This window comes from Mustela putorius, unplaced genomic scaffold (genome assembly GCF_011764305.1).
Source record: "Mustela putorius furo isolate JIRA1106 unplaced genomic scaffold, ASM1176430v1.1 tig00003867_pilon_pilon_pilon, whole genome shotgun sequence".
NCBI classification, from domain to species: domain Eukaryota; kingdom Metazoa; phylum Chordata; class Mammalia; order Carnivora; family Mustelidae; genus Mustela; species Mustela putorius.
Window position 1 is genome coordinate 33886628 of NW_025422019.1, and position 72089 is coordinate 33958716.

The 72089-nt window shown below is 38.3% G+C and overlaps 1 long non-coding RNA gene across 1 annotated transcript; it reads right to left on the reverse strand.

The window, feature by feature from the left end:
• Window positions 1–36338: 36338 nt before the first annotated feature.
• On the reverse strand, window positions 36339–46609 carry LOC123387924. Its single transcript, XR_006602421.1, has 5 exons — window positions 46505–46609; window positions 44318–44401; window positions 43183–43239; window positions 36770–37931; window positions 36339–36659 (listed from the first exon to the last, which is right to left on the reverse strand). It is a non-coding gene; the product is annotated as an uncharacterized LOC123387924 (long non-coding RNA).
• Window positions 46610–72089: the final 25480 nt, after the last annotated feature.

A 72089-nucleotide genomic window follows, 5' to 3' on the forward strand; every position in this document is an offset into this window, starting at 1 on the left:
AGTGTATCCAGTGGTCATAACACATTCTTCTACAACCCACAATAACCCCCAGGTATTGAATATAGTCAACACAGTGACTTCACAACCCATATATCACAAAGGGGAAAAAATGTCCTATAGCTATGAGACAATCCACAAAGATGTCAAAAAAATCTTAGAGAACCTAACCACCCCGTCAGGGAGATAGGATTTACAGTTAGGAACACCTGCTCCCCTCTCCCTATCACTACTAAAATGAAAAAGCAAATAAAAGAGTGACAGAAAGGTAGAAGAAAAAAAAACAAAAGAACAAAAAAGCTTCCAAGGTTATAATAAAGGGAGTTTCCTTCACTTGGTTAATAATAAAGAATACCTTGCCAAGTTTCTACTGCTCATTTTATCATCTAATTTCACACAAAGCAGAACTTAACTTTGCATAAATTCCATAATTTCTAGCTTACAGCTGCAAAAAATCGGACCCCCTGCCAAACATCAGCGCACAAAAGTCAGATTTGCCTGTGTGTCAGCATGAACAACACAGCTGAAGGTTAATATTTAATCTGTCCTCTTCTCTGATCCCTAAAATCATGTGGATAAGGTGAAGTTACTTTGAAATTGCTGAAAGCAAGATTTCATTCACCATGAAACAGAAGTTATTTTGGAAGAAGGAAATGAGGAAGCCATGAAAAATTTGTGGAAGGCTGAATAAATTTTTTGTACTAGCAACATATTAAAAGGCCAACTGACTTGAGAGCATAAAGAATCTACTTTAATCTTGCCTCTTCATAGGAACAAGCCTTTCAGAGATTTTACTTCCTGGGTGTTTATGCTGAGCTACCCAGAAAAAAAAAAAAAAAAAAAAAAAAAAACAAGGAAAGGGAAGACCAGATAAAAGACAAGAAGTCAAGGAGAGGTCATGCCAATTTCAACCTCCAATGTTTGATTTGCTGTAAGACAGTGTCTCAACAGGTTTGTTGTCCTCGTAAATATTTATGTATACTAATCCATTTCTTCACAGAATCTGTTCCCTCATAAATTCTGCAACTCTTCCTGGGTCTCCATAGCTATCCACTGATAAGACACCACTGCGAAAATCCTAGAACCCAGGGGTGAGGCCGAAGCAAGGCCCGGGACCACAGAGACAGAGAGACCACAGTGACAGGACAGTCCTCTGTCCTTTCCTGGGAAGGAAAGAGAAGCGGCTACCCCCTGCCCCACGCGGGCACCGCGCCAAACTGACACCACCTTCCTAGGCCTGCGGCTTCTCCAGCGGGAAAGGGAAGCCCAAGGCAGACACCCAGCTCCCCCAGTACTGCGGGTTCGTTTCCCAGGAGTTCCAGTTGGGTGTCACCTCACAGGAATCACTGGGGAAATCTATGGAGCTTCGCCCCAGAAATGGAGAAGACGGATGAGACCTACCGCATCCGGCGTTCGGACTGGCCAGACTGCGTTGCTCCTGCCCGCAGCGACAAGCCGAGATCCCAGCGAGTGACTCGGGCGACCCGCAGAGCCGTGGCAGTGGACCAGTCTGGCCAGCCAGCGTGTTCGGTGGGCAGTTTGGCCTGCTTCAGGTCACTAACCCTGAGCTGTTCCTGCACGGAGCCCGCTCCACTCGCTGCCTCGCCAGGCCACCGCGCTTAAAGCTCCACCTACCGCGGCGTATGGCCTCCAGTCCGACCCCACCAGGAAGTCTGGCGAGAGAATCCAGGCAACTGCGTAGCGCGTGCTACAGCCTCGCTTGCAGCTAGTTAGCTAGTTACACCCCGAGGGCGCAGGCAACGGATCTGCCCATCCTCAGAGCCCAGACGAGGGGCCTGTCTGGCCAAGAAATTGGTGGACGGTTCAGCCTGATTCAGGTCACTAGCCAGTGACCATTACTAGAGGTAGAGCTGTTTTATGACTTTCAAGAGTCAGGCAACCAAATTTGCAGCCCCACCTAACTGCTAAGTATAAGATTCAGTCCTGTGAGACGAGACAAGGAAGCCTAACCAGAGCATCCCTGGCTGCACGGGAGCTTAGTCTATGGCCCACCCAGCAGCACAGCCCTGCCTAAACCTAGCATAATTGCTGAATGCAACCTACAGCCCCTCCCAGGCCGACGTTCCAGGTCCTTGGTTCCAGGGACCAGGTTCCAGGGACCACGTCCAATCGTGAAGCATGTACACAGTCCCGCCTGACGAAGAAACCGGAAAACCCTACCTGACTTCAGTTCCCAGCCACACCCAAGTGCAAAATCAAGCTGGACGGCCTTTCTGACCAAAGAGCCTGGCCAACAATCTTGCCCAAGAAGGCAGCACAGTCAGCAGTCTAGCTCATCGGGAAACCCAGTGTGCAGCCCTCCCCAACTTCAGAGCACAGCATTCATCCCTACCTGATCCCAGAGCAGAGCCTGACAACTAGAACAACCTGGGAACAGCCCATGGCCCACCTGAACACGGAGTCCATCCAGTGGCACCATCTAGTCAAGGATCACAACCTGAGACCCCTGAGCAGGAAGGATTGCAGAGCCAAGCCTTATACCCTTGCCTAGTTGTGGAATCCCATCAGTGGCATATCCCACCAAGACCAACGAGATTGCATAGCCCATCTAGAGGCCCAAACTGATCACAGAGCATAGCCAGCAGCCTAATTGGATAAATTGGGGACTCTATGCAGCAACTGTACCTGAAGCTGAACCCTGCCAATGGTACCCCCTGACCTCAGAGCATAGGCTGCAGCCTTGCCCAAATAGAGACCCAGATAGGAAGCCCCACTTGCCCAAGGGCACTACTAGCTGACCTATCCAGAACCACAACTGGGAGGACTGGTAAAAGACCAAAGGACATCTATAAAGTCTAAAAGAGGAGACCACTTACTCAAATGCACAGATACATACCAGTGCAAGCATTTAACAAAATTCAACATCAATTTATGATATAAAAAATTTTTTTTTAATTTAAAAAAAAAAACCTTCTCAACAAATTGAGTATAAAAGGAATGTACCTTGGGGCACCTAGGTGGTACAGTTGGTTAAGCAACCAACTCTTGGTTTTGATTCAGGTCATGATCTCATGGTGAGATGGAGCCCCACTGGGGCTCTAAACTCTGCCCATAGTCAGCTAGAGAGTCTCTCTCCCTCAGCCCTTCCCCCCGCTTGTGTGTGTGCATATATGTGCTCTCTCTCTCTCTCTCATAACAAATAAATAACAAAATATTTTTTTAAAGAAATATACCTCAAAATGATAAAACAATGACAAGCCCACATCTAACATAACATTTGATGGTGAAAAGTTGAAACTTTTTCCCTCTAAAACCAGGAACAAGACAAAGAGTCCACTTTTGCTACTCCTATTCAACAGAGTACTAGAAGTTCTAGCAATTAGGCAAGAAAAAGAAAGAAAATTCATTTGAATAAGAAAGAAATAAAATTGCCTCTGCAGATGGTATCATCTTACCCATAGAAATTCTAAAGATACCACCAAAAAAAACTGTTAAAATATTCAATGAATGCAATAAGTTGCATGGTATAAAATCAGCATATAAAAATTAGTGTGTTCCTATGTAACAACAGCAAGTTATCCCACTAAAAGATAATAATAATAAGGAAAACAATCCCATTTACAATAGGGATCTGTAATAAAAACACAAGATACTTAAAAATAAATTTAAACAAGGAGGCGAAATATCTGTTCACTGAAAACTATAAAACTGATTAAAGAAATAGACACAAATAAATGATATGATATTCTGTTTTCATGAACTGAAGGAATGAGTATGGTTAAAATATCCATACTACCAAAAGTGATATACAGATTCAATGAAATCTTGACCAAAACTCCAATGGCATTTTTCATAAAAGTATTAAGAACAATCCTGAAATTCATATGGAACCAAACAGCCTCAGCAATCCTGAGAAAGAACAAAGCCAGAAGCATCATAAATCCTGATTTCAAACTGTATTACAAAGCTATAGTAACTGAAACAGTTTAAGACTGGCATAAAAACAGAAACAAAGATCAGTGGAACGGAATCAAAAGCCTAGAAATAACCCTATGCATATATGGTCAACTCATATTTGACAGAAGAGCCAAGAATACTCAATGGGGAAAAGATAATCTCTTCAGTAAATGGTACTGGGAAAACTCAATATTCATATGGAAAAGAATGAAATGTAATTCATCATTCACAAACATTAACTCAAAAAGGATTAAATGTAGGACCTGAAACCATAAAACTGATAGAAAAAAAAAACATAAGGGAAAAGCTCTTATTGCTCTTGGCATCAATTTTATAGACAGGACACCCAAAGCACAAGCAACACAATCAAAAATAAACAAGTGGGACTATATTAAATTAAAAAGCTTCTGCATAGCAGAAGAAATTATCAAAAAAATAAAAAGGCAACCTACAGAATGGGAGAAAATACTTACTTGCAAACCATATATCTGATAAGGGGTTGATATCAAAAATGTATAATATACAACTCAAAAGCAAAGAAACAATCCAATTTAAAAATGACCAAAGCCCTTAAATGGACATTTTTCCAAAAAAAGATATTCAAATGGCCAACAGGTACACAAAAAGGTACTCAATATCGCTAATCATTAGACAAATGCAAACCAAAACCACAATAGATATCACCTCACACCTACTAGAATGGCTATCGTCAAAAAGAAAAGAGATAAGTGCCGGCAAGGATGTGGAGAAAAGGGATCCCTTATACTCTGCTGGTGAGAATGTAAAATGGTACAGTCACTATGGAAAATAATATGGAGGTTCCTCTAAAAATTCAAAATAAAACTACTGTATGACCTAACAATTCCACTTCTGGGCATATAGCCAAAACAGGATCTCCAAGAGATACCAATCTGATAGAAGTAGAAAAAAAGATTGGTGATTATTGGGGGTGGGAGGTGGGGGAAACACGGTTAGGGGGAAAATAGAGAACAGGGGTGAAGGTGACCAAAATTCCAGGCATAAAATGATTGAGTTCTGGGGGTATAATACACAGCATGGTGACTCTAGCTAACAATACTGTGTTTGTGTATTTGAGAGCTGTTAAGTGTGTAGATTTTAAAAGTACATACAATAATTTGTAACTATGTGAGGTAAGGATGTTAACTAACCTTATTGTGCTAATCATTTTGCAAAATATACAAAATATATCATTACAGTGTATGCCATAAAATCATACCACATTATATGTCAATTATATCTCAACCCGGGGAGAAAAAAGATGCTACTTTCATCTAATTTTACAACAAAAAATGATGAAGTTCTAGAACCTAGATGAGGTTTGATGGGGTGAGGTCCAGAGCCGATGACCAAGAAAGAATTCTTGAGACATCTTTGGTGCAAAATGGCGGTTTATTAATGCATGGGGACAGGACCCGTGGGCAGGAAGAGCTGCTGCACCACTATCCTGAGGAGTGGCTAATTATATACACAGGAGTTGGGTAGGTGAGGACAAAGGGGATGATCTTAGTCTCTAAGGAATTTTGGAAGCAAGGTCTCTAATACCTTGCAGGGTTAGCTATTGTTGGGAGAAAGGTTATTTATTACTAGTAAAAAAGCTTCTCGTGAGACCCTTTAGATGTATACCAGTGGGCCATATGCTTGGGAATGATTGCTGACACTATCTTGGAGGTTTAGAGATAAAGTTTCACATTTCTCCTATCAAGTGTCCTTGTTAGTGAGATTTGGGTTTAGAAGAAATTTAACTTTATTTACATTTCCTTCTGCCTCAGCCTCCTTCAGTTTTTATGGAGGGGAGGGCGACATTAGGGCTTGAGGAACTGAGTTATTTGTCTCTGGAAATTGGGCTATTGAAAAGATAGCTTCTTTGTTGTAAATCACTAGGACATTTGTAAACCGAGGGAGATTCCTGTCTTGCAGGATTGTGATCTCTCCAAGTTAACTATTTGTTTTTCTTTTAGGGCAGCCAGGGGTGCCTGAGGAATGTCACACATATTACCGAGGGGAGCGGATGGATAGGGGGTGCAAGATGCCAGTTTTTGCTTTGTCCTCAGCCAGCCTTCTGCTCTCTCACCAAAAAAAGTACTCAGTTTTTATCTATTCACCAGAGAACAAAGTAGTTTTGGGAAACCTGGTCAAATGAACGCCCAAGACAGGAAAGGAGACAGGTCAAAACATGCAATTAATAATTTTTTAAGAGCAGATTCCATTTCCAACATGATCTAACATCTACTCTAATATCCACTCTAAAAGACATTGGGCTAAATATATTTTTTAACCATTTTTTCTAATTTCCTTCAAAACATTTAGATGTGAGACTCAAACTGAGGAACAAACACACTCAATTACTATTCTGATGTTGGTGCTTTGTAGTCTCTCAGCCTTTTGAAATCCCATAATATTTTACTACCTCAGCAGGTTTACAAGTGTCCCCTCAGATTTACACTTTCTAAAATATTTTCTGCCTCTTCTTCCGAATTGTTATGAAATCTTTGCTGTTAGCATGTTAATTTTAAGGTTAATTAGAGATCACATCTTTCTGAGGGTCTGGCAAAATGCACATGTGTTACCAGGGCAACTAGCCCACAGATTGTTACATGTACATAGAGTTTCTTGAGGCTATGGGGGAAGTCGAGAATTCATCCATTCAGCTTCCACAGTTCTAAGCTCAGCTGAGTCTAATTTGATCTAAAGAGCACTAAATGGAGAAATACTGAAAGGAAAATTCTAATAAATTGAAGCTACAATTACAATAGTTTAATTACACAGTTAAATTTAAAAATATTAATCAGGGCCTTGCAGTAGTGGTTGTATAATGCCTGCACGTCCTCATTTATAAATCCATGTGCATGTGTCCTTTGAGGATAGAGACCATGTTGAAAGAGTTTTCATCTCCAAATCCCTTCCAAAACCAGGCACACAATAGGTACTCAACAAGTAAACAAAGGGAGCCTTCTAAGCAAGGTTCATCTCTAGCAGGGTGTACAGAGACTGAGAAGTCAGAAAAAAAAAAAATGATTAGCTGCAAGATGGTAACAAATCACAGAGTGTGGATAGATTACCCAATTCACAGTAAACTCACAGGGGCCATTTCTAGGGAATGATTACCAGTCACCTATTCCCTACTTTTGGGCAACATAGTCTTCCCATCCTGAATCATGTAATTTGAATAAGAACTAATGCCATCTCCATGGCCACACAGTATTTGTTGAAGCCTAAGTCTGTGACAGAAATCAAAGTCCATCCCAAGGACTTTTCAAATGGAAATGAAGGAAGAAAACTTTTGGGGTTTCACCTCAAAAGAGAATGGAAGAGAATGAAATCACCAACTGTAGAGAAACAGACATAAATTGAGAGAAAATTAGTGCTAAAGCTTCTGGTTCTGACCATCATGTATACTCCTATCCTTCCAAATTTCATGAACCAACAAGTTCACTTCTTGGCCCACTTAATTCAAATTGAGTTTCTATCACCTGTCCTCAAAAGACCCCTGACTCAAACAATGAGTGATCCCTCCTAACTGAGACCCAGAAATGCTCACACTGGAAGAAGGAGTGTGGTGAGGGAGGAAATTGTGTTCATGTTTGGAAAGATCACCTGTGTTGCTTGATTGGTACCGTGTGTGTGTGTGTGTGTGTACATATATATGTGTATATATATAAAATATACACATACATTATTATATACGTGTTATATATGCATATATATGTGTGTGTGTTCTTTTTTAATAATACCCTAGTGGAAGCCAGAGATTATCCCACCCCCTCCCAAAAGCACATGGATAATTTCCTCATCAGAAATATCAGTTTCTATAGGGCACCTGGATGGCTCAGTCATTTAAGCATCCAACTCTTGATTTTGTCTCAGATCATGATCTTGGGGTTGTGAGATTGAGCCCCACATCAGGCTCTGCTCTCAGTGAGGAGTCCGCGTGGGATTCCCCTCTCCTTATCCCTCTGCACACACCCCCCCCATTCTTTCTCTGAAAATAAATAAATAAATCTTTTTTAAAAAAGTCTCAGCTTCTAACAAATGAGGGATCTGGGTCAGTTGAGAAAATTATCCTCTACCACTTTCCCAAGAAAAATAAGATACCATGGAGTAGACTAAATCCCTGTAGACTTAATTGGTCTAGTTATCTTTCTAAGGCCTCAGTAATTAATTCTCACAAAGACAGTTACTCATCACCAGGGCCTACCTGAATGAGATCATGGTTCTACTTCAAAAAAATAGCACTGCCCGATCAGCCTCTGCAGTGTGATTCCTCCCTAACCCTCTCCAGCCTGGCTCTTTCACATTCCATCCCTCTTTCCTCAAAGTTAACAAATTAACTCTCTATCAGCACCTCCATTTTGCCCTGCCCCCTCCTCTGTAACTATACTATTTTCCAGCTAACTTTGATAATGACGATGGTGCAGCACTAATACACAATAAACAATTAACCCTTCATATTTAGAAAAAAAAAAAAGGAGGTAGCATTTTTTTCTAAAGCCTTTCTGGAGTGGAACAATATTATCTACTACCATTTACTAAAGGCCAAGTACTACATATATATACTCTGTACCATTTCTTTACTGCCATCACAACAGCCTTGGGAGATAGTTAATTTACGCATGACAAAATGAGGAACCAGAAGGTAAAGTAATTCAGCAGCTACTCTGTCCAAGTATCTGTGAGCTTCCTGGCACTCTTCTTGGCATGATACATACATAATGTTTGCAACCCACCCTCAACAAGGTATGATGACCCCCTCTTATAAATAATGGAACTGGGGCTTACAGCTGTCATATAACCTTGCACAAAAGCATACAGCTATTAAGGAGGGGAGGGGACATCAGGATGAAGTTGTAGGTCTCCCTCATTCTAGAGCCCTCTCTCTTTCTACTGCATGCTACTTCCCCAGGAACTAGATTTAGTTCAACTGCTACAGGTCTGAGTCATGAAGTTCTAAGAGTCAAAATTCTACATGTCACAAACTCTTGACTCAATCTTCACTATGGGCCATAGTAGTCTCTTTTCATAGGGGGAGGGGGAATTTATTTAAAATACTAAGCTTCATGTGGACTTTGGGTTCTTTAACTTTAAAAAGAATTTTCGGTAGAAGTAAGGATGAGTAAAACATGCTAATATTAATTTCAGAGCTATGACTCCTTAGTTATCTTAGTTATATGCATCCTTTCCACATTTCAAACTATCTAAACTTGGCATCTATCTTAACTAATTTCAAAGGAAATTTGCCTATTATTGCTAAGGATAAATTAAAATAGTCCCAATACATGTCCTCAGCCATGGATGTGTGTGTGTATATATATATATATTTAAGATTCTATTTTATGTGTTTGAGAGAGAGAGAGAGCATACACGTATATGAACAGTGGGGGGAGGGGCAGAAGGAGAGGGCGAAGCAGACTCCCTGCTGAGCAGGGAGCCTGATACCAGGCTCAGTGTCAGGATCCTAGGTTCATAATGCCAGCTAAAGACATCCACTTAACTGACTGAGCCACCCAGGCACCCCTGTTTTCTTTGTTCTTAAAGATGTATTTGTCTTAGTGGCACCTGGGTTGCTTAGTCATTAAGTGTCTGCCTTTGGCTCAGGTCATGATCCCAGTGCTCTGGGATCAAGCCCTGTGTCAAGGTCCCTGCTCAGCGGGAAGTCTGCTTCTCCCTTTCCCACTCCTCCTGCTTATGTTCCCTCTCTCACTGTGTCTCTCTCTGTCAAATAAATAAATAAAAATTTTTAAAAGATTTATTTATTTTAGAGAGAGAGTGTGGGAGGGAGGGGCAGATGGAGAGGGAGAGTTCTAAGCAGACTGCAAACTCACAGAGCCCAAAGGGGGCCTCAATCTCACAATCCTGAGATCACAACCTGAGCCAAAACCAAGAGTCAGATGCTTAAGTGACAGTGCCAGCCAGGAGCCCCAATATATCTGTTTTCTGATCATCACCCTCAACTGAGTTTTTTGATATCAGAAGTCCCACAGCAGGCTCAGTTTTAACTTCTATGTGTATCCCTAATTGCTGTTATGCAGTCTTCAAAGAATTGCCTACAATACACCAGTAAAATCTATTTTTTTAACTGTTGAAGATAGTCATACATCAAAGCTGCAATTAGAGATGGTAGACATTTCTGGGATATATCATAGAACATTCAAAGGCAAAATTTTCTGTGCATCACCAGGGTACAAAAGTCCAAAACTGATTCAGGAACAATCTTCAGATGTTGAATATGAAAAGAGTGCTCTTAAAATATTAAGAGCACTTAAATGTTGATATTAAAAAACATTGTAGGTATTGTTACTATTGGTGGCTAATCAAATGTGTGGGGAAGGGGGATATCAAAATATCAAAATTTCTTCCCATTCTTTGGGATATATAAAGTTTTAATTTTTTCATTCTCTTCTCTTCCCTTTTTTCTTACTCTTTTAAAAAAAAAAGATTTTATTTATTTTTTTGACAGAGAGAGATCACAAGTAGACAGAGAGGCAGGCAGAGGGTGGGGGGGAAGCAGGCTCCCCACTGAGCAGAGAGCCTGATGCAGGGCTCGATCCCAGGACTCTGAGATCATGACCTGAGCCAAAGGCAGAAGCTTAACCCACTGAGCCACCCAGGTGCACCTTTTCTTATTCTTTTATCTAAGGCGTATTGTTATGATTTACTTAATAATTTAGTCCATGCTATTGAATATCAAGACAGTACCATGATGAAACTGAAGGAGAAATGTTATAAGCTAAAGACACTGGATATGAAACTGGATGCAAAGACAAATGAGATTTTATGTTGCCTTGCTTTTCGAGAGAGGGTACATCAGGTTTTATTTGTTCAAGAGTTTGTAACATTGAGTTAGGTTGGAGCATTTGGTCATCGCTGTTGTTGATTTTGTTTGAAAGTTTAGAAAACAGAAAAGAGGGTATATTGATGTTGTACAGCCAAGGGGAGACTTCTGGACGTTTTCTATGCTTTGGGTTCACTAGTACTTTCTAAAGCTTTTATTTTTGGAGAATTTGCCATATTCTGAGCCCATGCCAGAAACTTATTTTCCTAGTTACCCCTGCAGTCAGCATAAAGACATATAATTTGTCTATGACACTCAGAATTGCAAATCTTCAATTCAAATGCAGTGTGCAGAAACAGGCATCTCATACAATCTGTTCCAGTAAGGTGGAGCAACTCTACCCAGCTACAGAAATAACACTGACAGAGGTTCCATGATCTACTTTGCAGTGTCTATCCCTGGTGGCAGCCAAGAGATCTCTAGAAGAACAGCCCTATGGTCGGTGATATAAGCACTGTTTTCAACCATGTAGCATCCAAGTCTTATTCTCTGTCTCTCCAAGATAACTTTAATAAATTATTTTTCCACTCAAATTAACTCTGTGTCCTTACCTGGGATCCCAAGAATATAGAGCCTAAGGCAAAAACTGATACACTACTAATTTATTATTTGTGCCCTTATGAAGTTAGCACAACTGTAACTTTTCAGCTTATTAGAAAAGAGAGACTAAAAAGAAAAAAAAATGTTGGCAGTAGGTGTGTGCTTTTTTTTATTTGTGTTTTGTAGCTATAGTAAATTTTTTCTAGTTTCTTGATACTCTTCAAGTTATTCTTCACTTCTTTGGTCTTAAGCAGGAATTTCTTTCATAATCTTAAAGATAAATATTTCTAAATGTAAAAATGAAAGGAAAGCAAGTCCCTGAGATCTGTAAGAAGGGGAAAGCAGAACATACCCAATCTCAGATGACAACTCATTCTGGAGATTAAACAGTAGAAAAGCTACAAGCAATTTGCCAGCAATTGAAGACTGAATGTATAAATAAATTAGACAAATAAATGGATGATATGGATGAGTGGATGGATGCATGATGGAGGTGTATTCCAATAATAGACCTTTTTGTTTCAAAGACTTAATTGCCAGTGTGATACACATTTCCAAGACAGGAATTCCCTTTCCATTGAGTCTCCTCTCTCATTCCTCTCCAAGTGAGGCAACTGGACTCCCCATTGCCTGCAGCCAATACAGGGGTCATTCTCACCAAGCTTTTTCTCCACCTATATATTAAAACCACACATACACATCCATGGCCCAAGTAGTAGCTCCCAACATGTAGGTGCTGCCCAATAACCCCAGGAGTGAAATTCCCTTTAACAGGTCAGAAGTTCATTAGCTTGCATAACCCTGAACTTGATATTCGGCCATGTGAAAGGAGAACGTTCTCCTTACACACACTGTTGCTGAGCCAGCACTGAGATAAACATTTTCCCATACTTCCTTGTGTTCATACCAACCACATCAACATATTTTTATAAAGGAAAGTGTTGATTAAAATATCATTATACTAAAATTTTTAGTATTTGAATTTAAATCTTAAAAGATTTGTAAACTTTATCTTGAAAAGGTTTTATCCCACCGAAGTATCAAACCACACAGGTAATGAATACTATAGTTTATGGTCCTTAATACACAGGGCACAAATAAGATTCTGAAGAATATAATAAATTTCTTCCAGTTCAGAGCACTCTTTTTATTTTTTTTCCAAGGGAAAGAGATTCATATGGTGTCTCACAAACCAAGAAACTTAGGGTGAGGTGGGTTCAATAAAACGTCATTTAAAATCAAATTTACACATGGAAACTCTCTGACTTTCTGTGGATTAACATTGGTGTAATATCAGGCAAGAGAGTTCACTGGGCTATAATTTTAAGACCCTTCATTGCCTTTGGCAGATATCAAATAACAGTCTATTTAAAGGCAATTCTACTTACTTGAATCAAGGGATAACCTCGAAAATAACATAACTGCAACCTCTGGAAAAAGATTCCGTCCTTCACTAGGACGGAAAAAAATAAAGTAAGTATATATATATATATATGTGTGTGTGTGTGTGTGTATATATATATATATATATATATATATATATATATGAAGCTAATTCTATAAAACGTGACCTGAGTCAACATAAAACTCTTCTAAGTAGAAAAGTAAGAAAGAAAGGGGGATAGGGAAGTGGAAGGAAGGGAGGAAGGAAAAAAGGAAAGGGGAAAAGGAGGGAGGGAAGGAGGAAGGAAATCCTGAAGTAATATGACCAAAGGAGCTCCTCAAATACAATAAAGAACAGTTACTCAATAAACAGGTATTTGTTAGTGTACCTTAGGTTATATAAAAGTATTTGTATTACATATTAAATAAAAGCTACAGAATCTGCTTTTAAGAATTTTACAATCCAATAAAAGGGATGAACACTAGAATATATAGTTCAATGAAAGCATGAGTGTGCTTGTGTGTGCATGTGTGTGCATATGTGTGTGAAAAGTAAAGCTTCCCACTCTGTTCTTCATAAATCCACCCTAAACAGGGAATGAGCTAAGAGAATGATGTTTTTATCATCTTCATGAGTTGTGCACCCTAAAATTGGTCCTCTAAGTCTTATACCTGCTATGACAACATCTATGCCATGGACCGCTGCTCGCTTTCCTGATGTCTGGAAATTCCTGAACACAGCATTCTTGGAAGCTGCATGGGTCCTCGCCCTGACTGAATGAAGGTAGACCATACTTCAAGTCAAACACATTCATTTATTCTCCACAAATTCACCATGCATAATTGTATAAATGAGTCAGGATTTACTGGAGTTTGGTTAATTGGCATTAAAACCATTTAAAGTGAATACCAAGTATGACTTCTTTCATAGAACAAGGGAACAGTAAGCAAAATGTCACATTCATCAATCCCCAGTTCTCCATCTTGCTCCCTTGTTTTGTGGTCTATGCTACTAAGAGAGTAGCACAGCCCTCTCTACTTTCAGGAAACTTCCACCTAATGCCCACCGGAAGTGATCTATTCCATGATCTATTCTTCGCTTTCAAGACGCTCATTCTTTTCAATGAATCCATTAAACATTCCTGGTGCTCCAAAAGGACAATTCATGGTGATCCTTGACTATCCACATCCCCCCAAGCAGCCAAGGATCAGAACAGGCACTCCAGGTTTTGTTTTCTAAGCAGTTCCCTTCCGATGCAAGTTACGTATAGATACACAAACACACACACACACACCACTTATAAATGCATATTTCAAAGGGAAATAATAATTTTTAAAAGACAATTCTATAAAGAGGAGGAAAAGGATTTTTTTTTTCATTTAAAAGCTCTCCTTCACAATGGAGTTACTAATTTACATTATTTTATAAAAACCATATCCTTTCACTCCTATTTTCCTTTAAAAACATTACCACTGGACGGCCAAGGACCTTATTACTAAAAGTAATAATTTCTAAATGTCTGTATTCCCTTAATCCAAAAGACCTAAAGTAATACCTTGATATTACTTACATATCACCCAAATGGTATAGAGAACAATATGTTCATGTTGAGATCCTGCTGTAATCCTGCAGGAGCTTTTCCCCCAAGATTTACTTAAATGCCATGCACACAAGACAAAATGAATTAACTGCCATTGAAGATTTAAATGACCTGGGTGTTCCATATGTATATGAATATATGTGGATAGAAATAAAAGATAAGCCCTTAACTATGTATTTTTATTTGTATTTATTTTATTTTTTAGTATGTAGTTTTAAATACTCATTCCTACAAATACATATGTGTGTGTCTATATACAGATATACATATATATACATATATATGTGTATATAGTTGCTTATCAAGCTGGCATTTAAGAAATGTTACCAACCAACCTTTGGAATACATCACACTTGATACGGGCAGGATAGGATTTGTGAAACAATTTCTCAAAATATTTTTATGAATTGGAATTTATGCTTCTGCTCCTATTCTGTTCATGGCTTTACCTCAATATCTAAATTAAGACCAAGTTTTTAGAAATACAAATCAAACTGTGCTTTCCTGTCAGGAATCAAGACAGAGAATTTTGAGAAGCAAAGTTTCAGCATTGGAGTATATCATATATATAAACACACACACACACACACATTCATACACACACACACACACACACAGGTATTCATTCAATGTCTGTTATTGCCACATCTCCAACAAATATCAAAAATATTTACTTTTTTAAAATAGAATGATTCTGGAGTTGGGCTGCCTGCATGCAGATCTGCATGCAGATCTCCTACTCCTTAACTATGTGTCATCGAGCAATCATAGCACTCCTATTCCCTGTCTGTAAAGCAGGAATAATAATAGTACCTAGTAAAACAGGAAGAACAGTGTCTGCCATGTCATAATGCTGTATAAGAATAAGTTTTTATTTATTTATTATCATTATTATTTTCATATATGTTATTATATTATATGTATAATAACCCTGCGTAACTGGATAATCAACTCATTTACTATTATACTTTGAAAAATTCCCGGGCACCTGGGTGGCTCAGTGGGTTAAGCCTCTACCTTCAGCTCAGGTCATGATCTCAGGGTCCTGGGATCGAGCCCCGCATCAGGCTCTCTGCTCGGCGGGGAGCCTGCTTCCCCCTCTCTCTCTGCCTGCCTCTCTGCCTACTGTGATCACTCTCTGTCAAAAAAATAAATAAAATATCTAAAAAAAAATGGTTTGAAAAATTTGAAAAATTTCTTCAATAAAAATGTTTATGTATATGTTTGTATGAACCCACTCGCTTCTTGGGGAAAATCTGAATGTTTTATAATAGATTAGAAATATTTTGAACATCTGACTATATGGGCATCCTATTTCTCAGGCATGTACTATCAAGAACAAATCTTTTCATTGATTAGTTCATTTTTTTTTTTTTTTTAAAGTGAAACATGTCAAAAACTTTATTTAACTCGTTAAATAATTAGAACAAGTACACGCAAACAGGCAGCTAAGGGGTCCGGAAATGAATGTGCGTCCGTGAACGAAACTGACAAGCCATGGGGCAGCCGTCCGCAGCATTCCCCTGCACAGAATCTGTCCTCATGTCTCTGAACAAGAACCATTTGCATTGCCCTAAGTTTTCTACAACTTCGACTTGCTCCAAAATGACAAAAGGCACAGGTTCCTAACTACAGGACCTCCTCCCTGCTGTAGGCTGTTTTCAGGGGCAGAGATGCCATTTCAAAGTCTTTCTCCTCTTTTCCTGGTATAACCAGGAGATGACCTCCTGATGCAAAACCCCGGGGACAAAATGTGCTTTTTTTTTTTTTTTTTTTTTTTTTTTTTTTATTTTTTATAAACATATATTTTTATCCCCAGGGGTACAGGTCTGTGAATCACCAGGTTTACACACTTCACAGCACTCACCAAATCACATACCCTCCCCAATGTCCATAATCTTCTCCCAAACCCCCTCCCCCCAGCAACCCTCAGTTTGTTTTGTGAGATTAAGAGTCACTTATGGTTTGTCTCCCTCCCAATCCCATCTTGTTTCATTTATTCTCCTACCCACTTAAGCCTCCATGTTGCATCACCACTTCCTCATATCAGGGAGATCATATGATAGTTGTCTTTCTCTGCTTGACTTATTTCGCTAAGCATGATACGCTCTAGTTCCATCCATGTTGTTGCAAATGGCAAGATTTCATTTCTTTTGATTAGTTCATTTTTTTAAAGTTTTTATTTAAACTCCAGTTAAACTCCAAACTGTAAACATACATTATAACATTAGTTTCAGGTGTACAACATAGTTATTCATCACTTCCATACAGCACCCAGTGCTCATCACAAGTGTATTCGTTAATCTGTTTCACCTATTTCACCCATCCCCAACCCATATCCTTTCAGTCCACCAGTTTGTTCTCTGTCATTAAGAGTCTATTACTTGGTTCCTCTCTTTCCCTCTCTCTCCCTCTTACCCCACCCCCTTTCCTCATTTGTGTTGTTTCTTAAATTCCACATATGAGAAAAATCATATGGTATTTTTTTCTCTGACTGACATATGTTGCTTAGCATTATACCCTTTAGCTCCATCCATGTCATTACAAATAGCAAGATTTCATTCTTTTTTATGGCTGAATAATATTACAGTGTGTGTATATACCACCCACATCTTATTTATCCGTTCATCAATAAATGGACATTTGGGCTATTTCCATAATTTTGCTATTGTAGTTAATGCTGCTATAAACCTTGAGGTGCATGTATCCTTTGAATTAGTATTTTTGTATTCTTTGGGTAAATACCTAGTAGTGCAATTACTATATAGTAGGGTAGTTCTATTTTTAACTTTTTTGAGGAACATCCAGAGTATTTTCCAGAGTGACTGCACCAGTTTTCATTCCCACCAACAGTGCAAGACAATTTACCTTTCTCCATATCCTTGTCAATACCTGTTGTTCTTCTGTTGCTGATTTTAGCCATTCTGACAGTCATAGAACATGCTGAACTTATCAAACCTAGTATTTTACTGCAAATAGAAGCCCAAAGTTTTCAAAGATCTCTGGTTTAATCCAGCTAACATCAGATTTAAGGATAAAAATGCCCCATTTTGGAGCCATTCATGCACCTAGCATTCATAATTCTCCTAAATAATTTTTTTTATTAACAGACATTCCCTTATTTGTATACATAATACATAATTCCTGAAAATATGCACAAAAGTCAAAAAATAGATTCCTTATTACAAGGGATTACATTCCAAAAGAGCTAAATAAATACCTAGCTATATCTCATGTTATCCAATCTATTTGTTAATTTTGATTGTCCCCTTTAGAGCTGAATGTAAGGAACTGGTTAGGTACAATGGGCACAAGATGTGGTTGCAGTTTCTAGTCTTCATTCCCAATGTGTTCCACATTTGACTCAATTGTTTTATGTTTCTAATACCTGGGCTTTCGACCACTTTTATCGATGCCTTTAATTTTTCTCATTTCACTCTCCTACTCCTACTATAATTTTGTCCAAGAATTTAAAAGGGGCTGATTATAACGATGGCTTCTTTGGAGACACCATGGTTCAAGATCACATGAGCTCAGGGTTGTCAGGGACCACCTTTACCTCCACATAGAGAGTAAATAAAAGGATGACATCAGGAGGAGGGTGGTACAGAGAGCCAAGCCAAGCCAAAACAAACAAACAACAACAACAACAACAAAAAACTCACCTTTTAATTTTATTTTATTATTTTATTTTTATTTTAACCCTTTTATTATAAAATAAAATACAGATACACAAAGCATCACTCCTGAAATCACCATGCAAGTCAAGAAATAAAAATTGCCAGTGTTCTCAGAAGCGCCCCCATATGATATGCCCTGTCCATATCTCAAACCCCACTTCCCCAAATTCCCAAAAAAGTAACAACTGTCCTGACCTTCACAATAATCACTTCCTCATAATTTTGTAGTTTTACCACTCAAATGTTCAACCCAAGACACTATAGTTCATTCTTATCCATTAAAATGTATTGTTGCCCATCTCTTTAAGCTACATGTTCTCCCCCACTCCCTTCTTTTAGTTTTTTAAAAATTATCTGTGAAGAACCTAGGATATTTGGCCTGCCTAGTTTGCCAATCTGGAGTTTGCTAACTGTGCCTTCATGGAGCAGTTTGACATATTCCTCTGTCCTCCATTTTCCAGAAACTGGCAACTAGATTCAGAGACTTGATCAGACTGGATGGAGTCTTCAGCAAGACTGTAGTTATATGTTGTTATTTTTTAATCTGGTGAAACATAATGTCTGGTTGCCTCTTTATTATGCCAGAAGCAGTTATTGAGTTCACACCTCATCTTGGAAGCAGCCATTTCTCTTTGGTTTCTTCCAGTGGGAACTGTTGTTTCTAGACCTCATCTTGGGCATTAGGAATATCATAGCTACCGAGCTGCTCATTGTTTTTGGACCTAACCAGGTTTCTGTCTTGCTCTCTTTCTGTATGCATGAATTCACACTGACACTTTTAAATTCAGACTCAGGACAATGAGTCTTGTTTTATATTGGTTTTTACTTAATCTTTCCTATATTACATTTATATGTCCTCTCCTCCACAGAGTGTCCTGGGTCTCAAGGGCCCTGGGCATACTTGAATAAGACTATCCCATAATTACTCATTTACTTTATTCCAAATTGCACATACAATGTTCTCCAAATACCAATATAAGTAACACCAATAATTGCAAAGATAGTTAAAAACTTCAGTGGTGGGGCGCCTGGGTGGCCCAGTGGATTAAAGCTTCTGCCTTTGGCTCAGGTCATGATCCCAGGGTCCTGGGATCAAGCCCCACATCTGGCTCTCTGCTCATCAGGGAGCCCACTTCCTCCTCTCTCTCTGCCTGCTTCTCTGCCTGCTTGTAATCTCTGTCTGTCAAATAAATAAATAAAATCTTTAAAAAAAAAAAAAAACTTCTTTGGTGGGTGCTCTCCCTGTTTATCCATTTATCTTTCCAGATGTATTATATATTCACTGTGAAAGCACACACCCAATACATACCACACTCTCTCCTTTTAACTCTCATGTACCTAATGCTACAAGCAAGCCACATGTTTAATCTTCATCACCAATCCTTATGTCAACCTCAATATCTCTTTATTCTTTGTGGTCTCTGAAGTAGGTATCTGCAGTAGAATCTTCAAGAAGAGCTCAGTGGAATAAAAGAACTCAGAGTTTTCACATTTTAATGATAGTTTGTATGTTTCATATTTAAAAGTCAGTTTCCTTGGATTTAATATCCTTAGCTCACTGTTTTCCCCTTTATATATCTTAAATATGTTACTCTACTTTCTCTGGCATATGATATCACTGTTGAAAATGTGATAATAATCTGATCATTTCCCTTATTAGTTGTTTGTGGTTTTGCCTCAAAGCACAAAGATGCTGTTTTGTTTTGATTTGATTTAAAGTCCAATAATTTTACTACAATATGTCTTGGCATTGGTCATTTGGGATCAGTATTTTCAGGTACATGGGCTACTCTTTCAATATGAAGTCTCAAAACTTTTAATATCAAGAGAGTTTTCTAGAATTATACTTCTTCGTAATCATTCTGTTTCTTTGCTTTAGGTTTGTTGTTGTTGTTGTTGTTTGGTGGGGGGCTCCTTTTATCTGTATGTCAGATCTTCTCTCTTCATTTTCAATATCTGTGACTTTGAATCTTTTCTTATTGCTTTCAGATTTTTTAAAATTTTCTCCCTTTATACCCCCTTACCCTTAAGGTAGTGTCTGTTATGTTTATTTTCTTTTGTGTTGCTTCTAGTTTAGACTTCATTGCTGAAAAGATTTTTTTAAAGGGGTTTTTTTTTTTTTTTCATTTCTAACTCTTACATAAGTTCTATTACCACACCTCATTTCTGAGTTTTCAAATTCTGACTTTCATGTTTTACTTCCTTTTCTTGATATCATGTTCTGAAATAGGTGGTTACTGTTTTACTTTATTCTGTGGGTGGATCATTCAGATGTACTTTGGTTTTTACAGAAATGTTTTTCTGCTCCTTATTCTTTTTTCTTCTAATAACTTTGTATGAAATTTGACCTTGGTACTTTTTGGTCACTCACTTTATGTGAAATTGGTTTTCCTGAACCTTTAGAAAGATGAAAGTTTGAGGATAGCTCTTCTACCTTCCCTGAGGCCCTTCTGATGTTTCTTTATGATGCTCAGAAACATTGTGGTTTGCTTTTTCACAGTTCCTGGAACTGTTCTTTCCTCCACCTGGAACTGTTCTTTCCTCCACCTTTTTCTAGATCTTCTCTCTTCTGTTAATTGTCTCTATCCAGCTTGATTTGTTTTAATTCTGTTTCAAGAAGTTTCTCCTCAGAGTGAGGCCCTATTGTGGCAGAGAATCCTTGCAGGTCAGTTTCAAGAGTAACTCTAAGTGTAGACAGGTCCAGATCCTTCCAGACTTGCCATAGCTCACCTGCATTCACCCAGTACTGGTTTGAACAAAACACCTCTCAGCGTCAGCTGCTGCTCTCAAATTGGCCTGCCACACTTTGTAGTGCATTTCTGTGGGGTTTTGGTTCTACTCTTCACTGCTATATGCTTATTGCTTCCTTCTACTCTCTCCCACATGGATATAGACACTGTGCAAGTTGTGAGTCACGTGATTTGTTCTTACCACCTTTTGTGTTTGTGGGGATAGCTTGTCATCAAGTTTTGTGGTAAATATTGTCAATAGATTATTAATGTTGCTTTCTGAGGGTATGGAGATAGTCACAGCAATGCCTTCACTTGCTGCCATATTCCTCTGGTCACTTAAACTATTTTAACTGGGCATTTGCTATTTTCAGCCAAGGAAGTATTGACTTGTACATTTTCCAATAATTTATCTCATTAAAAGCTACCTTAAGTACACTAACATCAAGTCATTAAATTAAAAGAAAACAGCATAATGATAATTTTAAGTGAGTATGGTTAAGTAGCATCCTAGTTGATTGATTCTAAATGATTGGCTGGAAGTGCTTAACATAAGCTTTTCTGTTACCTAAATTCTTTTTATGGTCTTTAGTCGTTTAGTGGATGATTCTGTTTTAAAGAAAATGTCTAGGAGCTGATTTACAAGTTTCTTTAACATAAGACTTATGCCCTAGTCCTATTCATCAATAGATTTGGGAACACAAATTCAAACTGTGTTTAATTATTTCCCTTGTATAATTGTTTGCAAAAGTTTTTTTTTTCATCTATTGACTAAACAAAAGGACATAAACTTACTCTAATGCTATTCCCAGAGTCAATACTGCAGACAAAATAACTTTACAAAAAGAAAGTATTCAGTAACTGAACCCCTTCAGATAGGGTTCAAAGTTTACCAGCTTTATATTTAGCTATAGTACATGATGAGCTTTTGTACAAAGTATGAACTAATCTTGAAAATTATTAATAACCTTAATGAGGAAATGCATATCTTTCTGGCTCTATTTTATTAAATTATCAGTTATGGCAGGGCACCTGGGTGACTCAGTTGGTTAGGCATCTGACTCTTTGGTTTCAGCTCAGGTCATGATCTCTGGATCCAGCGATTGAGCTCTGCATCAAGCTCCCCACACAGCAGGGAGTCTATTTGAAGATTCTATCCTTCCGCCCCTCCCCCTACTCAAGTGCACACTCTCTCTCTCTCTCTCTCTGTCTTTCAAATAAATAAATGAATCTTTTTAAAAAATTATCAGTTATGGCTATGTGAAATAAGAAATTCAGTTATCCTAAAGTCAAGTGCTCCTGCCTAATTGATCTCTTCTCAATGGGCAAAAAATGGCTATCACTGTTATTTGTGAAGAAAAACTGCTTGTACAGTGAAAACTTATAAACCTCCATCATCTGAAAATCAGAAACATCTGAGTAACATTGCTAAGACTGAGAGCAAAGCCCTTGCAGTTGATGCATTAGCTTTGCCTCTATTAGTGAAAAAAGGTTCATACTTGCAGTAATTCAACTAAACGTTCATGAGATTATTCATGCATCAAACAAAGGAGTAGTATATAGAATCGAGAGCTTCTCATAGGTTATAGTTAAAAGGAACTATATAGGGGTATAGGGAATGACAAGATACTGCTCTGTCTCTATCACAACAGAATTCTCCAAAGACCCCTCAATCTGCACGTGTCCCATTACATTACCTCTTGTACCCTTCTACTTTTATTTGCAGTGGTAAGACTCTGTATAGCTTCTTGTTAACTTTGCCCTTTTCATTCAGGGAAAAGCTCACCTTTTTTAAGAGCTCTGCTGAATCTACTGTAATAAATCGCTGCCTACTGGGCCATCAAATCAAGATGTCTTGTGAAAAACAAATGTCCACAGCTCTTCATTCACATTCCGTGTTCAATGTACCATAGATGAGACAACTTTTATTTGCAGGTCTGCCCATTTAATTAAAAGCAAAGGGACAATGATGGAGAGAAGGATTGAAACAATAGGAACTTCATAAAATGAGGGGTTCTTTCCAATATTTGGTTAAAAAAATAAAAATATAAATCCTGACTCTTTTAAGAAAAGTACAGAAAGAAATGGGGCTTAATAGCAAGAAATGATGCATTGTAACACTTGAGTTGTTTTCTCCCATTTTATTGTATTAGATGATGTCAAAAACCTGATGGAAAGCTTTAAAAAAAAATAATCTTCTGGTGTTATTAAATTAAAACTAGTTTCCGTCCAAGCATTTAGAACTGTGGCAAGCATACAGTAAGGGCTCAATTCTCTGTATTATTGCCATTGACAATCTTATCTGTAGGTATTTCTTCCCATTCCTCACTCCCATCTCATGAGAAGAAGCTCTCCAATGGATTTTTGCATTCCATCTACTCTCACCAACTCAGTGTCTTGGGTCTTCTCCCTTTTTTCTCCCCTGGCTGTTTTCTCTCTCCAATAAACCTAATCAGTTCTCTTCCAGGCCCTGCTTCTTATTTGCCTTCTACCCACTGCCCTCCTTCTCTTCCTTTCAAGACCATGCTGGCTCTAGTTTCTCACCATCTATTCACTCCCAGCCCACCAAAATTAACAGTGGGGCAGAGAAAGAGGAGCCAGCAGTGCTGGGATGTGATGCTGAAGTTGGATCAGCCTCCTGCTTGATGGCAACCAGGACTCCATCTCTGGGTTAATTCTGGCACACCACAGCATGGTAATTACCAAGGACCTCACCTGTGGTGACTTGGAATGAGTTACATGTCAAAGTAATACAATAGCCTCTGTGCTATCTTTGGCATTTGTGAGATAAGCAGGAAATAGTAATTATAAGGCCTGGGGGATTTATTTGGTTATTGTTGAGTGGTATTGATGCACTGAAGAGAGAAAATAACAGGCTCAGTTCAGCCAATTAGCCACTTAAGGCAAAAATGTGAAAGGCTCCCAGGGCAGTGTTTATGGACGTCATTCTCTTCTCCAGGCGAAGGACAGACCATGCTGAAGACCAGGCCTGAAACCCAATTGTAAGAGTAGGAAATGTCAGATAACCCTGAATTCATAGCCTTGGAAATTTTTCTATGTGATTAATGAAGAAATGAGATCTTCCAAGGGGTCTAAAAGTAGGGACATCCAGGTGGGTACATTCAGGAACATTACTCAGGCTCCCCAGAACTTGCTGGGCTTATAAAGGTAGCCCATTCCCCCTCTTCAGAAGGTGACAGACCCTAGCACACTGCCTGAAGACCATGTGGAGGCCTCAATCTAGGCAGGTGTTTCACAAGATAGTACATGTCCCCCTCAAGATCTGGCCCATTTGTACTTCTTCGTGAAGACCAATAATAGAGTCAAAGCTTAGCACAACTCTGCTAAAGGAAGAAAGAGATTATTCACCTGAAGAGCTGTGGGATATGGTTACTTACTATGCACAGGAGAATCCTGGAGAGCATCCTGGGAGTGCACCTTGAACATGCTTCTGGAGGATTCAGCCTAACACAGAGATAAACATACATATGGATGATTCCAGATCAAGTGTGGGCATAATGATAAAAAGCATATTAGGAGGTCTACTGATCATCAGTCAGTAGTCCCTCCATCACTTCGGCTCTGATCAACAGGATCCCCACCTCATGAAGGTGACAAGTGGCACCTGAACAGGGACCTGAAATCACCAGTCATGCAGTGATCTGGAGACCCTCACAGAAGGAGATTCCAGTGATGGACCCTCTGAAACACTATGGCTTCCTCTTCAGGTCATCAGACCCCAGAAAACCAATGACCCAGCTGATAATCACTGCACCCCTGATCTCCAAGAAAGATCCGGAAACACAAGATACACAGAAGTTCACTCACAAGATGCATGTGCTGTCCCTTCGTAAAAAGAGACCCCATCATATCAGCATAGGGCCGATCTGCCCACATGGGGTCAGATTAAGGCCCTGTCAGCTAAAAGAGAAGCAGTTTTATGATCTTCCTGAAGCCCACAGATCCCTGAGAACTTGTTTTTGGCTATGGTTGCTCTTCTGACCTGTACATCAGCAGGTACTGTCTCATCAAAAGATGAGTGAAAAAACAACAGGTGTCTAGCTTGGAATTGGCTAAGATGTTGCAATTAAAAAACAAAAAAGGGGGAATTGTTGGAACACAACCCGGATCCTTGCCAATGTGCCTGGGGTCCTGACGGACCCTATGAGAAAACTCCAGGAGATGGAGGCCAAGAGTCTTCCTGGGCAGATGCCCGGAATAAACATGGGAGGATCCCTGGAGTGTTTTCATGTCCTCCTTTAGATAGATCTGGTAAGTGTGGAGAATCCTTAACTTGATCTTGTCATTTAAAGCTAAGAGATAATCACTGCTGTTCCCTTGTCTCCCTTGATTGCCTGCTCGTAAATCACAGCTCACACGTAGCCCATGCCCTGCACATAAATCTATATCCTGTTTGTATCTTGTGGAAGGTATAAAAGAAGTGATCGTAAGAAATAAAGACATCTACTGATCATCAAAAAAAAAAAAAAAAAAAAAAAAAAAACAACCATATTAGGAGAACAACTGAACTTAGAAATGGAATGACTCAGGGGCGCCTGAGTGGCTCAGTGGGTTGGGCCTCTGCCTTCGGCTCAGGTCATGGTCCCAGGATTCTGGATCCAGCCCCACATCAGGCTCTCTGCTCATCAGGGAGCCTGCTTCCTCCTCTCTTTCTCTCTCTCTCTGCCTGCCTCTCTGCCTACTTGTGATCTCTGTCTGTCAAAAAATAAATAAAATCTTTAAAAAAAAAAAAAAAAAGAAAGAAAGAAAGAAATGGAATGACTCAGACCTAATCTTGATTCCCACTCTCTATTCTGATCTACAACAAAACAATCCAGCAAACCGGAAATATTTAATGCATGCTTGTTGGAAAGATTAAAGACCAAAAAATAATACACTGCATATAATTTTATAATCATAAAATATTTCTAAAATCTATCATAATAGCAATGCCTACTTTTTAGTTAATACTTTTATGTTTAATTATGTTACAAATCTAATGCACACTAATGAAAACTGAGAAGGACAATATGTCGGGCTCTTCTCACTACAAGCTCGGTTGGCAAAAACTCACTCAGACTACCTCAAGGGAAATGGATTTGTTGTAAAGAAACACATGGAAGCGGAGGAAGCAGGAACCACACAGAAATTCCGCACAGAGTTGAACTAAGCCTCACAGAGGATGAAATGCATCTCATTTCCCAGACCTAAACCACCCCACCACCCCTTCAACAGCAAGAGGCAATAGAACATGTGTATTTTGACTCAGCTCTCTCTCCCTGCTTCTGCTATTCTCCCAACCGACCAACTTCCTCTACACTTCTGGTATCTGCTTATTTATAACGCTGTTTCCTACCTCAGGTCTCCTTTTGCATCTGTCCCCACAGCCAAATGTTAATTCTGTATATTTCTCACATTCAAACTCTCAGTAAGGTAGAATTTTATCAGTCAGCCTCATCTCTATTTGAGCAGAGTGTTTCATACTAAGCACTTTATCCGTGATTGGGTAGTTCTTGCGACAAAGGACCACCTCTTGCCTGATTGGCCATGGAGTTAAGGCGAGTTGCTTGATTGGTAGTTGGTAAATAGTTAGTTCACCAATGAGGGTATATTAACTAGAATAATCCTAGACACAACAAATATCCCCAGAATATTAGTGGTTAAACACAGTAGAGCATGGTTTCACCTGAAGTAACAGCTGTGGTTTTTGTTAGCCGGCTTTCCTTTGTGAGGTAATGCAAAGATATAGTACCCCTGTCTCTGAGCTCGACCATCATCTAGGCATAAGGACTTAAGGTTCTCTGAATATAACTGGGGAAGGTGAATTAAAAAGTGAGAAAGAACCCATCCCAACTTAAAAGTGATATATATCACGTCCATTTAACTTACATAGGTTGCAACTAGCCAAGTGGACACAGCAAGATGCAAAAAGGTATGAGAGATTCAATACGTCCCTGGGAATTTGAAAACCAGAAATAAGCCCAGGCAATGAAAGGGAAAATGAATTTTTAGTGAACAATTGGTCATCTCTGCCTAATTTTTTTTTTGTTTGTGTGGTTGTTTGTTCATTAATTTGTTTGTTTTTAAGCAAAATAGAAGAAAGCAAGGGAGCAGAGTTTAAGTAAATTGAAGAAGATAGCTTCTATCTAGACGTAATAAGTATCATGAAAACTCGATTAAAATGAACTGTCAGGGAAAAGAAAAATAGCTTGGTGTAATTAGGAAAATGTTGGACTAAAACTAGTGGGAGTTTTTGCATAAAATGCTGGTTTTAAAAATCTTCAACTAGTCATGTGTTTGGGAAGTGATGGGGATTACCTACTAGAATCATGTGGGAAAGTAGTTTGTCAGAAGCCTCCAGTGCTTATTCACCCCAACTCCTGACTCTTATTGCTGTTATAACAGGGCTGCAGTGCCAGAAGACAAAAACGGTATAATTTGAAGGAGCTTCCTAGGTTGTTTAGATAAACCCACAACCACCCCACCGTGCCCATATTAGTTTAGATTCATTGGAGTAGGTAGTATTTCAGATGCTCTAATTCCTTTCTATCTTAGAAACCTCAAAAATAATAAAATTGTGTATGTATTAAAAATTCTTTGGAAGATCATTGTGAAACTATAGATAGAACTTCTATAAATCAATTTAAAAAGATACCAAGTGGGCAAAACTTATGACCAGAGAAAACATCAATGATTAGTAAAGATACGAGAAGATGATCAACATCACACATAACTAGAAATTAAAACAATATTGAGATTCAGCTATTTATGTATCACACCAAAATTTAAAAGTTTGACAATTAGTCATGTTGGGGATAAGGAAAGCAATGTAGTACAGTCTATCAAAACAGTAAATGTGGGTAGCCAATGACTCAGTCATTGCCACTTCTCAGTACACAACAGTGCGTTTATAAAGGAACACACGTGCACATACACACATATCTGTATGACAACATAATTCATAATAGCAGGAAGTTTAGAAATTGTCTAAATACTTATTATAACAATATAGTTAGATCCTTAAGACACATTACTGAGGAAAGAAAATATTAAATACTATAAAACTTATGTAAATATTACTAATATCTCAAAACAATACTTTTTATTCCAATATATCCTATGTATGATGTAAATGTATCAGTAAAATCAGAACCTTCTGTGGGGAGTAGAAATGAAACACAAAGATGGGGAGGTGGTCAGAAAGAACTTTATCATTCCCTGTAAAGCTTTACTTTTTAAAAAAGGATAATGTGTGTGCCTGGGTGGCTCAGTCAGTTAAGTGTCTGCCTTCAGCTCAGATCATGATCCCAGGGTCCTGGGATTAAGTCCCACATCGGGCTCTCTGCTTCCCCTTCTACTCCTCCCCTTGTGCATGATCTCTCTCTTGCTCTCTCTCTCAAATAAATAAATAAAATCTTTTTTAAATTTTTTAAAAAATTAAAAAGGACAGTGTACTCATGTAGTTTTATGTGTCATTTAATTAGTTTTAAAAATAAAGAGATGAAAATAAGTTATTTGGATATAACTTTTTTGCACATACAAACTTCTCAGGGTGTATGTTGTAAGGGCCTATTTAGCCAGAGAGATTCCATGTTGGATTAAGCAGCCATTTTGTTGTTTATGATAACAGAGCCCAAATATAAGGGCGGGTCAGATCAGGTGGAGATAACAAGCCTGAATGCAAGGATGAGTCAAGCCAGGTGGAGACATCCAATCACTATCTCCCTAAAGAATGTGAAACCCGCCTTTTGGGCGCCAATTCTGACCAAGGTGACAGGCTAGTTCAAATAGCTGCTATAGGATGAATTGTAATTCAACTGGCCACCTATGTGTGACCTAGCATGACTATGCAACTTTCTCTGTGTGTTACAATCTCATTGGCCACCTGTGTGTGGCCAGGCTCAACCACACGGCCTTTGCTCTATAAATGTTAGTCCGTGAGGTTGGAAGGGGTCGATCTCTCTTTAAGAGGCAGCCCCGACCGGTTAGTTTGATTCTCGATGCTTGGCGCGAAATAAAGCTTTGCTTGACCTTCACTTTGTATCAGTCTCACTCCTTTGATCATGGACCCTAACATATGTCACACCCACAGACCCTGCTGAAAACATTCATTTGCTATTCAGCGCATACTTAGAATGTATCTGCTATATACTAGGCCTTGCTTGTCTAGACAGTGGGGCTAGTGCCATGAACAGCTGCACCATGTTCTTCTCCACATCCTTGCTCTTTCTGCTCACTCACTATTTCTAGGTTCCCTGACCCCTCTAACTTCGATTCACATGTAGTTTTAGCTTACCACAGAACCCACTCTTTGGTTTGCACTAATCAAAGTCCCTTGGAAGGCCAAGTCATGCATTGGTTAGGAGTATAGGTTCTGGAGTCAGATTGTCTGGATTACTTCACTACATCCTTTATGAACCAGCTTTACTATAGCCTTTACTACAGCTTTACTACATCTTTATCAACTTGTGCAAGTTCTTTTGCTTTTCAGTCCCGCAGGTGCTTCATCTGTAAATGGGGATGACACTGACCCACATCACATCATGTAGTTGTGGGGATGAATGACTTAGAACCAAAGAAAAGCTTAAGTCAAGAGCTGGTATATGCTAAGCTCCTGGCAAGTATTACATATTATCATCAGTATTTCCAGAGCCGTCACTAACTCACTGGTGTCTTAGGTCAAATTTTTGAGAGAGAATTCAATCAGCTCAGTTCAGTTGAGGGTTTTGTCATGTCTGATCACAGGATTATCCCTTAACCATGTCCTCAAGGCCTTACATGATCTGGCTGTGGTTGACCTCACCGGACCTCTTCAAGTTCGCCTTGGGCCACTTATTAAAAGTAATTGATATAAGAAAATAACACTCTGCCACTGACTATAAGACCTGGTTATTGTTTCTGTATTTTATATCCATGAGATTCTTCTCTTTTTATGTAAGTTTTTTTTTTCTCAAACCATTTGACTGGGTTCCTCTTCCTTGCAACCAAAGAAACTCGAATAGAACATTTCCTCCAAGTAAATGGGTCAAACCCAAAATATCCTCACGCTCACTTCTAATGCACAAGTGTTACATGGATGACATATTATGCAGTGATGATGCTAAAGAGAAGTGAAGAGCAAAAGGCCAAGGTCCTTTTTCACGGCTCAAGAAAAAAAAAAGGTGCTCTGGGGGATAGCAGCAGAGTGTTAATTCAGATGCAAAATCTGAGCACCTTTTGTGTGAGAATCTGTTTTATTACCTTTTCAAATTCTATTCTCTATCCATTAAATTGAACCCCGGAGGGACTTCAATTTTGCAATATTTTGTTAGTTACAATGTTAACCTGAAAGTCAAAACTGTACTTTGTTTTTAAGTATTCTATAATTCTAATTGCTCAGAAAATGGAAACTGTGCTTCCTTGCTGTCAGATAAAGTGAAATTTTGGTCTGTTCTCTGGAATGACAGGGATGATTTGGCCATCCTGTACCTGTTCAGACATACACACAACCTCCTCCACAGCAACTTTGCCCATATTGAAGAAATAAAAATACTTCTCCCTGGAGTCAGCGATTGGCAGCTTCTCTGCCTCAAGGACATTGTCTATGTCTTTTTTAACTCAATCAGCTCAGCACCACGCCAGCGCCCTGCACAGACAGATGCTTCCTAAATGCTTTTGAATCGACTGAAATTGCCAGAAAATGCAATGTCTCTCCCCCAACTTCGCCTGCTGCCTAAAGCGGGACAAATCAGTAGGAACATGTTGGAAAAGGGAAAGATCAAGGCAGAACTTCGAAGCAGGGCCTGGCATTTAAAATAATAATGAAATTTTCTGAGAAGACTCTTACTAAAATCCACACGTTTTCAGATAATCCCACTATGAAATAGTCCAGGTGATAATTTGCCACAATCGCATTTTCCCCAGGTTCCCAGAAACACTATGTCCGTCTCACTGTGCTAGCCAGAAATCACAAAGAGGTAGAGAGGTGAATAACTGCACATTTTTAAGGATTTAATGAAACATTTATAGACTGTTTCATGCTTGTAATAAAAGTTATTACCCTTTGGTTGGTAAATGTGACCTCCAGGGGACAATATCATTCTATTACATCCCTGAATTCTATAAAGTTATTAGTTATCTCCTACAGGAAATCAACCGCTATTGACAAGCTAGAAGATGGATAGTCTAGTACCTGCAATGATTCCATAAATTTCAACTTGAAAGCTCTGTTGGAGTCTGTTACCCAAATCAGAATTGTCGAGTTTGTTATTACAGGACTGTCAAAATTACAGCTAAGTATTGCTGAATTCCATGGGCACATCAAAACCAGCCTCACTCTCGTCTTGCAGGATGTGTGATTATGAATTACAGAAGGAAACGGATGAAAAAGAAGTGGTGTACTTGCCCCAACTAAAGCTCTCCTCTCATGTCTTCCTTTTACAAATGTCTACATTTGTAAATACAAGTCTGGATTAAAACCCTAGCAAATAAATGCTGTTATTCTAAAATGAAACAAATTATGTTTGATATGTTGTCTCTGAATATATGAAAAGTTTTGAAACATACAGTTAAATTTGTACATACAGTTAAATTTACATATGTGTGTATGCGTATACATACATATATATATTTATAAAGGAGTCTAACGACTTTTTGTCACCCATGAAGAGTATAAATAAAGTAAATTGCTCCATCTGCTGGCTGTATCTGGAAACGGACTCAAATTCTAAGCTCCAAGGAAAGTAGCTAAGATTACAACGTTAACTCCCAATGTCAGAAAAAACCTACATCCAACACTGATGAAAAATGTTAGAGCACCCCCATTCAAAGCCTTGAGGGTCCACTAAAAAGCACTTGATATTGTAGAACTAATGGAGTTCGATTGCGTCTCGTCTAACCAAGTGTTTCTCTGTTTTGCTACCGGTATATTGAGACAAAACAGTAAAATTCCCACCAGTGTCTATTCCAGGTCCCACAACAAATACTGAACTTTAACATTAGAAATCCAAAGGTCGTTCGCACAAACAGACTCACTGGTCTCACAGCATCCTCAGCTCATACTTTGGTAAAAGAATTTCATGAGTCGACAAACCTATAAATCCTTTTGGCAACTGATGCTGACTAACACAAAATTATACTGAAGACAACTTAGCATGAAAGAAGGGTCTCAGGATTGGAGACTTATTTGTTTAGTTCTCTTACCTATGAGCTGGGTTTAATTGTTATTTTTTCCAAAGCTTTAATTTAGCACTCTTAAAAAAAAATCTTTACCTATAGCTTTCAGCAATATCAGTCATTTTATTTATTTAGAATATAAGAAGTTACCCCATGTCTTCCTTGCTGACTAGCCCTCTGTCCAAGGATGGTATTATACATTTCTCTCTCACTGTTAAATTATGCAAGTGAGGAATTCTGCTATCTTGAGATTCTTGAAAACTAGCCAGGATTAATATTTCCTCTACCAATGTTTCTAACTTGTTCAATCGCTGTTATATTTGAAACATTTTATCCTTGTTCTCTTTCCTACATTACATCACTGTCTCGGAAAATTCAATTACAAATTCATGTCAATAATAGGAACTTGCGTTTTGTTGTTTATGATGCCACTGGAACTCATCAACTCTACTATATCCAATACAGAGAGAGCATGTTACCCTTCACCCAGTCGTAGCACTTGGGAGGCTTGGGCTTAGTGTAGGATTGTGGTTTATCTATAAAATCTTCTTTCCTAGCATATTTTCATGTTGTGAACATGAATCATTTTTCTATTCCTGCACAAAGTACTAAAGTACTTGTTTCTTTTTGCAAAGAAGAAAATCAACTTATCTTTCCAAGGAGTCTGAGTTTTGTAGTGAATGTAAACTACCATGCAATTTTCCAACTGCAGGTGACAATGGAGCACAAATATTCTTGCCATTGGCTCTTCTCAAGATGATATAATCTTCCCTCTCCCCCCCCCAAACAAGTGATATTTAGCAATTACTTTGGGAGAAAGGTCATTTTTTTTTTCACACTTAGCCTTTCCCTCAACCCTGACATAGTCTTACTTTTTTGTGTTTATTATTTGGGATCTCCCCATTATTTCACCAGCTTGCTGAACATAAAACTCAACCCAGCAATTTAATAAATGTTACTAAATTTCTGCCTTCCAGGAGCTTATAATCTACTAGAGAAGAAAAATGGGAAAACAGCGATTACAACACAATGAGGTAAGAATAATAGTGAAGACATTCTGAGTGCAAAGGCCATTTGGTGTGGGGGGAAGACATCAGAAAGCAGGTGACTTGAGAGGAGCCAGCCCTTGAAGGATGGACAGGAATTCACCCCCTGGCAAAGCAGAGATGAAAACAGGGTTTCAGACAAAGAGAAAGCAAGTGAAAAACCCAAGATGTGAAAGAATATGGAAAGTTTCCTTTTCATAATTCTCAGTCCCTGTGACATTTTAGATGAAGAGTTCTAGTTGGAAAATTGATTTTCTAATAATGTTCAATGTAAAACAAGTTCCTGATCAACTAAATAAAGTTTAAACTTTGTAAATGAAATACATTTTAGTAAACATGTCTTTAAATACAATATTTTTATGTCTCAAAAATATGTATACATATTTAACTACATTTTACAAATACCTGTGGTTTTCTATACCTGGTCAGTCTAAGGGGGTCTCTGAAAGAAAAAAATTAGGTACCAGGGATTAAAACTTAGTGTGCTAAAAAACAACATCAAAGGGGCGCCTGGGTGGCTCAGTGGGTTAAGCCGCTGCCTTCGGCTCAGGTCATGATCTCAGGGTCCTGGGATCAAGTCCCGAGTCGGGCTCTCTGCTCAGCAGGGAGCCTGCTTCCCTTCCTCTCTCTCTGCCTGCCTCTCCGTCTACTTGTGATTATTCTCTGTCAAGTAAATAAATAAAATCTAAAAAAAAAAAAAAAAAAAAAAACCAACATCAAAAAGAGCAGTATCTCACTCCCTTAATAAGGAAACCATACTATCAAATGAATATTACTTAGAGCTTCAGCTGGGCACAGACCTCAAGGTGAAAAACTGGCTTGACTTGGGCACCTGGGTGGCTCAGTCGGTTAACTCCTCTGCCTCCGGCTCAGGTCATGGTCCCAGGGTCCTGGGATTGAGCCCTACATCGGGGTCTCTGCTCAGCAGGGAGCCTGCTTCTCTTCCTCTCTCTCTCTGCCTGTCTCTCTGCCTACTTGTGATCTCTGTCTGTCAAATAAATAAATAAAATCTTAAAAAAAAAAAAAAAAAAAGAAGAAGAAGGGGTGCCTGAGTGGCTCAGTGGGTTAAAGCCTCTGCCTTCGCCTCAGGTCATGATCCCAGGGTTCTGGGATCGAGCCCCGCATCAGGCTCTCTGCTTCTCAGGGAGCCTGCTTCCTCCTCTTTCTCTGCCTGCCTCTCTGTCTGCTTGTGATCTCTGTCTGTCAAATAAATAAAATCTTAAAAAAAAAAAAAAGAAGAAGAAGAAGAAGAAGAAGAAGAAAGAAAGAAAGAAAAGGAAAGGAAAGGAAAAAGAAAAACTGGCTTGACTTAACGTGTGGTAGTGTTTTCTAACATCCTTAAAATCTGATAATTGGAATAAACCTGAATTTCTCATTAAAATTTTTTTAAAAAAGCAGTATAGGCAAATTTCTTGCGGAGAGCAAAAAAGCCATCTGTGCTTTGTACCCAAAGTAATCGGTAGGCAGTTCGGATAGCAGGCTATAGCCCTGTTGATGACTCTATTTCCTAAAAGAAAATAGGTAATTAGGTGTCCCTTTTGCTTTTATTAAGAAAGACATGATTGGGAATTTCTGCATTTATTTTCATAGAACATTTCACCTGATTCTCAGTTTGTGGTACCCTGTGCTATTGCAATTGTGATTTAATGATGAAGAAATAAATAGAATGGGCTAAACACTCCTGGAAATAAATGCATGCACTTTAGTGCCACTGAGTGATTGGAAGGTTTGACAACCTAGGGCACAAGGGCCCCCACGTTTACACAGCCTGACATATATTGGCAGCGTTCCATGACCATGTAACTTGCATCTCATTTCCACCAATTTTCCCTATGAGTGCAGGATGAAGGGCAGAAGTATATGTTTCTCAAATACATATGTATTTTACTTTTTACTAGGAAATTTTCAAACACATATGGAAAAGAGAGATTATTACCAACATGAACAAGTTGGTTTCATCAATAATTCCATTCATTACCTCCCTACTCCAGAACATTTTTGAAGCAAATTCTATACAACAGATCATTTTCTCTATAAACACTTTAGTATAAATCTCTAAAATATAGCTGTTTTTAAAATAAACTATAATATTACCAAAATATTGTTTCCATGTATTAGAGATTAACTTTTACATGATTCATGTACCTATGCTTTATATAATCAACAAATAATTCCCAGAAGCATATATCTTGGGTTTTTTTCATGAATTAAAAAGAATTAATTAGCTAAACAGTCCTTCAGTGACAAAGTATTTGTGGACTATTTGTAGAGTATTCACAAGGAGAGAAAGAGTGCATGTATGTATTTATGTGTATAGATATAGTCATTACCTCTTTACTTAGAATATATTCTGTATAACAAATAATATGGTTGTTGTTTTTTTTTCCAATTGGCTTAAGATATATTGGCAGTTTTGTGTATTACCCAAGGAACAGAAACCAGAACTTCATGCCCACAGAGTGCCAGGAGAATTGGTAGGACCTTAGATGAAAGTTGCTTCATGGTGCTTCTGGGGCTATTGGACACTAGAAGCCAAGAATTCCAAGACCAGCAAAAAGAAGCACTCTTGGCTAGCACCCAATGTGTAGAGCCCCTCTCTGTAAGGAACTAAATGGGATTGAACTGAAAAGCAAAGAACTGTTCCTCAAAAGCCTTGAACTGCATTCATTCCAAGTACCATGGACAAAATTCACATCTGCTGCATATGTTTACATGCTCATTTGATTCAAGCTGCAATGGGTGTAGATGGCAAAAGGAAACTTCCTCCTCCCTCTACTATATACTCTGCAAATTCATACAGCATACTAAAAAGGGTTGAGAAACACTGAGCTGAGATATAAATTCTCCCTCTCAAGAATTATAAATACATATGGATGATAAATGTATACTCAGATCATATGTGTAATGAATTAAATTGTATATTGTAATTTTAACTCGATATTAAATGGACTTTTGAAAAGCATAATATTTTCACCTTGTAAATTAATATTTTGAAGCATATGGAACTGGCTGAGTGTTACAATAAGTCCTCTCAGTCATGTTTTATGGATATCAGAGAGCTGTGATGAAAGGCTTATCAGTCTATGAATTGCTTTTTACATAAATACAGCTTTTACCCAAAGATCATTCAGTAGGTCTAAAGATGAAACCACTGTAATTGTTTATTAAATTATCCTGGAGAAGTGAGTTGGGGGAAATTAGAGGGAGAGACAAACCATGAGAGACTGTGGACTCTGAGAAACAAACTGAGGGTTTGGGAGGGGAAGGGAGTGGGGGGTTGGGTGAGCCTGGTGCTGGGTATTAAGGAGGGCATGTATTGCGTGGAGCACTGGGTGTGATGCATAAACAATGAATGCTGGAACATTGAAAAGAAATAAAATAAAATAAAATGGGAAAAAAACCTTTAAAAAATAAAACGCAATCCTTCTTTAAATTAAAAAAAAAAAAATGTCCTGTAGATTCAGAATCTTGGCAAACAGGAAAAGAAAGCACATGATGCCATTAAAAATAGCCATTTATAAAAAGTAGATTTTGAAACAACTGGTAGAGAGCAGTAGGAGCCATAAATTGCAGAAGTGAGTTAAATGAATCTTGATGTGATGGGAGTCTGTGATTTGCCAGGAGGAGGCTAGCAAGAAGAGAGGGAGTGGAGCTTTGTGTGTTATTAATCTCCCAACCAGATGTCTTTGTCTCACTGGAAAGCAGGTATCATGGTATCTTGTGTGAAGATATTGTGTGGTTCTTTCTTTCTCTATGATGAGCTGTAAAGATAAAAATGAAAATACCAAAAATGAAATTTTGCACATGTAACCAACAAGGCGTTAATGGTGGAATAAATGTTCGATGAGAACCAAGAGATCTGAGCTCAGACCTGACACTGGCTCCTCCTCTATCACAGGAGATTTTCCCTGGTGGAAGAATTTCAGGCAGCTGCCGGTGACTAGATGGAAACTTGCTCTTTGGCCTGCCCTTCTTGCTCCACGGGGTGTCCTGCTGGGCCTTTCCATCTGCTTTTTCCATCAGCAGAGCCATGCCAGATTAGCCGGTTTTATATGTATCTGAATGTACTTCTTGCAAAAAACCAGGTGAGCCCATTAAGGGTGCCATCTGTTTGGGTCTTCATTTATTCATTCATCAATATTTACCCAATTGAGCATCTACTATGTGCCAGGAACTCTGTTAGGTGCTGGGAATGCAGTAGTAAACAAGACAGACACAGTCTCTGCTTTAATGTGGATTACAGTTTAACAAGGGAAGCAATTTAATTGTGGTATCTCCTACAAAGGAAACTGCAAAATTTAACAGGGGAGCCAATTATAATTATAATAAATGCTACAAAGGAAAACAATATAAAGAAAAGTATAGACCAGTGCTTTTGAAACTAAAGTTGCAACTCATTAGAGGAGCATGAAATCAATTTAGTGAGACAAGAGCAGCATGCCTTTATGTAATGGAATGAATTGGGAGAGGAAGAAATAGAAAAGGGAAGACTAGAGTGTATCAGGTGTAATAAGAGGAAGTACTGCTTCAAGAATTAATACGTATCTGTGTGTGTGCACACGTGTGCGTGCCTGGGTACTGCCTACAGGCAGTCGAGGTTCCCAGGCTAGCCCGGGTGGCCCCTGCTGGGTGTCCACCCCTGTTGCAGCGCATTTGCCCATGGTCTGCTTCTGATTAAGGTGAATCACAGTGACATTCCAAGCTCCAATAAAGACTGTCCCAAACTTGGAGGAAAAAGAAAAAAAAGGAATTAACATGGAGATGAAAAAAAATTATTTCTGCCTCAGGATCATGGTGGAAAAAGTTTTAAGGCCATTGACTTAAACACACTGTGGAAACTGTAACAGTCATACGTATCATTTCCTGCTCCTAACACAGCTACTTCATTAGAGCCTACCACACCCTAGGCTGCACAGCCTTGCTCCACAATTCTTGAATAGTCAGTGTATTACTAACAATCCATCAGATTTACCTGTAAGGATCTTGAAACTGAGACGCTGGAAATCTGAGTCCATCGGATGTAGAAATTAGAGCTAAAAGATCAAATAAAAGTCAACGTGAGGTGGTCAGATAGGTCCGTGTGCAAGATGGATAAGCTCAGGAAACTGATTCAGAGATAGAAGAATGGAGAAAACACCCACAGAGGGAGACAGAAACAGAACAAGGAAGCGCCGTTCCTGACAGCGGGTTTAGAATCTTGACTTGACATATTTACTCTTCTCAGATGCCATAAGGTCTTCATATTTTTCGCTGAACACTATTTCCCTTTTCACATGAGCTATTTGAACATATTAATTTTCTTACAACTAAGAGTCTTTTCTGGAAAAAAACTGGTATAAACTTCATGTTTACTTTTGATTCCTGTTAATATCAGTGATAATGTATCCACCAAAAAATGAGCAGAATATCATTTGTTTAAAAAGACCAGGGAAAGAAAGCCAGTCCTTTAGCCATAGAGGCTTTGCAAACAAGTCCTCAATCATTTTCTAATATCTAGATTGAGAATTTTCAGCCTTTTATGTTGTATCTTTCAAATAAATTATTTTCTACATTGGCTTCACAGTATTCTCAGCAGTACAGTGATCCATTTTTAGATACAGAACAGAGAAACTGGCTCCCTTCCAGGTCACTCCTATGTTAATGACACATCCACAATAATCTGAATGAACTAAACTGAGTTATTCAGTGTTTGCTTACAACAGAGTCTGTCTGTTTCTTTTATTGTGAATGGCACAATGGCTCAAAAATGAAGATGCCACTGATAGAAAACACCCTGTGTTCATTCACTTTGAGCTTTGTTTGCTGCTTGAACTTGATTACAACTGACATCCATTGAGGAATATAAAAACACCCATTCTCCCTTTAGTCATTCAGGCACATAATGAGTTTTAACAAAACACAGAGGAATCCAAGAATCTGCATCACCCAGAGAGTGCCCTTGAAACGAAGCCTTACTTTTTATTAGAACACAATGTTATCCACATTAAGGGGAAAAAGGTGTAAACTTGTACTCTGCAATTGAGGCTTTACTTAGACATCCTATTTTTCCTATGCTTAGGAAAATTAAATTCAAAGACATCAAAACTGTTGAATAAAACACAGAAAATATTTTCTCTTAAGGGGAGGAGAGGGGAGGGAATGGCTGTGAATTAGTCCCAAGTTAGAAAAGACAAATTTTTCAAGTCGATTTCTAAAAATGACATCTTATCAACTAAAAAAAACTTTAAAAATCAAAGATGGTAAGAACATAAAATAAAGAATAGAAAACTGTAAGAAAGAACAATAAATCTAGACAACGCGTTGTGTTCTGATGGACTAGATAGTTGCATTACAGAGTCTGGGGTGTCCTGATGCTAATACAACCAGCCAGGATTGTATTGTATCAGATCATTTGTTCCCTCCACATCCTCAGACTGAATCCAACCCCTACTAACCATCTTACAAACACATGTAGGCTGGTAAAACAGGAAAACCCAATGCCATCATCAAATAATAATTAACAGCTAAAAAGGGGTGCCTTGGTGGCTCGGGTCAGTTAAGCATCCAGTTCTTGCTTTTGACTCAGGTCATGATCTCATGTGTCTTGAGATTGTGCCTGGAATTGGGCTCCATGTTCTTCTGGGGGTCAGCCTCAGAGTCTCTCCCTCTGCTCCTTCCCTCATTCTCAGGCATGTTCTCTCTCTCTAAAATAAATAAATCCTCAAAAAAAAAAAAAATTAAACTAGCCCCCATCAATACCCAAAAGCAACATCTTAGTGTGAAAAATCAGCTAATTATTATTAGAGCAAAATACAGCTTTATAATCTTATTTGTCATTTACTAAGTTCCAAGAGGAGTCTGGGAAATAGACGACATTCTCTACTATTTTGACATCCTTCTATTTTTTCTAACTAGTTTATTCTAAAGAAATGATGGGGAAAGTGAGTATCATATTGCCCTGGTATAGGACCAATAACTCAGCTAAACAATGTGCTTCTACATAGACTCTATTTAAAGAGGAGAGGGAGAGAGTTGCTGGGGGGTGGGGGCGGTGGGCAGTAGGGATAGGGTCACTGTGTTATGGACATTGGGGAAGGTATGTGCTATGGTCAGTGCTGTGAAGTGTGTAAGACTGATGATTCACAGGCCTGTACCCCTGAAGCAAATAATACATTATGTGCCAATAAAAATTAATTAATCAATTAATTAATTGAGTAAAATAAGTAAATAAGTAAAGATGAGAAGTATTATTAGTCTCTCCCAGCCAATCATATTTTTTCCTCACCTGCAGGATTCATCCTAGGCCTGATCTGAATTCTATACTACATGGAGAAGTAAACGTCTCTGGATTCCTAAGTGATTAGCATGAACCCAATAACCAGCGTGAATCATGTCTGACCCTAAGTAGGAGCATACTCAACACTGTTTAACTAAGCTGGGGAGAGTCCACAAAACTCAGGCTGGAGATTTCCTTTCTAGTCATAGATCTTTTATTTTATTTTATATTTAAAGATTGTATTTATTTATTTGACACATAGAGAGAGGGAGGGAAAGAGAGAGCACAAGCGGGAGAGGCAGCAGGCAAAAGGAGAGGGAGCAGTAGGCTTCCCCCTGAACAGAGAGCTGGATGTGGGGCTCAATCCCAGGACCCTGACATCAAGACCTTAGCCAAAGGCAGCTGTTTAACTGACTGAGCCACCCAGGTGCCCCTTTCTAGTCATAGGTCTTATAAGTAGGGACTTCAAGTCCGACAAAAACATGAGAAATATCCAGTGTCAACCAGATATCATTTTAAAATTTGTGAGCAGCTAAAATTAGGACAACTAAAGGTTCTAAGCTATTATCAAATTTTAAAATCTTTAAATTTGTTTCAAAGAGCTATTTTATACTTTAGAATCTCATTAAGATCAAAAGTGAGTTAGAAGAGAAAGCCCTGCTCATATCTTAGAAGACAAAGCAATGCAAAATCAATCAAATCATTATCCTAATTAGAGCTTGCAGACTTCTCTGAACACATTAAAGAATGAAGCAATCTGTGAAACTCTAATCCAGGGTCATGGGCTGTAGGATCATCCTGCCTGAGTCCCTGAGTCATTGGTTTTGCCACTACACATGTGGCTCATTGTGTTGCATCAAAGTCTTCCACAGAATCTGAACAGCGAGCCAATGCAAATATCTAATCATAGGTAACCTCAGGTAACTGGGATGGCCACCATCTGACCTAGGGAGTTCATGTCTTTCAACTCCAAGGACTTAAAACTAAGTATGAAAATGTTTAAGAAAATTAAAACCATGATATTAATATTTTGTGTTAGAAAGAAGTCTGCCAATATTTGGTATTTTCTGTACTTTTAGTGTTTAAAAGAGTTAGGTCTATTAGAGTGCCAGTCTTATGATTCCAATTGAAAGCATATAATTTAGGTTTAGACTTATGACTTTAAGTTGATATATTACTAAGATTATACAAAGCATTGAGAATCTAGGCTCAACATATTTCTAAGTTTCACTTACAGTTATTTAAAAAAACAGTGTTTGGGAAGTATTATTAAGTCAAAGGAACTGGTATACAGACAATAAAATATATAAATATAAAAGCACTTTATAATATTTGAATATATTTAAATTAGACCAAATATTCAAGAATCTTTAAATGTGATTAACATTTTCTAAACATATAAGCCAATTGATAGTATATGTAAGCTAAACTTAAAAGCCTAAAAAATAATTAGGTATTACGAATTTTTAAAACCAAAAGCAAACTCGTGAATGATCGTCTATGAACACAACAATTACACTGTATAATACCAAACATTTCACATTAGCACTTTGGATTTGGGAGTGTGAAAACTGGAAGGTTTCCCCCGGAGAATTAAAATCTTTAGGGTTAATTATAACCCTGATTGCTATGTGTATCAGAATTTTAAAATGTACTTCCATAGCACTGAATGGGCTGGGTGATTGTGCATTCTTACGTAATATCTCACACCTAAAACCAGTGTTCTACGTAAAAATTATGGGGGAAAAAGAAAAAAAGAAGAAGAAGAAAAGAAATTATGGGATTTCAATCTAATATCCACAGATCAGGGAAATGGAGCAAACTGAAATCACACAGATCATAGTGACTTCTGGGAACTCTGTAGCTCAGGTGTGGCTGACCATAGAGTACAAACAAGGACAGCTCTAACCCCATAACATACTTAAACACAGAAATCAGACATTCAGGAACATAGAATTTTTGTAGAACTATAAGTAACCTTAGAGAGATTATCTATTTCACTTTATCAACAGCAGAGCTGTCCATCTCAAATCTAAAAGGTTGCATTTTTTTAAGATTTATTTATTGATTTTAGAGAGAGCAAGTGCACATGGGAGTGCATGAAGAAGGAGAGAATCTTTTCAAGCAGACTCCTCACTGAGCACAGACCTCAGTGTGGGGCTTGATCCCACGACCCATGAGAACGCAACCTGAGCGGAAACCAAGAGTCAGACATTTAACCAACCAAGCCACCCAGGTGCCCCTATAAGAGCTTGTTAAATGCCGAGCACAAATTAGAACTCTGTATTAATTGGCTAAATATTTTAAACTACTAGAATCATCACAGCTTTCCCATAGAACACTTGGCACTTCTTGATGAAAAAGGAGATGCAATTACAGTATCATAATTAACAAATAAAAACAAGGAAACAACAAATGGTGTTTGAAAAGATGTTGACAAGAACTGGTTGAATCCTCAGAGGAGGTTGAAATTGAGTCGGTTAGATCCACTGAATGGTAATACAAGAGTAACCTGGAATGCAAAGAATATTTCCAATCTGGAATAATCCGCATAAGGATACTACACACTTCCTCCTACATAACGGAAGAAAGAAAGTAGGAAAAACACTCGTACTCTTTGCTTGGTTCAGGAAATCTGGTAGAGTTGTATTTCTAAATATTTGTCATTCAGGCTCAACCTTCACAATTTTGCCATATCCTCATCACTGTTGTGTCCTATTAGTTACTTAACATTTTTCTTTAAGTCAAATTTAGCTTTTTCCTATATATATTATTACAGTGTAGATATAGATATAGATACTAGGTATTTTATATATGTATGTATGTATGTGTATGCATATATATATATGCACACACATACTAAATATAAGAAAATACCAGGCAAGGAAAGCAATAGTGTTTTTGATCAGGAATTGCCAAATGCACGAAAGTTTTCTCTAGCTGCCAGCAGGAAAGCCATTGGGCATTTGTCCTTCCTCTAAAAGGACCATTTACACTAAAAGTGCAGTTCAGCAAATATGAGCACTTACTCCATGTCAAGTCCAATCCTGTGTGGGACCGGAGGTTCATCCTTGTCCTCCAGGAAGCTAGAATGTAACAGCAAGTGAATTGATTATTTGGAGAAAAAAATACCAATCTTATCTTAATAAATATTCTTATTATGACCAAATCTTAACATGCACTTTCTCCTGAAACTGATTAGAGTATCATTAAGGACAGGCTGATTCCTGACAAAGCAGATTGAGAAGCCCAGAATTAAATTTTCCCAAAAAGGAACCAGGTGGGAAGAATCCTGTATGATATATTAAGATCTAAAATAGGTACTGAAATAATGTGTACAGTGGGAGCATAATTATACAAATATATGTATATTTATGCATAAAATAAAGATTAGAAGGAAGTACACCAAGATATCAAAATATTAACAGTAATTATCTCTGCATGTTGGAATTACACATGAGTTTTATTCCCATACCTATAATTTTTATATTGTACAAGTTTTATTCAGTGAGATTATATTTTTTTGGATATCAGAAATAGAATTTCTTTTTCACTTTACCCTTGATTCCCATTTACCTAAGACTTTTTTATTAGAGAGGTTCTTTGTGTGTTATGTGTGTTTTTAAATAAAGGCTGCCTCTCTTTAAAAGAAAAAGCAACGGGCTCTTAAGAAGTTTAATTCCTTGTTCTCTGTTAGAGCCTTACCCTTTTCTTCTCCATATGTTTGCACTCCTTCTGACTTGAAGGTATGTTCCTTCATTTCCACATGTGAAACTGGTATCTACAAGGTCTTCCATTAAGCTCAAAATTCTAAGAAATTTCTTCTTCTGACATTCCATAGCATCTTATTTGCAACTTATTTATGACACTTTCTACATTTTCAACATGAATTACAGAATCAGAGAATCTTAGAACTCAAAAAGATCATGAAGAACACCTCATTCAACTTACTTGGCAAATGGAAAAACTGAGACCCAATTAAAATTATGTGACATACTTCAATTTGCACAGTGAGTTAGATATAGCATTAAGACCAGATGCCAGGCTCCATCTAGGATCCCAGTCCCTGTTCCTCCTATTTACACAGATTTATGCTTACTTGGAGTGAGTGGGTAAATATTTTTGCTAAGGTGAATGGCAAACTTTGTCAACTAAGAGTCTTACCTTGTGATTTTGTCTAGCATAGCATAAGGTAGCCACGCATTGACTGGGTTTCTCTTTTTCTTTCTTCTTGCTCCAGCATGCCCTCTGTTTTGGCCCAGAGAGAGGAGAAATACAGTCCATAAAGATGATGACAAAAATTTGGGTATCAGATTTGGGCACTCCACATAGAGCAACAAAAAAATCCATTTTTATGAATCTGATATTTTCAGCACTGGCCTTCTCTACACTCTCCTAGTCAGATACCTAAATCTCCTCTCTACCTACCCTCTTCCAATCACTGTATTTGTTAGTATAATGGAAAATCTCACATTATGGGCAGCTGAACAATGCTGATTTCCAAATCCAGCAAGCAATTTTCTTAATTATTTCATAGGAAAAGTGCTTTTAGTACATTCATAACCCACTCAAAGGGATTCTTCAACTTTCTTTCAACCTACACTTCTCCACATTATACGCTGACCCCTCCAAAACATCTTCCACATAATAGAATCCAGACTTACAACAGATAAGCACTCATTTCAAGTTACCTAATAGCAATACAGCTTTTTAAGCAACAGTTCTGTTTATTTATTATTACATAATCATTCAAAGACTTTATTACATTTCCTGTCACAGTATAGGAAATGGGAAAAAAATGCACATGCAGCTCTACTATAATTAAAGCAATTGAGGGGAAAAATGGCAATCTCTAGGTATACCAAAAACAACACAGTCAGACACTCATTAGATTTAGAAAGACCCCTGCGTTTATAATTGTGAAGGAAATTAAACAATATATTCAAAAGTCTGAAAATATATTATCAAATATTTTCTTAAATGCAATATTTTTTAACATTGTTTCAATTATCTGGGAAAGGAAACCTCTTTATAACATGTAAGTCGTTCTCAGATGCCAGACAGGCTCCAGTAAATCATCTATTAATTCTCTTTGACGTTTTGTTCTTGAATAAAGGAACTTACTTCTGCACCAGCTCCCTGGGCTTTCTACCCTTTCTAAAATATTGGTTCTTCCCCCTTTTGTTCAGAAGCCAAATGATTAGTTTCAGGCTCATGACTGATTTCCCATTGTTCCATTCACTCTAACCTCTCCTCATTGCGCCAACAATCTGGACCCCAGAGGGATTTGTCACAGTTCTCCAATTCTCTTTCTCCCTTGGCAGCAATTTTTTATTTGATTTTTCTTTTTCTTTACTTTTATAAAAAAAGAAAAATTCTCACTTTAACACTTCCTTTTAAATTGTCCTTTGGTTATGAGAGGAGGAAAGGGCCTTAACTTCTTGGAACTCCACAACGTTGACAGGAAACGCTGGTGCTCATCTCTTTCTGCTACAAGCCAGAGATATGGAAATGATAGTCTTAAAAATGGTATTTTTAGGGTGCCTGGGTGGCTCAGTCATTAAGCATCTGTCTTTGGCTTGGGTCATGATCCCACTGGGATCGAGCCCCACATCCAGCCCCACGTTGGGCTCCCTGGTCAGCGGGAAGCCTGCTTCTCTCTCTCCCACTCCCCCTGCTTGTGTTCCTGGTCTCACTCTCGCTCTCTCTCTCCTGCAACTAAATAAATAAAATCTTTTTCTTAAAAAAAAAAAGCCTTTTGATTTGTATTTGTATCTATTCATCATGATGATAAATTCAGTTTGATTCTGCCATAGAAGCTATTTTTTAAAAATCACCAACGAAGTAAAAACAACAGTTACCAAAAAAAAAAAAAAAATCTCTGGAAAGGAATGTGAAAATGATACTTTGTTCTCAAATAAATGGTATGACTTTCAGATAACAAAGTACATACAGCAATAGAACAAATATAACTATTGAAATCATTCCAGGGTGAAGGGCAGTGGGAGATGCAGGTTTCCAGTTATGGAATGAATAAATCACAGGAATAAAAGGCACAGCCTAGGGAATATAGTCAATGGTATTATAATACCATTGTGTGGTAAAAGACGGTAGCTACACTTGTGAGCACAGTATAACATATAAAGAAGTTGAATCACTATGCCATACACTTGAAATTAATGTAACACTGTATGTCAACTATACTCAAATAAAAAAAAAATTTTAAGGAAATTATTCTGAATGGTGAAATTTGTTGCCATCATTTCTAGTAATAGCATCAGTGACCACAGCAGTATATAATGGAAATCATATTTAATCTTCACAACTCTCTGTGAGGCATATGGTTCTTACCCTTCTTTTTCTAATATATATTAGGAAACAGGCTCAGAGATGCTACTTAATGCCTGATGTCACATAGCAGAGCCAAAATGGAAATCCATGCACAGCTGGGAAGGCCTGAATGCAAGAAGAAAGTGAGACAAATGAATTCTGTATTGGACTATCATTCAAAATCTAAGAATTTACCAAAAACAACACACTAAAAAAAAAATCTCACTTAAGTTGAAATCACATCTTTTCTGGTATAGATTTTGAGCATGTAGTTTGTAGGATAATACAGTAAATGAAAACATAACCCATAACAGCCATTTTTGTAAACTATAAATATGATCATACACAGGAACTATTCCAGAGGATAAAACAACAAAATTTAAAAGTTTTCCAAAAGTCACCTGATAAAGTTATCAACACTATTGAGAATTTTATTTTTATATTAAATTAACAAATATGGTAAAATCAGTAAGAATTTGCCAATGTTATAATTCAACACTGATTTGTAATAATTTGAATATCCATACCCTCTTTATGTTCTCTGACGTTGATGAAAGATATCCTGTAGTTATTTGGTTTGCTTCCAAAGGATTCTTTGTTTAGAAATAAAATTATTTTCTACAGTCTTCTTTCCCCTTAAGATTTCTAAATCAACACAGTAGTAACTGTGTTGAGAACTCTCTCTCTCTCTCTTTAAAGATTTTATTTATTTGAGAAACAGAGCAAGAGAGAGCACAAGAGCAGGGGCAGAGGGAGAGAGGGGGAAGCAGACTCCCCTGCTGAGCAGGGAGTCTGACACGGCTTGATTCCAGGACCCTGGGGCCATAACCCCACGACCCTGGGATCATGATTGGAGCCAAAGGCAGATGCTTCACTGACTAAGCCACCCAGGTGCCGTCTCTCTTTTTTCTTATTTATATACCTATAATAGCATTAGCTCATTTTTAATAATTTAAAATAAATCTGTGCCTTAAATCTCTTGATTTGGGGAAGATAAAGACAACTAAATTTTGAGATAGAGAATTTAGAAGGGACAGAACCTCTTTTTCTTGCCAAAACATGATCTCCTATTACACAATTAAATGAGAAATCTTCAAAAAGCTTAACTGATGGGGCGCCTGGGTGGCTCAGTGGGTTAAGCCGCTGCCTTCGGCTCAGGTCATGATCTCAGAGTCCTGGGATCGAGTCCCGCATCGGGCTGTCTGCTCAGCAGAGAGCCTGCTTCCCTCTCTCTCTCTCTGCCTGCCTCTCCATCTACTTGTGATTTCTCTCTGTCAAATAAAAAATAAAATAAAAAAAATCTAAAAAAAAAAAAAAAAAAAAAAAAAAAAAAAGCTTAACTGACATCCTGGGCACCTCTGAGCTCAACAGCATAATATTTTGATAAGGAAAGTTGTGAACAGATGAGATACATATGGATTATGTTTCCCTTGAAATGCTCAGGGTTTTAAAAACTAACAGATAATGTGCCTTGAGCTTTCGTCCAATTCTCCATTCTTGTGAAATGCAACAACCCTGAACACAGATCTCTCCCTCACTTAGGATTATGAACGAGTCTGGAAACACAAGTCACATAGCACAGCAGATCTGTAACTTAGGGCACATAAAAATCCCCGGTACACCAAATCTACTCTGTATATTCAGATGTGTAATTCAAGCCCAAGAGACACATCAGAAAGTAAAGGGTGATAGAGAAAAAAGCAAGAGGCAAATGAAACAAATATGACACAAGAGCATTGTAAGGGTTTTATTGTACTGTGAGTCCACAGTGCTCGATTTTGCAAAATTCCTGAACATTGAAACAAGATGAATTAAATGTGATTAGCTTAAGAAACAATACTAAAAGAGGGCATTTTTTCCTTATGGTCAATGGCCACAAACACTACATTTAATCAACTTACAGGGACATAGTTGTAGAAGGAAAAAACATTTGGACAATATTCTATTTGACAGGGTCTTGCAGGACCCAGTTTTGGAACTTTTATTATTTTTTTAAATACTTTATGTATTTATTTGATAGACAGTGAGAGTGAGAGAGATCACAGAGGGAAAGGAAGAGGAAAAGGCAAACTCCCCCCTAAGCAGGGACCCCAACATGGGGCTCAATCTCAGGACCCTTACATCACGACCTGAGCCAAAAGCATACACTTACCTGACTGAGCCACCCATGCACCCCAGAACTTTTATTAATTTTAATATATATTATAAATATGTGATAATATAATTAATATTCTTAATATAAGCTAATCCTTGGGAGAGGAATTTTACATACTAAATAAGCCAGTAGCAGAGGGAGCTATACACAAAAGCCCTTCAGGAAAGAGAATGAAAGGACATTGCAGTTTGCTATAATGCCATAAATGTGCTGTGGGCATAGTTGCCTGGAGCTTAAAAATACTATAGGACTTAGCACTGGACAAATAAACTAATATTTTCAGAGCATCTGCTATAAGCTAGGCACTGTATCTAAATTACATACCTGATCTCTTTGTATCCTAAAAGCTCTGTGATATATAGAGTATCTTTATAATCATCACCTTTAAAGTGTCAATGAAGACACTAAGATTCCAGGAGATCAGGCCAGTCATAGCTAACTCTCAAAACTGTCTTGAGGATTAAGAAATAACATACAGGGGTGCCTGGGTGGCTCAGTGGGTTAAAGCCTCTGCCTTCAGCTCAGGTCATGATCCCAGGGTCCTGGGATTGAGCCCTGCATCCTGCTCTTTGCTCAGTAGGGGGTCCTGCCTCTCTGCCTACTTCTTTTTTTTCTTTAATTATATTCAGCATAACAGTATTCATTGTTTTTACACCACACCCAGTGCTCCATGCAATCCCCATGCCCTCTCCAATACCCACTACCTGGTTCCCCCAACCTCCCACACCCCACCCCTTCAACCCTCAGATTGTTTTTCAGAGTCCATAGTCTCTCATGGTTCACCTCCCCTTCCAGTTTCCCTCAATTCCCTTCTCCTCTCTAACTCCCGTTGTCCTCCATGCTATTTGTTATGCTCCACAAATAGGTGAAACCATATGATAATTGACTCTCTCTGCTTGACTTACTTCATTCAGCATAATCTCTTCCAGTCCCATCCATGTTGCTACAAAAGTTAGGTATTCATCCTTTCTGATGGAGGCATAATACTCCATAGTGTATATGGACCACATCTTCCTTATCCATTCGTCCGTTGAAGGGCATCTTGGTTCTTTCCACAGTTTGGCAACCATTTTCTGCCTACTTCTGATCTCTGTCTGTCAAATAAGTAAATAAAATCTTTAAAAAAAAAAAAAAAAGGAACAACCTAAGATTTTTGTATATAAGCCACAAATAGAAAATACAAATATAATAGTTTAAAATTTTATAGTTAACTTCGAGTTCAATGTGCCATACAAAGCACACATCTTCCTCTTCTCCCTCCCAAATGCCCTTTGAAATTACAAATGTAAACTGGAAAGAAGGGAGTTGGGGGAAATTGGAAGGGGAGACGAACCATGAGAGACTGTGGACTCTGAGAAACAAACTGAGGGTTTTGGAGGGGCGGGGGGTGTGAGGTTGGGAGAACCAGATGGTGGGTATTATGGAAGGCACAAATTGCATGGAGCACTGGGTGTGGTGCATAATCAATGAATTCTGGAACACCAAAAAGAAATTTAAAAAATACATAAAAATTAAAAAAAAAAAAGAAAGAAATTACAAATGTAAACAAACAAAAGAAGAGGAAAACAAAACCCAGGGCACTATGGAGTCAAGAAAGGATGCTTTCTATGGATTTAGTAGTCTGGTATTTTCACAAATTTCTGGAAGATGGAAAAAGAAGGATTTATATTTATAAACCCAGTCTTACAAAACCAAAACAGTTCAGCTTCAGTACGTGAGGAGGCTATAAAAGGGGATGCTGGCTTTCTCTGGAAACAAATACCCATTCAGGAAGGCTGTAGCTTCATCTCCAGCTGGAGCTGCAAGGACTTTCCCACTAAAAACAGTGGAAGATTTGTTTGGGAAGGATAATTAGTTCGCGTGTTTGGGCTGAGGACATAAGCAGGGCAAGCCTGCAAAAATCCCAAAATAACTTATTGTACCCAAAGAGTAAAACAAGGATGACAGGTGCTCCCAGGAGTAAAACTCAGTGAAGATCACTGTCCATAGGCTGAACTGTGTCCGTCCCAAATCCATATGTTGAAATCCTAACCCTATTACCTCCAAATGTGACCATATTTGGAGATCAGGCCTTTAAAGTTGTAATTAGGTTAAGATTACAGGTGGGCCCTAATCCAGTAAGACTGGTGTCCTTATAAGAAGAGGAGATAGGGCACAGACATAGAGGGAAAGACCATGTAAAGGAAAAGAAGGCCATCTACAAGCCAAGGAGAGAGGGCTCTGAAGAAACCAACCCTGCAGACACCTTAATCTCAGACTTCTAGCCTCCAGGACAGTGAGAACCAATGTTTCTGTGAAGTCAGCTAGTCTGTGTGGCTTTGTTATGAGATCTGTGTTACAATCTCGACCAGATTACCCCCCATGAAATCTCCACTGCTTTGAAAATTGTGAGGGTTCCAAGCTAGCCAGAAATGGAGCCAAAATTCTGCAGTCAGCCTTGTATCCCATTCAAAATAGACATTTTGCAAAGGAGATTCCATATAAGGTGTTTTTATGAATCAATATATTCCTTGTTTCAAAAACATGAATGCTCATCCAAAACTCACCAGATATCTAATGGAAACTGAGTAAAGGGGAGAAACTTACCCTGGATGGATAAAAAATAATAGAAGGCAGAAATGCAATCTAAAAAAAAAAAAAAAAAATTCTAACTAGTATCCTCAGAGTGTTAGGTCAAAGCTAATATGGAAATGAAGAGCCAGTTTAAGAATGGAGAACTATCTCATTTGAAATTTCCTCCTCATAACCAGGACACCAACACTGCCAGACACCTATTTCTTTAGGCTCTAGACAGCTAGGGACAATAATCAGTCAATAAAAGCGGAAAATACAGGGTACCTGGGTGGCTCAGTGGTTAAGCATCTGCCTTCACCTCAGGTCAGGATCCCAGAGTCCCGGGATCGAGCCGTACATCGGGCTCCCTGCTCAGTGGGGAGCCTGCTTCTCCCTCTCCAACCTGCTTCTCCCCCTGTCTGTGCTCTCTCTCTGTCAAATAAATAAATAAAATCTTAAAAAAAAAAAAAAAAGAAGGAAAGAAAAAGGTAAGTAGGGGCGCCTGGGTGGCTCAGTGGGTTAAATCCTCTGCCTTCGGCTCAGGTCATGATCCCAGGGTCCTGGGATCGAGCCCCATATCGGGCTCTCTGCTAAGCGGGAAGCCTGCTTCCTCCTCTCTCTCTCTGCCTACTTGTGATTTCTGTCTGTCAAATAAATAAATAAAATCTTTAAAAGAAAAAAAAAGAAAAAAAGAAAAAGGTAAGTACAACGATAGAACACAGAGGACAGGTTTTTCTTGGCTATAGCCCCACAAAGTTTCAAAATACCTTGTGAGGAAAATTCGGTAAGTACCAGAACTATGATAAATTCTAATAAGAGATAATAGTTGTATATATGTAGACGAGTCACAAGCTTTAAATATCACTATAAATCTGATGTACAGAGAAAATGTCATTTCTTTATCTCATAGGTGATGACTCTGGTCTAAGTTTCTACCTGTTGGTGAGCAAAAATATGCACATGGATAATAATGTTAGATGAGAGATAGATATTGGGATAAATGTCCAATCTTGTATAAACTTTGGGCTCTTTCACTACTTTAAAACAGTTCCTTGACAGCCAACTCATATTACATATGATAGATCAAAGTGCTCTGACACAGCATATGTGACTGGCAATCTTTGGTCCAGATCCCTTTTACTGGTTTTGAGTTCATTCAACTCTGGCTGGCTACAGGCCCCAGATCTTCGGCCTCATCTTCCATCAGGATCCTAGCCCACGGGTCCACCCCACCATGGAGGACCTTTTGGCAAGCTGGCTAGAATTCCAGAGCTCACACCACATGAGAAATCTTAACTTCAAATCCCTACATGATCTTACCCCATTTTGTTGTCAAGTTTACATTCCTGTGGCTGTGCCCCAAGTTTAATGTGGGACAACCAAGAGAGAGCCTATTGATAGAACCCTAATAAAGAGAGAGGAGAATAATACAGCTGGAGGAGCCCTTCTGCCCTTAATGTTAACATACATACCTACAATTCCTCCTCCCGAGGACCTCCACGTCCAGCCCCAACATGAACATCTTTGTGCTTTTCTTCCCAGGGTCTGAAAAAGCAGGGTCTACCCATTTCCTCTTCCTACGTAGATGTCTTGCACACTGTCTGGAGCAGCAAAGCAAGCCTAAGTTAAAAAGAAAGATAAGTCAAAGAGAAAGATAAAGGAATTTAGAGAATCCTTTCTAAAGATAATAGCTCAGTTTTTAAATCTGTAAAATCTTATTTTTGAACACGGAGAGTTAAATATTATCTCTGTTCTCCTTGGATTTATCCATACTCTTCCTAAACCAAACTCAGGCCTGTGGATACTCAAAGTCGAGCAAGATCATCTATCAAAAGAAAGAAAGAAAAAAAAAGAAAGAAAGAAAGAAAGAAAGAAAGAAAGAAAAGAAAAAAAAAAAAACCATGATTTTTAAAAATGAGCTATTTTGGGGGCACCTGGGTGGCTCAGCGGGTTAAAGCCTCTGCTTTAGGTCTTGTTCCCAGGGTCTTGGGATCGAGCCCCACATTGGGCTCTCTGTTCAGCAGGGAGCCTGCTTCCTCTTCTCTCTCTCTCTCTCTGCATGCTGCTCTGCCTACTTGTGATCTCTGTCTGTCAAATAAATAAATAAAATCTTAAAAAAAGAAAAAATTAGCTATTTTTAATAAATGTGTTTTTAAAACTTCAGGCACATTTCATAGTAGTGATTCACTACCTGTGGTCCTTGCATGCCAGCTAGGGTTTCCCTGCATCTAAAGATGGGGATAAATACCACTGGAACACTTGTCCATGGCTTTTGGGGGTTTCCAGTGGCTTCCCTAAGAGTTCTGTGATGGCTGAGAGGCTTAGTTTTCTTCAGGGTGCCTCTGAATCATTTCCTACATCTGAATTCCTACTCCCTTCTCTGCTTTCTATGATTCCCGTAAATCTCTTCAATACTGTCAACCCAAACAAGGGACACAGCCTATCTCTTTGATTTCTTCCACCTGCTCTCAACACATGTGAGTCAGCTGTCAGTGACTGACTTTCAACAGACATTTAAAACAGTGAAGGGGAGAACATATCAACATTGTAGAAGATTTAAAATTCAGTATTAGACATTTGCTTTTGTCAAAAAAAAAAAAAGAAGCTTTTGACTTTTTACAACTCAGATTCCAATTTTCCACTCCTTTGCTCAACCATTTCACCTTCTGTACAAGCTGCAGCTCAACTGAAAGAATTTGCTTTCATTTATTACAGAAAGGAAGCATCTCTGCTCAGCATTGACATCCAAGTTCATCAAGTAATGAACAGATAAGTAGAGTGTGATATATCCATACAATAGAATATTAATTGGCAATAAAAAGGAATAAACTGCTAATTTATGCTACATGATGACCCTTAGTCAGGCATGAGAGAGAGGGTGTCCACACTGTGCAAATGGAGGTCTCTGTGTCTGGATTTCCCACAGTAAGATTTAGGTGGGGAACCATGCTCCAAGTAAAGACAGCCAGAAGGAAAGCAAGCACAGAGCAGTTTATTAAAGTGAAAGTACACACTCAAGGTGGGAGAAATAGAACCTGTACCTAGGTTATTTGGGAATTGGATATAGTCAGCTCTCTCTGGAAGGAGCTGTGACTGACAGTGGGGGATCTCTAATGGAGCCCGATTCTAATCATTTGGGAAACTCCTCACACAGGTTGGGAGGGAGAACCACCATGGCAGCCTTTCTCAATGCTGGCGAGGGGGTTGGGGGGTTGTGGAGGCTGTGCCTGCAAAGCAAAAATATTATAACGAATGTAGGGGTTACCCTGGGGCAGAGCTGGGAAAAGAGAGCGCTTGTTCTACACCTGTGGCTCTCCGTCTGTCAGCCTCAAGGTCTTGGAAGCCACAAGGTCAGGATGTTGTATCTCCAGGCTTTTAATGTGTGGCTTGCTTTGTTGCGGTCCTTTCCTCCAGCTCCTGTCTCTATCAATTCCCTTCAACACCTGGACCTCTGCCTCAGGAGGCTCCCTCCTGTTTACTTCTAGCTTCTACCTAAGGCCTTGAAAACCTGATGCTAAGTTAAAGAAGCCAGGTCCAGAAGACCATATATTGTCTGGTTCTGTAATAAGGCATCTCCAGAATAGGCACATCTATAGAGAAAGGAAGTAGATTAGTGATTGTCTATGGCTGGGAAATTGGGAGAAAATGGGGAATGACTGCTAAATTGGTAGAGAGTTTCTATATGGGGTAATGATAATTTTCTAAAATTGTGCACAACTCTGTGATTATAATAAAGATGGTTGGGGCACCTGGGTGGTTCAGTGGGTTAAGCCTCTGCCTTCAGCTCAGTTCATGATCTCAGGGTCCTGGGATCGAGTCCTGCATCGGGCTCTCTGCTCAGCAGGGAGCCTGCTTCCCCCTCTCTGTCTCTCTGCCTGCCTCTCTGCATACTTGTGATCTCTCTCTGTCAAATAAATAAATAAAATCTTTAAAAAAAAAAAAAAGATGGTTGAACTGTAAACCTTAAGTGAGTAAAATTTATGGCAGGTAAATTACGTCTGAATAAAGGTGTAATAAAAAAAGTAAAATAAGTACGTACTTCCCAGCTGACAGTTGCAGTCAATACTCTGTGGCAAAAGGATATGAAGCAAGTAAGCTACACCCCTTTCAGAAGTATGTATTAACAGGCTTCTCCCTCTCCGGGAGTGTGATATATTATAATCGCTCCACACTGATTGATATTTGTGATTTAGCAACATCATCAACCTTCACTTGGTGTAGTGATCACACAGTTCAGCGCCACCTACTTATCTCCTGCTGAGACTCCTATTGTTCTGTTTATCTTATTATTAAATAAATCTGTTTCAATTTAAAATGCTATGTTTTGACTCCAAGGGCACAACAGCGTGCCCTTGGGAACTTGGCTCTTTGTGTTTATTTCTGATATCATTTCAATGGACTTTGGCACACATAAGCAAACAACAGGTAGGCCATTTTCTAAAAGATTCTCTTTTCAAAATTGATGTAGAGATATTAAAATCTTAGATAAGATTTTTTTAACAGATTAAATTTTCTCTGTAAGCTCTCCAGAACTATAAGATAAATGAGTACCAAAAAATCCCGTAAAGCCAAAACACCTCACCAGAACATTGATGTCAATTAGTGAAGTAATATTTGGAACTCATCAATGTAATAAATACATTTTCAAATTTATGTTCAGCAATGTAAGCTTATTTTGGGGCTCATGTGGAACTACAAGGACGAGGAGGAAGCCCAGTTCTTTGTCTCAGATCAAGGTTGCCAGAAAAATAGAAATCTGAGCTCAGGTAAGAAAGTGTTATTCTGGGTTGTAGAAAGGGACAACTGCATCTGAAGTAAAAGGTCTGCAAAGGACCCCAAAAGATGATTAGGTCCCTTTGGCAGAGCCTAGAGGCATTCTCTAAGATAATGAGCTACAGGAGTTAAGATGCAGTGGGAGCTCTGTAGTAGCTGCTACAAACAGCCCGTAAACAAGAAAAAGATTGTAAAGGATATTAGCATTCTGATTATTTTTCATCTTTATATTTTCTTGAGGACTTAAAATGCACTAGATTCTATGCCCATGCATATTTCTTGAAATGTTAAATAAGACTTGAAATGCAACTCCAAAGTTTCAAGCCTGCAAAAGTATTTGATCTCAAAACTCATGTTCATACCATATACAATAAATTTACCTATTCCTTCCTGTGACTTTCCTATCAGCTGGAATTAAGGGAGAAAAGACTAAAGCGTTGGCCTCAGGCACAATTTAGCACAAGTTCCCCCCAAAACACTTCATGAATTCATAATGAGAAAACCTAGCTGAGTGCCAGTTCAGTGAGTCCATAGGTGAGTGTAGGTGCTCAATAAGAGTTTGTTGATTGAATAAATGCAATTCACTGTATGCCTAAACTGAGTCCTTACAACAACTACTCCTAAACCCCACCATAAAATATAGTTTTTGGAATCATTGGCCAAATACTGCTGAATTCTAAGTGTGTTGAGAAACTACTACAAAAGTCATATTAATGACTTCACACCACAATCCTTCACACCAAAGGCTGCAACTGTAAGTCAGACACACTGTAATTATGTTGATCATAACTGTCAAAAAACTCCAAAGCCCTGGAAGTGAAGCCACTTTAGTCATTTATTCCATATATTACTCTGAAGCCTCCAGAGTGAATGGGTAGCCAGTAATGATAATTCCATGAATGCTTTATGATATTCCATGAAAGATAAAATTTGGAACTCATTTTACAGACATCAAAGAACATTTCTGTCCTTCCCATTTTCTAGACAGAAATCTTCATTGTGTCAGTAATTATGCATGAAACCCCAGAATACTTTATTTAGGAAAAAGAGGTTCAGGTACATTAAAAGAAAAAAAATTATTAAATTAATATGAGATGAAAATTGCCTAAAGAAATAGGTAAAGTCTTAATCCTATTGAAAGTATCAGCTACTAATGCATAATTAATTATTCTCACACAATATTCATTTGTGACATTGTTCCCTATTTGAAGGAAATACAAGGAATTTTTATGGAAATCACTTTTCATAGCGACATCATCAATAAAACCTACTACTTTTCTAATAGGTAATTCATCAGAGGCATTTGAGCCATCACATATTCTAATAAACAATCATGGATTTGATAAGCTTAATGAATGGGGAACAAGTGAGAAACAAGATGGGCAAGCCTTTAAGCAGAGCAGGAAATAGAAATAGTAATTGTGAAGTGATTATCTCAAAATCAGGTTAGTACTTAGGAGTAATTCTAACCAAATAAAATATAGTGGGTTAATCTTTGTAATCACAGAAAAATAGATCAAGTTCAAAGTTTATAATAATGAAAGAAAGACAACTAAAACTCTTACAGATGCCAATTTTTAAACTTTAGACAATACAATTGACCTACAAGAGCTATTTGAACAGTTTCTGAAACTTTAAAAAAAAATCCATCTGATTTTATTAGCTGCTGCTGCCAAGGAATGCATCATGTTAAAATAAAAATGTCATACAATGTGTCCTTCAGCATAAAATCACCAAAGTGTTCCATGTTATTAACACAAGCACCTTTATTATTCACAGAGAACTTCATTTCAGTGCTTTTGAGTTAAAGGGGTTTAACTTAGTGAACAGTGTCCTCCATTTATTGCATACTTTCTCTAAAGCCCTGGACATTTCCAGCTGACAAATACAGACACAGTTTTCATTTTTAGAAACAACATTAGTTTGCTGCATCACTGGGTGAAATCCAAGCATTTAGTCAGGCTTGTTTCCCTTGCTGCCTGGCTTAGCACATGTAATGAGAATTATGTCTTTCATTTCTATGCCAACTCGAATACATTAGATGCAAGAATAACAGAGTCAGCACTATATCAAGATAGACAGGCCTGTGGAAAATAATCTAATGCGTCCTTACCCAGGTGGCATTCAACTTCTAAGCACTGTAACTAATGAACCACAAAAAACTAATGATAGACTACAGTTTTATATTAGTCTCATAAAATTTCATAATTTAAACTGTTCAAGCCATTTGTTCTTTTAAGCAGAATTACCTTAAGAGACTGTCCAATAATCTACTTGAATATTTTTTGCCATTTTGAAAGTAAGCATACATGGAACATGGAGATATGATCAGACTTTATTTGGGAGGTTAAAAAGGCTAACTATCTCAAGGATAGTTAGGATCATGAAAAGGAGATCTGAGTAATTATACTTACTTTTTTACTTAGTTTTATATCTAAATTTTGGACTTTTTTCCAGTAAAGTACTAAGTGTTAAGCTATACTATTTTGCATACGTTTTCTAATAGAAGACTAACCATTATGAATAAAATTGGTATCCATTATCTTCATTTTAATGATGAAAAAATGAGGTTTGGAAGAATTAAGCAACACCCAGATGAGCTCAAATCCAAACTTAGGATTGCTGATTCATTGAATCACTACGTTGTGTGACCTCCATAGGAAGTTTTGTCCTAAGTAAAAAATAACTACCTGGGGCACCTGGGTGGCTCAGTCAATTGAGCATCCGACTCTTGATCTTGGCTCAGGTCATGATCTCACAGTCCTGGGATGGAGCCCTGATGTTGGGTTCCATGCTCAGAAGGGAGTCTACTTAAGATTCTTTTTCCCTCTCCCCTCACCACCCGCAATGTGCTCCCCGCTTCCTCAAATAAATAAACAAATAAAAATTTTTTTAAAAAAATGGTGACTACATGTTTTATCATTTTTACCATTTTAATTCATTTGTTATTTTTCATTGTATTTAATTTTAGATACTAATACTCTCCTTAGGTTTAGTGAAATGTCAAAAATCCAAGTTCCTTAAAGACGTTAATATCGACAAACAGGAATTTAGACATTTACTGCACTCCTGAGCTAAAAGCAACTCTTGTCATTTTGATTAACATTCATTCCATGAATTTTTGTTGACTACCATGATAGATGTTATTAGCTAGCTTTCCCAAAGGCCATCCCCAAGACTCTCTTCCCCCTTGCTTACCTCTGCTAAAGCATTAGGACATCTTGCATATTCACCTTCCAGGCTCCTTTTCAGCTAGGAGCTATATGACACAATTCTATTCAATGATATGTAAGCAAAAGTCAGCTGGCCGTTTGTGGTAATATCTCAGCTGTCTGATAAAAGTAACAAAGGTTCCTAGTGACACCTCTTTCCTTCTCATTCTGCCTGGAACTGAGGAAATCTTGTGTCTGACAGTCAAAAAACATAAGGACCAAAGAACAAACACCAAACATGGCAGTGTGGATATGGAGAAAAATTCTTAGGAGTCCACTCCAACCCATGAAAGTCAGCCCTTAGGGGTCTTGTAAAGTGTAAATAAATGTCCCTACAGTGAAAGCTCTCTTGACTGCACTGTCTGTAACTCAGAACCAAAAAACAATTCTAACCGATGTATGTGCTAGCCAGGTTCCAGGCACTTTCCTAAGTCCTGTGAATACAACAAACATTCTCATGGAATTCTATGAAAAAAGACATTCAAAAGATAAATAAGTAAAGAATTTTGAGTGCTATAAAGAACAATAAAGGGGATAGAGTGACAGGATATGCCCACAGAAAGTTTCTCTAAGGAGGTGACATTTGACCTAAATAAAATGTGGGACAAAACTGTGCATTGGAGAAAATCATTTTAAAGAAACAGTAAGCACAAAGCCATGAGACAAGAAAATGCCTGATGTATTTGAGGAGCCATAAATGGCCAGTATGTCTAAAGCCCAGTGAATTTGGAAGAGCAGACATTGCCACAAAAGTAAGAAATACAGGGACTCCTTGGTGGCTCAGTTGGTTAAGCAGCTGCCTTCGGCTCAGGTCATGATCCCAGCGTCCTGGGATCGAGTCCCACATCGGGCTCTTGCCCAGCGGGGAGCCTGCTTCTCCCTCTGCCTCTGCCTGCCATTCTGTCTGCCTGTGCTTGCTCTCTCCCCCTCTCTCTCTCTGATAAATAAATAAATTCTTTAAAAAAAAAAAAAGTAAGAAATACAGCTAATATCCATAAGCTTTCATTTTAAAGCCTTATATTTATCTGGAAGCATTTAATTTCTTTTTTTAAAAAGATTTTATTTATTTATTTGACAGAGAGAGACACAGCCAGAGAGGGAACACAAGCAAGGGGAGTGTGAGAGGGAGAAGCAAGCTTCCCGCTGAGCAAGGAGCCCGATGTGGGGCTCAATTCCAGGAACCTGGGATCATGACCTGACCAAAGGCAGACACTTAACGGCTGAGCCACCCAGATGCCCCTGGAAGCATTTAAATTTCTTTAAAAAGTCATTCACTTGACTTTTGGTAATTCACAGCCATGCACTAAAAAGTTTTTATAGAACATTATCTTATCCCAAATATCATTTATCCATGACATCATGGGGACAATTTCAAGCACCCATCCACTCACCTATGTTTAAAGACATTGGTGATCCCAAAGAACAGTGGAGTTTCTTCAAAGTCTATCTTCAGACATCCAAAGGATGAATCAAGGCACTTAGTGGGACCAGAAAATCAGGTCTCTGAAGAGAGGTCTGGTGTATTTTTCATACTTCTTTCCCTAAGATGCTCCCAACACTAACCTACAGCCTTTTTTTTTCAAGTGAGTTAGCACCTAAGAATGGAAAAAATTAAACAATTTCCTCTCAACATGTTCAGAAATTTGACATCCACATTTAATGATGAACTATAGGATTCCTTCAAGTCACCATCTGTTAGCAGAGTTGTTTTAGAACCAGTCATGCACAGATGCTGGATATTTCCCTCTAAGAGTAGACAGCTGGTAGGCAAAAAGAGAAAAATGATAGATGTTAATCTAACCAATTAATCTGGTTTCCATATCCCTTTGTATAAGTGTTATGGCAAAAAGATAAGGATGATTGCTTTTCACCTAGCATTTTAGCAGGAAAACTGATGGATTTATAAAAAGTTAGAATAATTCTAAAAATGGAATCAGAGGAAAACACTACACCAATTGGCAAGACTAAGTTCTGGTTTTTTTATTTTAATTTTTAATAAACATTTAATGTACTTTTATTCTCAGGGGTTCAGGTCTGTGAATCACCAGGTTTACACACTTCACAGCACACACCATAGCACATACCTTCCCCAATGTCCATAACCCCACCCCCTCTCCCAAACCCCTCCCCCCAGCAACCCTCAGTTTGTTTTGTGAGATTAAGAGTCACTTATGGTTTGTCTCCCAATCCCATCTTGTTTCATTCATTCTTCTCCTACCCCCTTAACTCCCCATGTTGCATCTCCACTTCCTCATATCAGGGAGATCATATGATAGTTGTCTTTCTCCAGTTGACTTATTTCGCTAAGCATAATACCCTCTGGTTCCATCCACGTCGTCGCAAATGGCAAGATTTCATTTCTTTTGATGGATGCATAGTATTCCATTGTGTATATGTACCACATCTTTTTTATCCATTCATCTGTTTGATGGACACCTAGGTTCTTTCCATAGTTTGGCTATTGTAGACATTGCTGCTGTAAACATTCGAGTGCACGTGCCCCTTCGGATCACTATGTTTGTATCTTTAGGGTAAATACCCAGTGGTGCAATTGCTGGGTCATAGGGTAGCTCTATTTTCAACATTTTGAGGAACCTCCAAGCTATTTTCCAGAGTGGTTCCACCAGCTTGCCTTCCCACCAACAGTGTAGGAGGATTCCCCTTTCTCCACATCCTCGCCAGCATCTGTCATTTCCTGACTTGTTAATTTTAGCCATTCTGACTGGTGTGAAGTGATATCTCACTGTGGTTTTGATTTGTATTTCCCTGATGCCGAGTGATATGGAGCATTTTTTCATGGGTCTGTTGGCCATCTGGATGTCTTCTTTGCAGAACTGTCTGTTCATGTCTTTTGCCCATTTCTTGATTGGTTTATTTGTTCATTGGGTGTTGAGTTTGCTAAGTTCTTTATAGATTTTGGACACTAGCCCTTTATCTGATATGTCCTTTGCAAATATCTTCTCCCGTTCTGTCAGTTGTCTTTTGGTTTTGTTAACTGTTTCCTTTGCTGTGCAAAAACTTTTGATCTTGATGAAATCCCAATAGTTCATTTTTGTCCTTGCTTCCCTTGCCTTTGGCGATGTTCCTAGGAAAATGTTGCTGCAGCTAAGGTCAAAGAGGTTGCTGCCTGTGTTCTCCTCAAGGATTTAAATGTATTCCTTTCTCACATTGAGGTCCTTCATCCATTTTGAGTCTATTTTCATGTGTGGTGTAAGGAAATGGTCCAATTTCATTTTTCTGCAGGTGGCTGTCCAATTTTCCCAACACCATTTATTGAAGTCTGTCTTTTTTCCATTGGACATTCTTTCTTGCTTTGTCGAAGATTAGTAGACCATAGAGCTGAGGGTCTATTTCTGGGCTCTCTATTCTGTTCCATTGATCTATATGTCTATTTTTGTGCCAGTACCATGCTGTCTTGATGATGACAACTTTGTAATAGAGCTTAAAGTCCGGAATTGTGATGCCACCGATGTTGGCTTTCTTTTTCAATATTCCTTTGGCTATCTGAGGTCTTTTCTGGTTCCATATAAATTTTAGGGTTATTTGTTCCATTTCTTTGAAAAAAAATGGATGGTACTTTGATAGAAATTACATTAAATATGTAGATTGCTTTAGGTAGCATAGACATTTTCACAATATTTCTTCTTTCAATCCAGGAGCATGGAACATTTTTCCATTTCTTTGTGGCTTCCTCAATTTCTTTATATGAGTACTTTATAGTTTTCTGAATATAGATTCTTAGCCTCTTTGGTTAGGTTTATTCCTAGGTATCTTATAGTTTTGGGTGCAATTGTAAATGGGATTGACTCCTTAATTTCTCTTTCTTCTGTCTTGTTGTTGGTGTAGAGAAATGCAACTGATTTCTGTGCATTGATTTTATATCCTGACATTTTACTGAATTCCGATATAAGTTCTAGCAGTTTGGGAGTGGAGTCTTTTGGGTTTTCCACATATAGTATCATATGATCTGCGAAGAGTGATAGTTTGACTTCTTCTTTGCCGATTTGGATGCCTTTAATTTCCTTTTGTTGTGTGATTGCTGAGGCTAGGACTTCTAGTACTATGTTGAATAGCAGTGGAGATAATGGACATCCCTGCCGTGTTCCTGACCTTAGCAGAAAAGCTTTCAGTTTTTCTCCATTGAGAATGATATTTGTGGTGGGTTTTTCATAAATGGCTTTGATAATATTGAGGTATGTGCCCTCTATCCCTACACTTTGAAGAGTTCTGATCAGGAAGTGATGTTGTACTTTGTCAAATGCTTTTTCAGCATCTATTGAGATGCTTTTTCAGCATCTATTGAGAGCAACCATCTATCATATGGTTCTTGTTCTTTCTTTTATTAACGTGTTGTATCACACTGATTGATTTGCGGATGTTGAACAAAACTTGCAGCCCTGGAATAAATCCCACTTGGTCGTGGTGAATAATCCTTTTAATGTACTGTTGGGTCCTATTGGCTAGTATTTTGGTGAGAAGTTTCACATCTGTGTTCCTCAAGGATATTGGTCTGTAGTTCTCTTTTTTGATGGGATCCCTGTCTGGTTTTGGGATCAAGGTGATGCTGGCCTCATAAAATGAGTTTGGATGTTTTCCTTCCATTTCTATTTTTTGGAACAGTTTCAGGAGAATAGGAATTAGTTCTTCTTTAAACGTTTGATAGAATTTCCCTGGGAAGCCGTCTGGCCCTGGGCTTTTGTTTGTTTGGAGATTTTTGTTGGCCGTTTCAATCTACTTACTGGTTATGAGTCTGTTCAGGTTTTCTATTTCTTCCTGGTTCAGTTGTGGTAGTTTATATGTCTCTAGAAATGCATTCCTTTCTTCCAGATTGTCAAATTTGTTTGCGTAGAGTTGCTCATAGTATGTTCTTATAATTGTTTGTATTTCTTTTGGTGTTAGTTGTGATCTCTCCTCTTTCATGATTTTATTTATTTGGGTCCTTTCTCTTTTCTTTTTGATAAGTCTGGCCAGGGGCTTAGCAATCTTATTAATTCTTTCAAAGAACCAGCTCCTAGTTTCATTGATTTCTTCTATTATTCTTTTTGGTTTCTATTTCATTGATTTCTGCTCTGATCTTTATTATTTATCTTCTCCTACTCGGCTTAGGCTTTCTTTGCTGTTCTTTCTCCAGCTCCTTTAGGTGTAGGGTTAGGTTGTGTACTTGAGACCTTTCTTGTTTCTTGAGAAAGGCTTGTACCGCTATATATTTTCCTCTCAGGACTGCCTTTGCTGTGTCCCACAGATTTTGAACCATTGTGTTTTCATTATCATTTGTTTCCATGAATTTTTTCAATCATTCTTTAATTTCCTCATTGACCCATTCATTCTTTGGTAGGATGCTCTTTAGCCTCCATGTATTTGGGTTCTTTCCAAATTTCCTCTTGTCATTGAGTTCTAGCTTCAGAGCATTGTGATCTGAAAATATGCAGGGAATGATCCCAATCTTTTGATACTGGTTGAGACCTGATTTAGGATGCAGGATGTGATCTATTCTGGAGAATGTTCTGTGTGCACCAGAGAAGAATGTGTATTCTGTTGCTTTGGCATGAAATGTTCTGAATATATCTGTGATGTCCATCTGATCCATTGTGTCATTTAAGGCCTTTATTTCCTTGTTGATCTTTTGCTAGGATGATCTGCCCATTTCAGTGATGGGAGTGTTAAAGCCCCCTACTATTATTATATTATTGTTGATGTGTTTCTTTGATTTTGTTATTAATTGGTTTATAGAGTTGGCTGCTCCCACATTAGGGGCATAGATATTTAAAATTGTTAGATCTTCTTGTTGGACAGATCCTTTGAGTATGATATAGTGTCCTTCCTCATCTCTTATTATAGTCTTTGGCTTAAAATCTAATTGATCTGATATAAGGATTGCCACCCCTGCTTTCTTCTGATGTCCATTAGCATGGTAAATTGTTTTCCACCCCCTCACTTTAAATCTGGAGGTGACTTCGGGTCTGAAATGAGTTTCTTGTAGGCAACATATAGATGGGTTTTGTTTTTTTATCAATTCTGATACCCTGTGTCTTTTGATTGCAGCATTTAGCCCATTTACATTCAGGGTAACTATTGAGAGATATGAATTTAGTGCCATTGTATTGCCTGTAAGGTGACTGTTCCTGTATATTGTCTCTGTTCCTTTCTGGTCTACTACTTTTCAACTCTCTCTTTGCTTAGAGGACCGCTTTCAATATTTCCTGTAGAGCTGGTTCAATATTTCCTGTTTGCAAATTCTTTCAGTTTTTGTTTGTCCTGGAAGCTTTTTATCTCTCCTTCTATTTTCAATGATAGCCTAGCTGGATATAATATTCTTGGCTGCATGTTTTTCTCATTTAGTGCTCTGAATATATCATGCCAGTTCTTTCTGTCCTGCCAGGTCTCTGTGGATAAGTCTGCTGGAAGTCTAATATTTTTACCATTATATGTTACAGACTTCTTTTCCTGGGCTGCTTTCAGGATTTTCTCTTTGTCACTAAGACTTATAAATTTTACTATTATGTAATGGGGTGTGGACCTATTCTTGTTGATTTTGAGGGGGGGTTCTCTGCACTTCCTGGATTTTGATGCTTGTTCCCTTTGCCATATTAGGGAAATTCTCTACAATAATTCTCTCCAATATACCTTCTGCTCCCCTCTCTCTTTCTTCTTCTTCTGCATTCCCAATTATTCTAATGTTGTTTCATCTTATGGTGTCACTTATCTCTCAAATTCTCCCCTTGTGGTCCAGTAGCTGTTTGTCCCTCTTTTGCTCAGCTTCTTTATTCTCTGTCATTTGGTCTTCTATATCACTACTTCTTTCTTCTGCCTCATTTATCCTAGCAGTCAGAGCTTCCATTTTTTATTGCACCTCATTAATAGCTTTTTTAATTTCAACTTGGTTAGATTTTAGTTCTTTTATTTCTCCAGAAAGGGCTTTTATATCTCCCAAGAGGGTTTCACTAATATCTTCCATGCCTTTTTTGAGGCCGGCTAGAACCTTGAGAATCGTCATTCTGAACTCTAGATCTGACATATTACCAATGTCTGTATTGATTAGGTCCCTAGCCTTTGGTACTACCTCTTGTTCTTTTTTTGTGGTGAATTTTGAATTTTTCTGCCTTGTCATTTTGTCCAGATAAGAGTATATGAAGGAGCAAGTAAAATACTAAAAGGGTGGCAAAGACCCCAGGAAAATATGCTTTAACCAAATCAGAAGAGACCCCAAATCGTGGGGGGGGGGGGAGAAAGGGGATAAAAAGAGGTTCAGAACAAAAAAAAACAAAAAAAAAAAAAGAAAATGAATAAAGAAAAAAATATATATATATATATTAGATAAACTAGTTAAAAAACATTAAAAAAGAAAAGGGTAAAAGTTTTAAAAAAATTAGCAGCAGAAGAAAGAAAACAAATTAAATTAACTGCAAGACTAATGAATCATGGGGAGAAAGCCATGAGTTCAGTGCTTTGCTTTCTCCTCCTCTGGAATTCTGCTGCTCTCCTTAGTATTGAACCTGCACTCTTTGGTAGGTGAACTTGGTCCTGGCTGGATTTCTTGTTGATCTTCTGGGGGAGGGGCCTTTTGTAGTGATTTTCAAGTGTCTTTACGCCAGGCGGACTTGCACCACCCTTACCAGGGGCCAGGCTGAGTAATCCGCTGGGGTTTGCTTTCGGGAGCTTTTGTTCCCTGAGCGCTTTCCATAGAGTTCCGGAGGACGGGAATACAAATGGCGGCCTCCTGGTCTCCGGCCCAGAGGAGCCGAGAGCTCGGGCCCCCACTCCTCAGTGCACCCTCAGAGAATAGCACCCAATAACCTTGTCTCCCTGGCCTCCTGCCGTGCTCCGAGCTCACCCAGGCTGAGACCTGTTCAAGGCAACCCCGAGCTGAGAGCTCACTCCTCGGCTCTGTCTCTGTAGCCAGTTTCCCTGTTCTAATACCTGCAAGCTCTGGGACACTCAGACACCCCTGATCCCACCACCCTGCAGGTCCTGGGGCCACGCTGACCCCACATGGGCTTCATCCCGGTTTAGCCTCTGGAGCGATGTCCCTCAGTGGAACAGACTTTTTTTTTTTTTAAGATTTTTTTATTTGTTTGACAGATAGAGATCACAGGTAGGCAGAGAGAGAGAGAGAGAGAGAGAGAGGAGGAAGCAGGTTCCCCTCTGAGCAGAAAGCCCAATGTGGGGCTCCATCCCAGGACCCTGGGACCATGACCTGAGCCAAAGGCAGAGGCTTTAACCCACTGAGCCACCCAGGCACCCCCAGAACAGACTTTTAAAAGTCCTGATTTTGTGCTCCATTGCTCTGCCACTTGCAGGAAGCCGGCCCTTCCCATGGCAGTCTATCTTCCCATCACTTTGGATTCACTTCTCCGCCAGTCCTACCTTTCAGAAAGTGGTTGATTTTCTGTTTCTAGAATTGCTGTTCTTCTTCTCTTCGATCTCCTGTTGGATTTGTAAGTGTTTGCAATGTTTCGATAAGCTATCTAGCTGATCTCCTGCTACCTGATGTAGCCTCAGCCTGCTACTTCTCTGCCATCTTGACTCCTCCCTGACTAGGTTCTGTTTTAATGTGTATTTGAAATTCTAGTATCAATGTGTAGTTGTATTCATGATAAATCTCCAAAACTTCATCATAAATCCAAATATTAAATCTGAAGATAAAGAGAGAATACATTCATAGAAATTAAATATTTCAATTAATTATATTTCAATTAAATTGAAATATTTATGAAAATTCTACTCAACATACAAGAAAGTGTTTCTTTAAAGAAGTATTCCAGCTAATCAATGCCAAAGGAATAATAACATTAAAATATCACCATTTTGCGACCCAAATGGAATCATTGATTCAAGCACATTGATTCAAGTTTGATGGTGAACTTTTTAATGGAAGGCATCAGGCTGTCACTACCAGAAATCGCTGATGAAGCTTTTTCAAAAAAAAATTTTAATTATTTATTTGAGAGAGAGCTTTAGTTGGGGAGGAGGGGCAGAGGGAGAGAGAAAAGCAGACTCCCCACTGAGCAGGGAGCCTGAAGCAGGGCTGGATCCCAGGACCCTGAAATCATGACATGAGCCAAAGGCAGAGGCTTAACCCACTGAATCACCCAGACACCCCCATCTCAGTTTTTATAACAAGTGGGGCAATCTGATGTTATGCGTCTGCAGGTGATGCAATAGGGAACATAAAGGACCATCCAGGGAATAGTCTGGCCATAAAAGTTGAATGTGAATCAAATCAAACTGCTAGCACTAACTTTCATTTACAGGCACTATGTGGAAAAGAGGAACAATTATAAAATTGAAAGAAAGCAAATATTTGAATCCAGAACATGGGAAACCTGCAGGGCACTTGCCTCCAGTCAATGGCATGGGCAGAAAGCTAATGAGGAGATGACTTTATATGAAAAGGCACTTAAGGAGACGACCACCAAATGCATAAACTTTTTTGAATCTTTATTCTTTTAAAAAAAAAAAAGTGTAAAGAGATTTTTTTAAATGAAGAAATATAATTATGAACTGTTTATTAGATGATACCAAAGAATTATTTTCAATGTTTATTATGAGAATGGCACTGTGAGAATATAGCTTCTTTTTTCTTTTAAAAGCAAATTGATGCTATGTGTAGAACATACTTAAACTAAATCTGCAAAGTAGGGAGGGAGGAGGGTAGTTGAAGCAAATGTGTCAAAATGCCAATAATATTAATGAAGGGTATAGTGAGTGTCTCAAACTATTTTTCCTATTTTTTCCTTATTTAAAAATTTCCTTTTGAGAGAGAGTGTGCATGACAGAGAAGAGGCAGTAGGGGTTAAAGGGCAGAGGGAGAGAATCCCAAGCAGACTCTACATTCCGCACAGAGCCCCACATTGGGCTTAATCTCACAACTTTGAGATCATGGTCTGAGCCTAAATCAAGAGTCACCCAGGAACCCCTCATATTTGAAAGCTTTTATAATAATTTTTAATACTCATTAATCAGAGCTTCATTAAGTAATTTGTTTGAAAATGTTTTTCTTAGGACAAATAATATTGCCAAAGCAATTTTAAAAATATGTGGCTATTTAAAATGTGGTAATAGGTACAAACTGTCCTACATCCACACATTTATATATGGCACATTTCATTAATGGTAACTCTACCTTTTTTTTACTGGTTTATTTTAACATAATTTCATTTTTGGTATTCCAGCATTTCATTTTTACTTTTTGTATTTGAAACTAATTGTGCTTCTTAAAAACAAAACTTTGTGTCTTTCATTAATTCTGCTAAATTCTCAGTCATCATACCTTCAAATATTTTCTCTAACTCATCACTTTTGCTCTCCTTCTGGATATGCAGTTAAATGTATGTTGAACATTATCTTCAATGTCTGCTACTTTCACCTTCTTATTTTCCATTTTCTTGTTCTTTTGTAATTATTTGGTTTATTTACTCAAATCTGTCTTCCAATTTGCTAATTTTCTCTCCAGCTATTGTTTAACTTACTCTCCAAATTGTAAATTTAGTGACTATATATTTATATCTCTAAGAATCCTATTTTTAAGTTTTACCTCTTCCTTCATAAATATCTTATTTTCCAATAACTTCCATTTTCATATCTTTTAAATTATTACAAACATATTTGTTTTATAAGTTTTTATAAATTTTTACACTATTATCTCAAGTTTTTAGATAAATCTTGTTTGTTGAGTCGGTCTGACTTCCTCATTTTCTTGTGTGCATGTGTGTGTGTTCCTGTGTGTTCAGTCATTTAGTAATATATATTGGGTACCTCTATGCCAGACACAGTTCTACCTGCTGGGCAGTAGAAGTGAAAAAGAGACAATAATAGTGAACAATAGATAATAATTTCTGCCCTATATACCTTTCTTTCTAATCTTGTTCTTAAGCAAGACTCTCCCTCCTTATCTCAACCCCAAGAAAATATGGTGCATGATGGGTCATTGAAATATTTTTCCCGAGCAGTTTTATTTTCCTTCAGTCAGGTGCCCAACATGTTATAGCTTTGGACACATTTTTATATAATTTCTTTTTTTAGAAATTCTTAAGCCATCAGGATACTATAACTTAATTCTAAATCCATTTGAAGGATAGACCAAAGTTTAAATGTCTCACAAGAACTTTTTCTCCCACCCCAAAAAAAGAGATAATTTTCCTTTTCATCTCATCAGCTTCTACCCTAATGGGTGGATGTTTTCAGTCCTTTCTCTTAAAGCATAGTCAGGGCTCCAGGCTCCAAATCTCCATCTCAAGACCCCAAGGCCTATTCTCAGTAGGTGATCAATTCCAAGTCTCTATACCTCTTCTAGGCTGTCACATAGTCCCTCTTTGTACCTATCTGATGCTCATGTACTTATTTGCTTAAGCACCTAAGGATTTCCCTTATACTTTTTTTTTTTTTTAAGATTTTATTCATTTATTTTTCAGAAAGAGAGACAGCAGGGGGAGCTGCAGGCAGTGGGAATAGCAGGCTCCCCACTGAGCAAGGAGTCCAAGGTGGGACTCAATCCCAGGACTCTGGGATCATGACCTGAGCCGAAGGCCAATGCTTAACCAATTGAGCATCCAGGTGTCCCCCCTTATACTCTTTTAAGTTCATCCATGCAGATAATAAAATAACATTTTGTGACATTTTTTCCAGCATTTCTAGCAGGAAAATTTCTACCAACTTTCTGGAAGTAGAAATAGCAATACCAACTTTTAATGAATTTCTAAGCTGGTCTGACTATCATAAAGTTGGTATGTCTTCATATGAAACCAAGAACAATTCTTTTGCTTTTAACTCTGTATGCATGTTGAATTGTTTTACTAGTTATAAAGTCAAATTTTCATCTTATAATGACAATTCACAAGGGAAAGAATTTCACAGAGTAAGTGCAAAAAGTTACTCTTTCCAGATTTGTTTGCCCACACATAGGAGAGTAATACAGCAAACTATGGGGCAAGTCTCTCAAGGCTCCAGTTTTGGGTTAGTTCTTAGAAAGTAAACTTTTTACTATATGAAACTAAAATGACATTATGTTTTGTCAAAAGATAATTTAACCCACTGAGCCACCCAGGTGCCCCTCAAAAGATAATTTTAAAGATAACTTTTCAACAATTAAGGAATGAAGGTAACATCCTAAGCTGTAAAAAACATGGTGTCAGACAACACTATGTTCAAATGCTGACTCCACCATTTACTAATGGTATGACCTTGGGCAAATTAAGTAACCATATTGAACTTCAGTTTTCTCTGGTTTACTTCAAAGGGCTATTGAAAAAATTAGATGAGATTTACTCTAGAAAGCATGTAACAAACACCCAGTTGGTCTTAACTCAAAGTCAAATCCCTCCTCCCATTTTTCCCTTATCTTGTAGAAGACAGGCAATAGAGTCCTGATTTTTTTTTTTTTTAACCCGAAAGAAGATGTTCATATTCTATAAAACTCTTTTTTAAAAAAAGGATTTTATTTATTTATTTGATAGAGTACACAAGCAGGGGGAGCAGCTCACACAGGGAGAGGGAGAAGCAGGCTCCCCACTGAGAGGAGAATCTGCCACAGGGCTGGATCCCAGGACCCCCTGAGCTGAGGGCAGAGGAGACACTTGACCGACTGAGCCACGCAGGTACCCCTCTATAAATCTCTTAATATTACACAATGACAGTTCAAGTGTCTTTAAGGAAATAACAATAAAAATAATTTTATTCTTAGAATGTAAGCCTGTATCATGTCAAGCGTTCAATAAACATCTGTGGCTTTTTTTTTTAAAAGATTTTATTTATTTATTTGACAGAGATCACAAGTAGGCAAAGAGGCAGGCAGAGAGAGAGGGCAGGGAAGCAAGCTCCCTGCTAGCAGAGAGCCTGATGCGGGGCTCAATCCCAGGACCTTGGGATAATGACCTGAGCTGAAGGCAGAGGCTTTAACCCACTGAGCCACCCAGGC